General features: G+C 41.7%; 2 pseudogenes; both read right to left on the minus strand.

Annotated features, from left to right (window-relative positions):
- Nucleotides 1–4845: 4845 nt before the first annotated feature.
- Nucleotides 4846–11277, minus strand: LOC144368945 (uncharacterized protein C2orf78 pseudogene; annotated as a pseudogene).
- A 28212-nt stretch (nt 11278–39489) lies between these two features.
- On the minus strand, nt 39490–45921 carry LOC144368946 (uncharacterized protein C2orf78 pseudogene; annotated as a pseudogene).
- Nucleotides 45922–72089: the final 26168 nt, after the last annotated feature.

A 72089-nucleotide genomic window follows, 5' to 3' on the forward strand; every position in this document is an offset into this window, starting at 1 on the left:
TCTGTTAAAGGGCTCTGTTGGTCCCATGATTTAGCTATTATGAATTGAGCTGCTGTAAACATGAATGTGTCAGCATTAGTATAGTATGCTGGTTTTAAGCCCTTTGGGTGTATGCCATTCAACAAACATGTACTGATCAGCTCTTATTTTTGAGACACTGTTTAAGACATGGGACACATGGAAATGAACAACATATGAGAAAATTTTGTGCCCTCAAGGGTCTTACATTTTAGGAATTGACGGCCAAGGGATTATGGAAAGTCTAAATCATAAAGACAACATAGAATTAAATTACACAGTGTATTGAAAGGTTCCCAACACCACAGGAGATGTGGTCCCTGGTGAAGGGAATCAGATGGAAGGAAGGGAAAAACCCTGAGAGGTGATTGCAGTTTCAGACAAAGCCTCATTGAAAGGTACAATTTAGAAGAGGCTTGAAAGAGGTGAGGAGTGTTTTTTAGGCTTGGAACATCAAGTGGGCTCAGGGGGTCTGGACTGGAGGGAATGAAAGGGAGCATAGCAGTGGATCAGGCAGAGCCAGAGTCTGTGAAGCAGTACAGCCTGTTTTTGTGAATAAAGTTTTATTAAAACACAGCTAATGTCCATGTGATCTCCTATTTTGCATGGCCACGCTCATGCTACAAGTGCAGAGTGGAGCTGTGGAGACAGAGACAATCTGGCTCACAAACAGTTATGTATTTACCATCTATTGGTCTTTTTGTGGAAAATGTGCATGTCCCCTATGATGGATAGAGAAAGGCAGAAAATGGTTAGGGATTATTATGTTAGAGCAGAAATGGGGGTATGGAGTTAGAAGTGCGTAGGTTCTAGATGTGATGTGAAGAGAGGGCAGATGAAATTTACTAAAATTGCAAGTGTGTCATTGGGAGAGAGAGAAAGGAGTCAAAGAATGTCAAAGGTTTCTGGCCTGGACAACTGGAAAGATGACCCTAAGGAAGACAAGGAAACTGTGTATAGACCGGACACCCCGCCCCCACCCGCAAGGGAAGGAGAGCAAATAGGAGACTGATTCTCAAATGTGTTCAGAAAGAAGATACAAAGAAAAGAAAGACACATTTGGACTAGAGGCCATGTCCCCATTCTCCACCTGTCCTACAGACTACTCCCTCTTCCTGTGGCCAGATATCCCTCCCCCATGAACCTTGAGATTGCTTCTCACTCAAACACCAACATAGCAAGCAAAGACACCAGGTGCCATGGTCTTTACAGGGGACTCACAGTCTGCCTCAGTGTGTTACCTAGTTTGGGGGAAATGAAGCTCTGCTTCAGGGAACTGAAACCTGCAATGTTCTCAATTTAAGATAATTATGTTATCCATCAAGATTTCAGAAAGGTGCAGGCAGCAGTGCAGATTGGAGTCTCCCAAAACAAAGAGATTCTCCCAAACAAAAGATACCTTTGGCCTAGAGGCCATGGAAATAGATGAGAGAAAGCCAAACCCTGGAGTAGCATTTACCACAAAAGTAGAGAACACAGTGTTTTCTAGGGACCTCAGAACAAGAGGATAGGGCAAACCACCAGCAGGAGGCACCAGACCTGCCTGGCAGCAGCCCTTGCAGCAGAGGAAATGGGAGACAGGAGGCTTTGAAAGCTCCAGCAGGCATTCCTGCAAAGCACTGTGGGCCAGCAGGAGAAGAGCAGCTGAAACTGAGAGGGGTTCTGGCCAACCCCAAAGTGAGTGCAGTAGGTGTCCTACAATGTGTACTATACGTTTTATAATCAATATGGTACAACAGCTATTTACATAGCATTTACATTGTAGTTATGATAAGTAATTAGAGATGATTTAGATAATTTGAATGTGTGCAGTCTCTCTTCAACTCTATGGAATTTGGTGTCTTTGAGGGGTCCTGGGTGCAATTCTCTGTGGAAACTGAGGAGCAGCTGTAAGTACAAATGTTCCACATTCATATCGGAAGGGCTGATGCTGTCCAGAACCTAACGTGTCTTGAAAAATGAACATAGAACGCTCCTTTTCAGAAAAGGCCTCATCCAGAGGAGAAATCGCTGGGAGGAACAATAGACACAAAGGATAAACCTCCCTGTGGAAACAGCGAGAAAATTTTAGAAAATAAGTCGACCTGTTTTTAATACTTCAAGAAGGAAGAGGAGGAGGAGAAGGAGGAGAGCAAAGGGAGAATGGAGAAGGGACAGAACTGGAGGGAAGAAGAATACATGGACGAAGGAGAGGTGGAAGTTGCAGTTCCATCACATAAGAAACTCTATCCTCAACCATACTTTTACAAAGAAAATGAATTTTGCATCAAAGTGCATAGCAAGAAAAGAAGGAAACCAAATCCCAAATACAGGTATTCTAAGAAAAAGGAGAATAGCATCCTCTCAGAGGACGAAAACAAGTCAGAAAAGAACCCCCCAAGCACATCAGATGGTAGCCCACTCTTTCAAAACTAGCTAAAAAACAGAAGGCCACGCAATGCAAAATAGGACAGAATCTGAGAGGGGAATGGAAAATTATATCATGTATATAGCTTTCTGTTTGGGATGGTGAGAAGTTTTGGATTTGGATAGTGGATAATGCTCGAACAACATCGTGCATCTACTTAATGCTATAGAGTTATCCACATAAAAATGGTCTAAATGTTGAGTTTTATGTTTCATAATAAAAAGGAACAACATAAATGGACATTAGAGGAGATGGTAGAAATCAAAAGAAGACTAATCTAAAAGGGAAAACATGAATGAACGTAATAGATACTCTCAGAAAGAATACTGAATTAAAAAAAAATGAAACACATGATGAAAAATATTCCAGAGACCTGGTAAATAGGAAAAGCAAGAAAGCCAGGCAAATCCTACAAAGGAGAATGCAAATACACATAGGAATTTAATATGTCATAGAGGTTACATTTCAAATCTGTGGGTCAGATAATTTAACAAATTGTGATACATACATTTTGGGGTTAAATATCTCTGGAAGTTTCCAAAATGAGGGAAAAGGTGATGACTCCTGTGGGAAGAGTGGTGAAGATGGTGACTGGCAATTTTGAGGGAATGGGTGAAAGTTGTTGGGGCTGCTGGATCCTGCAGCTGTTGGCAGGTTTCTCTTTGCGCATGCGCACTGTGCTTGCATTGGGTGGAGATGGAAGCCAAGGAGTGATGTTTTTCTTGTGGGCTTCCGTTCATGGCAATGGTCGCTGAAGACAGCGCTTACCAGAATCAATGGAAGAGGACCTGACAGGCTTCTCAGTTCAGTATTTAACCCCCTTTCAAGTGTGATCTCTCTCCTTCACCCTCTACCCCAACATCTCTATGCTGTGCTCTGAAAACCAGGTTGGCTGCCTGCAGGGGGCCGTTGCCAACACTGAGGACTTGAGGACACAAGCCTCAGATTGAGGCCTTGCTTCTCAACCATTAGTAAATTGTCAGAGTGATACTGGCCTTGTGTGTGAAGGTTTATTCAAGTAGTGCCTCTCTGCTGCCCTGGTGCATGGGTGTTGAGTCAATGGTGATTTACTCCAGGCCATGTTCTGGGTGGGCCCCACGCTGCTGAGTTCACTTGGCCAAGTCCCAGGTTATGAGCTTCCCTCAGGGTAACTGTGAACCCTCTACCACCGCTGGTAGATTTCCCGTGTTTTGTATTCACCTTTCCCAGCTAGGATCTTAAGTGACCCAAACCTGGTGGAGATGTGCCCTGAATCTTCTTTTGTAAAATGCCTTTCAGGTAGACCAAAAACTAGGCCATTCTCCATGAGAGGTTTTTATTGGATTTTTGCATTTCTTCTGGTCAACCTGAACCCGTCTCCTATCATTTTCAACTTGCTTGACATTTTATCATTTTATCCCTAGTTTCAAACATTGTGTTACTGGTCAGCCATTTTGCCAATTCCTGATTCTTCCAGTAAACCCATACCAATCTCTTCTTTTTGCCTTCCTAGTGCTGGAATACATGCCTTCCTCTTTCCCCCATTCCTAGCCTTTACTTCTATTATCCTGGCCAAATTTGAGTTCCTTTCTTCTCATGCAGGCTGTGATCCCCACCACTACCAAAATAGACCACACTTAACAGCCATTCAAACTCAAAATTCCTGTTTATTATCTATTAATCAATTCCATTACATTTCTTTATTCAGTTTTATTAAGTTTGAAAAGTATATTGGAATGAGTACATATTCATATGTCTATGAGGACAAATGTTTGATAGCCAAGTGCTAACACAAGGCCTCTTTGTTATCTATTAACCAATTCTATGGAGTTTCTTTATTCAATTTGACTAAACTTTAAAAATATATTAGAATGAATTCATTTGTATCTTTGTATCTACATATTTATAAAATTTGTATCTACACATGTGGAAAACTATGTGATGCCCAAGCAGTACCAGAAAGCATCTTTATTACTTATCTCTCAAAGAATACTATTACATTTCTTTATTCAAGTATACTAAGTCTTAAACATGTATAAGTGAACACTTTTGTATCTATGTACCTCTCTGTATATATATGTGGAAAACTATTTGGTATTCAAATGGCAATATAAAGCCTCTTTATTACTTACCCTCTTATCAATACTATAGCATTTCTTTATTAAACTATATTACCTTTTCAACTCTGAAAAAATTTTCATCTATCTATCTATGTGTATATGAGAAGAGTATTTGGAACCCATGTAGGACCCAAAGGCCTCTTTATTTTCTAACAATGGTACCAGAAGGCCTCTTTATTATGTATTAGTGAATTATATTACATTTATTTGTATAAGTTTATTAAACGTTGAAAGCATCTGAGAATAAATGTGTATCACTCTATCTATATACATGTGGAAAACTATTTGGTCCCTAAGTGGCACCACTGATCTTAGCAGCTCTTACATTATGTAGCCATAGTAGCGAGAAAACTCCATCTCTCTTTCCCTCTCAAGGAAACCCTGCACTCTCCCCAAAGCAGTGTACTTGGCAGCATTCTCACGCTCTTGTTGAGCCTTCTTCTTCATGGCTTCCCGCTCTGGCCTCTGGTGTCTGGTGATGGGAGTTGATACTACTTGCCCAGGAACATTAGGTTTCCTCCATGGAATTGGTTGTAAGGCAAAGTCTTGGAGGAGATATTGGTTTTGAGGCTTGGGTGGTTGTGACTGGGGCTGGGTCCCAACCCTGGGAACGGGTTGCCAATGAAGAGAAGTACAAGATGATGTTTTGTAGGGTGCAGGCCCAGAAGCAGCAGACCGAGGGGCACTAGGCTGGGTAGAAGCACTCACACCTGACTGAATGGCATGAGTCAAAACGGGGTGAGCTGGCTTGGCAGGACGCATCCAAGATGGGTTGGCAGTAGCTGGTTGGGATGTGTTGACTGCCATGGGTTGAGCTGAGCTAGCAGGGCCAGGCTGGGCAGGGTAAGACCCAGTGGGTCTCCGTGAGGCCAGAGACTGTGGCCTCCTATTGATTGCTGGTCGAGGTGGAGGTTTCTCCTGGGTCAGAAAAGGCAAAGGTACCAATTTTACCTTCCCAGGTGGTGGAGGCTCATCAATGGATGGAGCAGGACCCTCTCCTTCAGCACCGATATCTGGATTCTGGGCTTTGACTTGTGATTTCTCAGGACCCTTAACCACCAGCCATGGTTTCATAGCTGGGCATGTACGGTTGTCTTGGGTACTGCCTGAGTTTCCCAGGGCCCGGGAGGAAGAGAGCCCAGTTTTCTTATCATTCTTCTTCCCCAGTGCGTGGAAAACCTGCACCGACTCCAACATGTGCATGCCGAGACAGCTCCGAGGCTTTTTAAAGGACTCTTGGCAAAGCTCAGGTTGGTTCCTCTTCCGCTTTAGTTTGGGCACCGTTGGCTTGTCTTCTGCCTCGACTTTGTTGCCTGGCTGCTTCCTCTCCTCGGCTTTCTTGGAGTCGTTTGCTCTGGGTCTCTTGGTCTTTTCTTGCTTATGGCCCTTAGCCTTGCTGTTCCTGCTGGATGCAGCTTTCTGAGCTTTGCTCTTACAGTGCTTGGCCGTGTGCACATTGGCCCTATTGCTGTCTGCATCCCTGTGAGCAACTTCTCCTCCTAATGCACACTCTAGGTCCCTTAGCTGCATTTTGGCCTGAGGAGTTCCATGAGGAGACTCTGAGGCTTTATGTTTTCTGTTCCTCACTGGATCACTAGGACCCATTAAGGCACTTGTGATTTCCTGCCCCTGGCTTTTTCTGTTATTGCAGATGTATGAGAATTCTGGAGGCTGTGGCAGACAAAATGTCTGACTTGGAGGTTGCAATCCCAAGGAAGCCTCCATCCCTAGGGAAGTTTCCATCCCTGCAAAGGAATCAAGGACGATGGTAAGTAGGATGCTCCCCCTTCCCAGCTCCACACCTTTCAGGGGAACCACCAACTGTGGAGAAAGCATTTCTATTAGCTCTTTTTAAGGACCACTGACAGATATCTGTTAAGAGTTGCATATTAGTTACAGGTGATCCCTTGAAGTGTTACTTTTGGGCTGGTTCATCACCATGGCAGCATGGGTTTCCGGTAGAGCACTTGTCTCCTCTGTGGGAAACCCAGAAAAACTCTTTCATGAAGTCTCTCGCTCTCATATAGGGGCCTCTCAATTCTCTCCACTCTCCCCAGAATGTAAGAACACTTAACACCATGACCTAGGAGAGGGTGGAGCTGATGCTCATGAGATCAATGTGAATGGTCGGGGGTTTTGGACTCCTGCTTTGGACAGCATCTCTACATACAGAGGTTAAATCCTGCAGTCAATTAAGGGACAATTAAACTGTCACACCCTGATATGTGTTGATGTATTTTTCTAAACCAAAGTAAAATTAGGGAAATGTATTTATAGTGTGGTTGTGTAGCTGGACTGAGTGCAAAAATAGTGAACAGCCGCTTCCTTCCGTGTGCTCCTAGAGGTCTCTTAAATGCATGGGTGGCCATTACGCTGTGCTGCATGCTTGTCTTACAGAGTCTGAAAATGGGGACTGCTGAACAAGATTGTGGTTAAAATCTCAGCACTTGAATTCTAGGGATGTGTGGACCCACAGTTACCAGCTGAAAACTGGACCCTCCTTTCGAATGGTAATCTCATTCCTTCCCCTTTTTGCTGTTTGTACTCACCTTGAAAATGTGTTTTTTCTATGCTTTGAGTGGACACAGAGTAGTAGGTCACAGGTGTAGGGACTGATGGTAGGACATTTGTGGGCTGAACTTCCTTCAGCACTGTCACCATTTCTGGTTGAGGGGCAGTGGCACTACTTCCTGCATATGGCACAGAGCCATAGGATTGCAGGCAGGGGTCATGTTCTCCAGAGAGCAGAGTCCCCAGAGAGTTTTGATCATAGTAGTAGACCTGGCTTCCTTCTTGGTGGGGTAGTGAGAGGCAATGTCCTTGATTTGGAATCTGAGGTAGTGTCACCTGGACGAGCCTACCAGATAGTAGTGGATACCCAGGGATCATGACATTGGCTTTGGAAGTTTTGTCATACTGGAATGTCATAGATAGGGAAGAATCTGCTGTATTCTGGTCAGTGACAGTCATATTAAAGTCCCTGAGTGAGGATGAGCTCTTTTCAGCACTTCCTGGGATATACCACTCAGAAATACTTGGATAGGGGGCAGGTGCCATGGGAGTCTGGTGCTGGCCAGTAACTCCAGACACCATGGCTGTGCTAGCATGTTGATAAAGGTAGGCACTGCCCATGAGTGGCTGGAAGGAGGTGCCACAGGTTGAGGGCAGTAACCATGCTGAAGTGGCAGCTGGAGCAGAGGCTCTGGAGAAGTTGCAGACACTTCCTGTCAGGGAAGCTGCATTGGTCACCACAGGAAGAGACAGCTGCAGAGAATCAGCATTTCCATGTAAAGAAGAATTTTGGAAAAGTTCTGTAGGAAGAAGAGGGTGGTGAAAATATTGATGAGACAGGCAGATTCTTACAATATTTGAGGAACAATATCATCTTAATGTTGTAGTAATCAGGAAGGCCCTCATTCCAATAATCATTGAGAGACCCCAAGTCACTCCATTTAGGATGGCTGCAAGCACTCTTCTGATTCCCTGCCTTTTCTCTCAAATTGGGCACAGAAGTCCCAAGTGGTCTGCTTCACACTTTGTTCTCTAAAAGCATCCTTCTACCTGTCCTACCTTTCCTTTGAGCCTGCCCTAGTATTGACTCATGAATTTGCCCTAGAACTGAAGCATTTTCAAACTCAGAGGAAACCCCAACCTTACCAGTTAGCAAATGAGTACACCAAGGGTCAGGGAAGTGAGATTGACTTGTTCAAAATCAGCAACAGATTATGGAAAGTTTCTCCCTGGCCAGGACTCTTGTTGCAAAGAGCAGAAATCTGGAGATTGAGAAATTTGTTTTCCCCTGTTCATAGAAAATCGTACTGCTATCACCACAGTGATCTTTAGTATCTCCTTTTGTTTTTCCAGGTCACGTGATATTTCCTAGAGTTCAGGTTTACCATCCAAATGATAATTTAAGCGTCAATCTTTGCCCTCTTTCAGCCTAACTGCTGATCCTACATGAAAATGACTACCTGAAATTCAGTTTCTCAAGGAATGCTTCTTGAAAGAAATTGAAAGTTTCTGAGCTTCAGGTTACTCATCTTTAGTGTGGTTATAACAATAACAATAGTGATAATTCATCCATAAATAAAAGCGTCATATTACATAAGATTCATGTGAGGGCTGAGGTTATGGCTCAGCGTTAGGGGGCTAACGTTAGGGTTAGCACATGTGAGGCCCTGGGTTCAATCCTCAGCACCACGTAAAAATAAATAAAATAAAAGTATTGTCTTGAACTACAACTGATAAATAGATATTACAAAAAGTTTCCTTTGGAGGGAGTTACAGTATGTTCTGGAAAGATAGAAGCAAAAGTCAAAAACAGCTCAGAACTAAAAGGAATGACTACATAATAATGAACATATCGATATGAGCAAAAGTGAATGTATATCAAATTTGCTAAGAAATGACTTCTGTTATCATGCATACAATATTATGAAAGTGAATGTTTCTCTTTGATTTTAGTGAATATTGTTAATCAAAACAAAGCTCATAATTGAAGGTGAGTTTGAATGCATTCTCAAGCAGTACATATAGACAGAGAAACTATACTAAAAATGTGTGTAATTGTAAGTAAAGTGAACACAAATTTGAAGTAAAGTGAACAGAAATTGAAGTAAAGTAAAGAACAGATGGGTAGCCACGTGGAGAAGGGAAAACTAAAGCTAAAACCCTGGATGAATCTGGGCATGCTGTGCTGGGCCTCTGGTCCCAGCACTCGGGAGCCTGAGGCAGTGGGATTGCAGGAAACCAGGAATTGATAGCCACTGTGGGCAATTCAGGAAGATCCTATCTGAGAAAACAAATAAAATATCCTGGAGATATAGCTTGTGTAGCATGCTTGCCTAGCATGCATGAGACCCTGTGTTCAATCCTCAGAACTGGAGAGAAGAGAAGAAAAGAAGAAAGAAAGAATGAATGAGAGGAAGGAAGGGAGGCATAAGGACCAAGGCAGGGAGGGAAGGAGAGAGAAATGGAGGGAGTGAGGGAAAGAAGAAGGGAATGAGGAAAAAAGGAAGGACGAAAGAAATTTTGTACATACTAGAGAAAAAAACAATAAGTGTAAAGTCATTATTGTTCTTGTTTCTCTTCCTCTAGGGATTACCAACACCAAATAAAAGGCATTAATTCCACTAGGTAGATATTTCAATTGATATAAATACATTTTCTGATAATCCTTTTGGTTATTAAAAAAACAGAAAAAATGCTTTAACAAAATCATAGAAGCCTAGTTTATTATCACATTTAGAGAAAAGTCTTGTTTCTAAAGTCTGAGAAAACCATCACAGTATAATAAAATAACAAATTTAAAACAATTTTTGTCTTTTCTTCTGACATTTTCTTCTCCCTTTTATATTAATACACCCCAGCCCCAAACAATTATTTGAAATGTAGACAAAACAAAAAGTCTTCACATAATTATTTAAATAAACTCGGAATTAGAGATGGGAGCTTGAATTTTTATTCTTATATAGTTCTTTCTTTTGGTTCTTAAATTTAGAAATCATCAATGACTATTTCTATATTGTCTTTTTAGGAAAAGAAAACGTTGTAAAGATGGAAAACAGCTTCACCTTGACAGCTTATATCACAGAAAGGAATGTGTCCTTCTGATGCAGGTTTGGACAAAACATTTTTTAGATATCCCTGTAGTTTAAAAATCAGAACAAAATAGGACATGGAAAATGCCATTTCCCCATCTCTGTCTAGAACCACTTTGCTTGGCATGTTTGGAGGAAGAATCATTTCTAAAACATACTTCTAACATGTTCATGTTCAAACTGTCAACATCATCTGTGTTGAAAGAGGTCATAGAAAAAGTGTAACAGCCAAGTGTGACTTTTCGGATAACCTGCTTACCCCAGTGATACCCTAGTTGAAGTCTTAGTTTCCTTGCTGTTCTGTTAAGCTAAACATTCTCTAAACCAGCCTCTGGGACGATTCACTCTATGCTGTCTGTTGGTTTAAATAAGATCTTTGCTTTTCTTCCACATCCATCTTAACCAACCTCTTTTTCATCGAGAACATCATTCTCTTCATCTCTATAATTCTAACATTTTCTTCTCCTTTATTTTTATATTTTCTTCCTCCACCGAGTTCCTGTTGCCGTGTGCTTAAACAGTCACAAACTTGCTTTCCCAAGAACATCTGCCTCCTTCCAGCCCTGTCCTCGTGCTCCTCTCTCCCTATTTCTTTTTTCACCTAGGTGAAACAGAAAACTCCCAAATATGTGAATGTCCCTTTTATGAACAGCACTAAATTTGAAATACTGAAGTGGAAATCTTGGTGAAGGGAAACTGTTACAGAGGAAACCTCTTGGTTTCCACCCTGCCTAGGTTTTGTCTCTTTCAGTTGAAACAATACAACCATGAAATCTGATTTCATTCTCTATAAACATGCCCCTCAAGATGCAAGAAAAGTAAGGGACCAGAACATGGGCAATCTGTTATCCTCATGTAGCAAATCAGGAAACAGATTTTGTGAGAGAGTCAGATAGTCCAGTTCTATACCTAGTACATGTCAAATTCCAAATGAAATTAGGTGTCCAGATTTCTAGTTCCATCCTTTCCCCTATTATTCTAAGCCCTTTTGACTCCATTAGTAAATTGAGGCAGGTCAAAGTCTAATGAAAAACTTTAAAAAGTTTCTTTACTCACCAGACATGGTCAGAGAAGAGGTCACATCAATTGTAGATACAAAGGATGAGGAGATCACCCCAGAGGATGTGTGGGTGGCTGAGGCTAGAGAATGCATGTTTCCCAGTATGGGGTTCACTGGTCACTGTTTACTGGCCACTCTAATGACTGGTTACTGGTCACTGGTCACTTGCGATGATTCAAATTTGTTTACAACTACATGGCAAGCCTAAGATTCTAGCAGGTGGCAGTAGGTTTGGTGGGAGAATGATGTCACAAACCTGGCCGTTTAAAGGTATGAAGTAGCCAATAGAGTGGTCAGACTCCGAAGGAGAAGGTGGGATTGGGTGGGGGAAATGACAAGAGAGTTGATTGGGTGGAGAAAGTGACAGGAAAGTTATAATAGAAACTCAATGGCTCAGTTCTGGTAGGTGAGCCCTGCAGGAGGGACATAATGGGCTGACCCCATGGCTCCCCTCCCCCAGGCTCTTGTGTTAGGGATATCATCTCTGTGTTCCTCTTAAATGTTCATTAAAATATTATGAATATGTTATAAATTATGCTTCACAGTATAAGAGGTAATAGTGATACGTTACTCTATTAACATATGCCGTTAATATCCCTGGAGATGGAAGACATCTAGTTTGAGCAAGTATAGTGGTTGTGGAACCACAGAAGTTGATTTGATTAGTGAAGTTCCTGCAGTATTCAAGGATTCAGAAAGGGGTTAAAAAGTTGTTTTTTTCCCCCCTAGTTGTAGATGGACCCAATACTTTGATTTTATTAATGGGTCAAGCCCAGTGCCTCATGCGTGCTAGGCGAACATTCTACCACTGAGCCACAATCCCAGCCCTAGGGGGAAGTTCCTTGAGTGCATTTTCTGGGGAATGATGTGGCCCAAGATTCTCTTTAGTTTCTCCTTGATTGATCCCTGCTTTCTTTGGCCTGGGCTGGGCCAGTTTAGACTGGTAACTCTCTTCTGCTCTCCTTCCCCCATCCCTCTTCATTGTAGACATTTTTTCATGGACAAGCCTTGAGTCTGCATTCTTGTACACATTGATATTACTTTATCTTAACTAGCAGAAGCAGGGGTCTTTTTTTCTGTGAGTTGATTCTTTGAAAAATGAACTCTGAGCAATAGCAGAAACTCTAGAGAGGTGGAAGACTTAGTTGACTGTAAAATTTCCCTCTCTGGATTTTTGTTGTGCTCCTTTAACTTATAATTTCTTGAGGACAGCTCCTTGGTCATGTAGACTTTCTGCCATCAGCCTCTTTCATATGTGAGAGGCACTGAGGATCCTTTCTCTCTTCTTATGTAAGAGGATCCAGTGTGGCAGTTACTGTGACTTCCTCCCCCATGCAAACAGCCACTATAGAATCTTGGGCTTCTCACATTCTTTGTCTTGCATGTTTGGGTGGAAGGCCAGGAGAAAAGTTAGAACATTAAGAGAACATAACAAAGTATGGATAACAAAGAAAAGAGAGGTTAACATGGACTTTTAAATTTTAACTTTTTGTTAGAAACAAGTTAACTCATTGAGGTCTCATTTTGTCTTAATCAAAGAGGCAATTAATTTTTTTATTTTATTATTATTATTATTATTATTATTATTATTATTATTATTATTATTTTTTGCTGGGGGGACGGGTCCTTGGAATTTAAACCAGGGACACTTTCCCATTACCTCACATCCCCAGCCCTTTTTATTTTTCTTTAGAGACAGGGTCTCACTATGTTGCTTAGGGCCTGATGGATTTGTGTAGACATTCAAAGAGAGGCTTGTGGAAAAAGCATTGTGGTTATGCTGTGCACCCAAGGAAGAGGTGTGTCTGTTCAGCCCAACTTCATCTAAATTGCTTTTGCCTTTGATCCCCTGGAGAGTGTTAGTTTCACCACTTTCTCTTGTAATGCGATAAAGTCAGTCAGGACTGAATTGGTAATAATATATATATGAGTACTGAGCTGGTTTGGGGGAGTACAACTATGGGATTTAATCATTTTCCTTGGTGGTAACCTTTTTTTGTGTGTGTGTGTGTGTGGTGGTGGGGGGGGTTTACCAGGGATTGAACTCTACCACTGAGCCACATCACCATCCCTATTTTATGTTTTATTAGAGACCTGGTCTCACTGAGTTGCTTAGCACCTTGCCATTGCTGATGTGTGCTTTGAACTTGCAATCTTCCTGCCTCAGTCTCCCAAGCTGCTGGGATTATAGGCATGTGTCACCCCACCCAGAAATGTGTTAAGTTGTTTTTTTTTAAAAAATATTCTGTTAGTTGTCAATGGACCTTTATTTAATTTTTGGACTTCCTTAGAGACAGTGAGTAGATAGTGTGATTCACAACGTCAAGAATCCACAGGAGTAGTTGTCCTCATTTCCATATCAGAGGATTTGTCGCTGATATACAGGAATGCATTTGATTTATGCGTGTTGATTTTATACCCTGACACTTTGCTGAATTCATTTATTAGCTCTAATAGTTTCTTTGTAGACTCTTTTGGGTCTGTTAGGTATATAATCATGTCATCAGCAAATAGTGATAATTTAAGTTCTTCTTTTCCTATTTTTATGCCTTTAATTTCTTTCGTCTGTCTAATTGCTCTGGCCAGTGTTTCGAGAACTATGTTGAACAGAAGTGGTGAGAGAGGGCATCCCTGTCTTGTTCCAGATCTTAGAGGGAATGCCTTCAATTCTTTGATATAAGGGGAGTAACTAAGGACAGAGTAGGGACGAAGAGCAGGAGAAGAAGATTAACATTAAATAGGGATGAGAGGGGGGAGGGAAATGGAGAGAGAAGGGAATCTGCAGGGAAAGGGAAGGTGATCCTCAGGGTTTTATAAAATTACATACAAGAGGAAGTAAGGGGTAAGGAAGAAGTACACAAGTGGAATAAATGTTTTACAGTAGAGGAGGTCGAGAGAGAAGAGGGGAGGGGAGGGGAGGGGTGGGGGGATAGTAGATGATAGATAGAGAGCAGAATTCATCAGACACTAGAATGGCAATGTGTAAATCAATGGAAATGTAACTGATGTAACCAATGTGATTCAGCAATCTGTATACGGGGTAATAATGGAAGTTCATAACCATTCTGAATCAAATTGTGAAACATGATATATTAAGAAAGATGTAATGTTTTGAAAGACCAACAATAAAAAAATTAAGAGTTAAAAAAAAAAAAGAATCCACAGGAAGTCAAGCGCATATATAGAAAAAATTGCTCATAAATAAAGGTAAATATTGCATTTACAGGCCTATTTTTCCCATCTCTTACACTGCTAATTATGGAATATAATTTTTTTTTTTTGCTGGTTGTGTGTGGGATAATTTTTAGCCAAGAGGGATTGTGAAATGTTTGGTCGTATAAAGATATGGCTCAGACAGAGTATGTCAACTTTTTCAGGGTATATATATTTTTATTTTTATCTCAGTTGCATACCTCAGATAGCTTACTTCTATAATACTGGCATGTAATGTGAGACTAAGAACATACAGTGAGTATGTGTAAGCCAGATCATTTCTTATGTTCTCTTAGAAATCAAGGGTATCCCCAGCTACTATAGGTTAAGGAGATGGAGATGATGGATGCAGACCTGATGAATTCAGCAAAGCCTTTATTCACCTATGGAGTCAGGCATCAGATGGGCAGACTTTCTGGTCAGAAATGGCTGCTGGTCTGAGTTTATATAGGTTACACACTGGGAGGTAACTTACCCATTGAAGACTTTAACGGGACGTGGGCATTCAGGAAAAAGGTTGCAAAAACTAGAAATTTGTTTTTATTGGCAGTGTTTTCATAGGGCAAAAATGGAGGGTGCATTGTCCCATCCCTGAGAATGGATATATTGGGAAAGGACCAATTCTTGCCCTTTTCCAGGGATGTCTTGTCACTGAGTGATGTTTGCTTCCTTCCCAGGGATTTTTATGTCACTGGGAAAAAAAGTATTGGGAAAGGATCAATGTTATCAATGTTCTGCTTTTCCCTCCCTCCCTCTTCCTAGGCCACACTGTTTTTGGGTTGTCATTTGCCTATCTTTTATTCCAGACTCTGAAAAGTCATAATGAATAGTGGCAATGATTTTGGATCTGGTTGCTTCTTGGGGAGAAATGGTGAAGTAGGAGGACCCCATCTCTCAGAGTTCTGGAAAAGAACATGGGTGCTCTTGAGGTTGAGGCTTTAGAAGAGTATATGTGGCAGTAGACTTGGGGCTCAGGCACAGTCCTTCTTTTGTGGTTTCAGAAATTTGGACTGTATTCTGGAGAGGGCTTGAGGCAGACAGGTCACCTCATTAAGAAAATGTTTTTTGTACACAATTAAGAATAGGGAGAAGAAAGGCTATTATATTAAAGGTGAAGATTAACAGATTTGTTAGTTGTAGGAAAACAATTTTAGCAGGTCCTATCATCGGGGAGCCTATTTCTCTTAATCAAGGCCATTGCATCCCATTCAAACTCAGGGTGCACTTTCCATGATCTGAGGAGTTCGGGTCCTTTGGAGCATTGCAAGCATGATTAATGTTGGAACCATATTTTCCTGATGGTTTAATCATTTCCAACCTGCTTGAAAGACTGTGCATAACTAGAATAGAAATGAACTGTATAGTTACAGCTAGTAGCCCAGGTATATGTGTAGAAAAGTATTTCAAAGAGTTGAGGGAAGAAATCCCCTTAGCTAAACTGGCCCAACTTTCTTATCAAAAGTGGATGTTTTTGCATTTTCTATGGCAGAACCTGAGATTGTAATTTTAATTTAAACAAGTATTGATATGAAAAAGATCAAGTCCATTAGGTGATTACATACATTTTGCCATTGTGTCTCAGTGTCATCATATGGATCTCTAGTGACACAAAATTGGGTGATATTACAATGACCCTGAAGTTTCTGAGCCCATTGTAAATGTTGTACTTATTCTCCTAGTCAAATAATAGAATCTTTTAGTTGTTGCATTTTGTTTGAATTATCTGGATCCATATGTTCTTGAGTTTGCCAGGTCTCGGTAACCTTCTTATGGAATTGTTGAAGGTAATGGACCTGCTGATGCAATGTCTCCGCTACAGTCAAACCAACAGTCCCAGCTCTCAGCCACCAGATGAGCCATTTAGCGTGGTGTTTCAGGTGCCTCAGTAGTTCCTAGGTGGATGGTACTTAAGGGGCCTCCTGCCTGGTACTTTTAATTTTACAAGGAGCCTTTTGAGAGTCATTATAGTTGGTGCTGAACTTTGCCATAGAGTTCAAATGTTGTTGTAGCACACACTTTACACATTTAGCATAATATAGATTTTTGTGAGGCATCACAAAATTTGAATGGATATTTGAATGGGTCTGGACCCTAAAACATAGGGATTTAATACACATACTGTGAAGGTACAATTTCTTATGAAAGGAAATGTTACGATAGATAACATTTTTCAATTTATTATATTGAGAATTACCCTTCCAGATCCCCAAAGTCTCCTCAGTCAGACCTATTTTCCATATTGTGTCCTGAATTAGCAGAAAATCCATTCTCATGGCAGCTGATAATTCTCCCTTAGACCAGTATCTAGTGATGTTGGAATGGAAAACAGCTCTATCAACCAGATGTTCTAAATTGTCTCTATAAGGTAATTTTCATCCCAAAGCTCTAGATTCAGCATCAGTCAGTTCCCCAGGAGAACCCCAATCTATAACTTGTTTTCCTACAACAGAAAGATTCGATGATAGGGTTATCACCTTCAGACCATTGTAAAACTTTTGGTGAATGATTTCTGTGCCAATGGTAAGAGCATATGGGTCTGCTTAATGAGAAATTAACATTAACTCCCTGGCCTGCAGGTGAGCCTCTGCCAGTGAGGAAAATCAGCCTGGCCTCTTGATCCTGTTATTTTGGGATATATGTAAGCCGAGTTTCGAGGCTCAGTGTGGTAACAATATGAGTATCTGAGAGAAACACAAAGAGGGGGTCAGGAGGACAGTCCTGAATAATTGAACAAAGATTGTTGGGAAGACCTGGTAGTCAAGAAATGACCAGGCAAGAAGGCCTTGGAATTAAGATAGATTGAAGGGGGAAGATCCAACCATGTTACTGGGTGAGCAGTGACAGGCTGTAGAATGTGGGCCCTATAAGCCTCTGTGTTTCTAGCCATGCTGGCAGTTGTGCATATTATGAAGACCAGTATGAGGAACATGCTAATAGGGATAATGGATTGACCTGTTTTTCCTCAATTGCCCCCAGTTATCTCTCTTAACCTATCCCCATGGCCTGGGGTTTGTCTTCCAGGCTCAAGACATTAACATTTTTGCCTGTAGAGAGAGGATTCTCACTGAATACATCAGGCACTTCTTGTCTCTGCTGTTTCTGGTCTGGTGTGGCAGTTTATGAAGTTAAAGATGATATGTGGAGAACACAAAGAGAGGAAATAAATTTGGGTGGGGGTCAGGACAATGAATGTTCCTTGAAGGCAGGAACATTCTCCTGTTCTAATGTTTGAAGAGTTGAAAGATGAAGGGGGAGTAAGTATGATGAATTTAATTTCCCTCTTGTGTGCTATTAAGAAAAGGAAGTAGAGGCTGGGGTTGTGGGTCCACATGTGAGGCACTAGGTTCCATCCTCAGCACCCCATATAAATAAACAAATAAAATACAGGTATTGTGCCCAGTATAACTAAAAAAAATATTTTAAAAAGGTAGAAGGCTATCTGAGACAGAAACCCTAAGAGTTCTAGGAATGAGGTTCAGCGGTTTCCTCAAGAATGGCTGGGAGGTAAGTCATGTGTAGTCCAGTGAGGCCTGTGAGAACAGAATGATTAGTGGCATTAGCAGGAACAGATTTGAAATTGCTTAAATGTATCTGGGATGGGTGGCCTTGTATTTTAGCTGTGGTGGGTGTGGTCAGAATCACCTGAAAAGGGCCTTTTTTGAGATTCTGTGAATCTGAAGAGGACAGGTTTAGTGAATTCTTCAGGCATCATTGGAGGGAGCGCATATCAGGGTAAGATAATAGGACGTTAGTTTCATCAGGGAGAAACTGGAGATTTGTGGACATAGAGGCTTGTGAAGATGAGCGTGGTGGTGAGAGAGAGCAGCCTGCTTCTCTAGCCAGTCCCCTGTATTATTTTCTAAGGAAATATATCCCTTGCCAGTCTGATGTCCTGTACAGTGCAACGCTGCCATCCTGTAGAATAAAGGAGCAGCTTCAAGCAGATGTCTTATGTAATTAGCATTAAGAATTCGTTACTTAGGAAGAAAACCTCTTTCCCTGCAGATTAGGATGGTAGAATGAATGACGTTATAAATATATTTGGAATCAGTAAAAATATTGAATGATTTTTTTTAATCAAATCTCCAGTGAGAGCAGCAAGTTCAGCCTGTTGAGATGTGGTGCCTGAGGGGTGGGGAGCAGCCTCAATTAAATGGGTGAGGACAAAAGAAGAATCTGCTGTATTCTTTCCTTGAAGTACAGCATGGCCTGCAAAGTATGGGGACTGTTAGCAGAAAAGGACCAGGCTGGGTACAAACTTCATGGATCAGCACAGTTTTTATGCAGGAACAGAGTGCTGCCTCTTGTGAACCTTCTTCTCTGGTGGAAAATGAGCCATGGGCCCAATGGGGAATCAATGCTTATATAGGTTACAGAGAGGTGACTTAATAATGAGTACTGGGGAAACAGGTTTGGGAGAATTTCAAAATTTGTTTTTACTGTACAATGTTTTTACTTGGAGAAGAATGGAGGGTCTGTGGTCAGCATTCAGTGTTTAACTCTTTCCCTGCAGAGTCCCATTGTAGTGTTCCTGGGAAAAGATTTATTTGGGAAAGGATCAATGCTCTGGCTTCCTTTCTAGGGGTTTTCCTGTCACTGGGAAAGAATGCAGTAGGAAATGATCAATGCCATCAACATGCTGCTTTCTACTTTACCCCCTCTTGCCAGGGCACATTATTTTGCAGTTTGTCCTTTTCCATATTCAACAGCGACTCTTTGTGGGAGCTTCCAATTATGAACCAGTCTGGGGAGTCAGGGAGTGGCTGATGAGTTACATGTAAAAAGGGGTTCTTTAAGAAATCAAGGGTGGGGCTGGGATTGTGGCTCAGAGGTAGAGTGCTCAGGTCACAAGGGCAGGGCCCTGGGTTGGATCCTCAGCATCAAATAAAAATAAATAAATGAAATAGAGATATTGTGTCCATCTATGAATAAGAAATAAATATTTAGAAAAATGGAGGGTTTCAGGATACGAGTGAGAAATCACATGGGCAGTTTTTTTTTTTTTTTGGAGGGGAAAAGATTGGCAGGGTTTAATGGGGAGTCTTGCTGCTAGGTAGTTAGGGGATCCAGGTGTTGTGCATGCAGTCATTGGACTCTGGTTGGGGGAAGGTTGAGGCAATGGAGAGAAATGAGCAACAACTGAGAAGTTTTGAAAGGGAGTGTGTGGTAAGAATAGTAAAAGTTTGACATAATCCAAATTTTCTGGCCTCCAGGATCAATAGTGCTGCAGTCTCTAAAACCTTGAGGCATTAGGGCCAGCCTTGATAAACCAAGTCTAATTGTTTGGATAAGAATGCAATGGGGTGGGGGATTTTTCCTGACTTGGGGTAAAGAAGTCCCAAGGACTCCTTTGTCTTCTTTGCCAGAGTGGAGTGACAGGAAGAAAGGCTTATTAGGGATAGGTCAATAAAGAGTGAAGGATGCCAGAAGAGAATTCTGGAGAGTAGAAAGGGTGGGAGAAAAGGAATGGGGAGATGGAAGAAGATCTAAAAGATTTCCTTTTGAGGCTGCACAAAAGAGTTTGGCTATTAGAGAGAATTTGGGTATCCAGATGTGAAAATACTGAAAAAGGCCTAAGAGGAAAAGCCTATCTCTTTTATTAGAAGGTAGGGGAATGTTCTTTAAGGCCTGGAGTCATTCTGAGGGTATTGTATGGGAGTTGGGGGGTCAGTAGAATACCTAACTATTGCACCTGAGGGGAGCAGAGCAGGGTCTTAGATTGAGAGACCTGGTACTCTAGGAGGCCAGGGCATTAAGTAAGGTGTTGGTGATGTTGGAGAATTTGGGGGATGGACTACCAAGCAGGAGATCGTCTACATGTTGTATGAGATGGCTGGGGGATAAATTTAAGGTGGGCATGTCTTGTTGGAGAGCCTGGCCCATTTAGTGGGGGCTATTTCGTATGCCCTGTGAGAGAACAGCCCAGGTGAACTGCTAAGACAAATTAGTGCCTGGGTCAGTCCAGGTAAAGGCATAAGTGAGCATGAGGCAGGATGGAGGGGAAGAGTGAACAAGGTAGCTTTCAGGTAGAGCACTGAGAAATGTGTGGTGGAGGCTGGGAGATTTGATAAGGGCCCAGACTGGTTACTGCAGGATACGTGGGAACACTTGCCTCATTGATTTTCCTGACCTTGTGTACTAGCCAGAATTGGTCATTGGGTTTCTTTACTCTGAGTATGGGGAAGGTGTGAGGAAAGTTGGTTGGTACGAGGAGATGGACATGTCATAAATGGGAGATGATTGATGTGCTTTAAAGCTCTGAGAGTCAGGGGGTTAATGGATATTGGGGAAGGGAACATAGTGAGTGGTATCTTTTAGTTGGATATGAACAGGGGAGTGGTGTTTAGCTATTTTAGTTGAAAAGTATTGCAGACTGTGGGGTTGATTCCAATGGGCAAAGAACAATCAGGACACTTAGGGGGCTCAGGGACTATATCTGGGCCAGAATGTGCCAAGGGCCAATGTCTAGGCTTGGCACCAGAATCACGAGGCACTCACAGCTTTGTAGGTTCAAACAGCAATTCTTTATTCCAGCTCTCACACCACCTCCACACAGGTCCAGGGGCAAACGCGTTCTTCTGTCTCCCGCACAAACCACCTACTCCACGAGGCTCTCTCCAAATCCCATTTTAATCTCACGAGAACTCAACGGGAACAAGCAGCAGGAACACCCTAATCCCAGCAATAATCTTCAACCGCCAACTTCCCTAAAACCCATTATCTTAAACTGGCAACGCCTTAAACTCAAGGAGCCGGTTACTTCCTCAAACCTGATCAGCTCTAAACCCGAATCCGCCTTGGTCCTTGAGCAAGGTCACCTTATTAAAGCATGCATGCAATGTTCCATCAAATGTCCTCTAAGCAGCATGGGGTACGCTTGGCAAGGAAATTTCGATGCGTCATTCCTACTTGGTAATGGCCCTCAGCAAGAATGTATTAAGAAGATGGTTGTAGAGTTTAAAGGGGGGATGATGATTGAGGCTTCTATTTTGTGGAGCAGATACTGTCCCAGTAGGGAACATGGCAACTAGGCATAAGTATAAAAGAATGGATGATGAGAAGGATCGAATCGTGCAAAAAATGGGAGTGTCCTTAGTGGATATGTAGGGGTTCCTGAGAGTCCCACAATGGGGGTATTTGCCTCAAAAAGTGGGCCCATGGCACTGAATCAAAAGTGAAAGTCTTGGTGAAAAGTGAAAGTCAATCAAAAAGGAAACTGCATGGCTGTTCAGCCACCTTGTAACCTGGGGCTCCTCAGATGTACAACCTGAGGTGGTAGGGGCAGTGGAGCCTGGGCCCCTTCATTCTAGAAACTGATTGAATGGGACAAGGGAAGCAGGTAGCTGCACCAAGGTGTCCTTGCCTGGGGACAATTCACCTTCCAGTGTCCCCATTGCCCACAGTTGGGACAGGGCTTCGTGGGAGGCTTTAGGTTAAGTCAAGATTTTCCCCAATGTCCGGTCCACCCACATCGGAATCAGGGATCAGGAGGTATATTATGTGGGACCACGAGTGGCAGGGATGCTTTTTTTTTTCTTTCTTTCTTTTTTATTTTTCGGTGTCGGGGATTCAACCCAGGGCTTTGTGCATGCGAGGCAGGCACTCTATCAACTTTATCCCCAGCCTGGCAGGGGCATTTTTAGGGCTCTGGATGGCTGAGGCCAGGAGTTGATATTTAGTTTAAAGACATTTATATTTATCTCTCTTGTTTCTGGCTTTGTCTTCCCTATTGTTAAAAATCCTTGAAAGTAGTCTCTAGAAGCTGCTGTAGTGGGGTCTCGGGGCCCTTTTCTGACTTTCTAAGTGTTTTATGGATATCAGGTGCAGACCCACTAATAAAGTTAAAATGGAGAAAGAGAGTGCCACCAGGAGTATCCGGGTCTAGGTTGGTATATTTGGTAACAGCCTCAGTAAGCCAGGCCAAAAAGAGGGAGGGATTTTATCAGGTCCCTGGATAATTTCCTTTACCCTTTTCCAATTAACCCAGGTATGAGAATTTTTTTTCATGCCCAAGGAGGCAAGTAATCATGTGCTGGAGTCTGATGACCCAGTGTCTTGAGGCTGATATGTCCAATCAGGTTCAGCTGTAGGGATGGTAGTAGCCCTTGCTTCAGGATGCGTAAGGGAACTTTGGGCATGGAGGAGATTGGCATGGTTTAGCCACTGTAAACTATGAGCATGTACATAAGGAGTCAGGGTGGAAGGCTGGATGTAATAAACCTCTGCCCAAGTAAGGTGGTGAGCCTGAGTCAGATGCATGAACTCCTTCCTGTATTTAGTAGGGTTTTCAGAAAATGAGCCTTATCTGGCTCTGTTTGTGACAAAGGTGTCATAGAAAACGTGACATGAACTTTGACCATCCCTTCAGCCCCTGTTACCCCTCTGAGAGGGAAAGTTGAAGGACTTTGGATCCTGTAGAGGAGGTGATGGTATTGGGAAGGTAGAGTGTGAGTGTGCGATTTGAGGGGTGCGGTTAGTTGGGGAGTAGTGGGACTTTGAGGAGAGGAGTCTGATGTGGGGCCATGAGACCCCAGAAAATCTGTAAGGCTTGCGTTCATCTGCTACTTCTTGATCAGTGAATGAGGAGGAGAGGTGTGAGTCTGTGTGGATTGATTGTGAAGCAGAGTAGGGCTGACTGAAAGAGGGGTTTGAGCTGAGGAAAAGGAAAGCTTAGAGATAAGCTATTTTAAGCCCTTTGCCATTCCTCCATTGATGGAGGTATCTTGTGAAATCCTGGAGAATTTCTTTATCAGAGGTCCTGTTACTTGGGCCATTCATGCAAATTTAAAATAATTTACATTATGGCTATATTTGAGAGCAGAGACTAAGGAGGCATTCCATATAGAGGTTTGAGAGTAAATATTCTTAAAATCACTATCCTAGTGGGGAGTCCTGGGGAATAACTGTGTAGTTCACATATTGGAGAGGTTTGGTTGAGGTGATGGTTTGAGATGAGGGAATCCCCTGAAATCTCATGTCACTGGACTGAACTGATACACTGGAGAAGCGGAGAATGTCCTCACTCCAGTCTCAGTGGTGGGGAACTCCAGGGTCCTCGCTAGTCAAAAGGTGGTGTCCCTGGGCAGGGTATCTCTCTGCTGGGGACTGGATGGGACCTTACCTCTCTGTAGTAGGAGAAAGCCAGTGTTGGCTCTGGGAGCAAAATGGCAAAGAAGTCTCTGATGTGGAGGGCTGTAGGATGTTGGGGAGTGGAGGTATTGGGAAAAGGATGACAAGGGTGAGGGGAGGGGATCAGAAAGAAGATGCCTTCAAAGCCAATAGACAATCTGATGCAGATGCTTGCCCTGTTGACATAACATAAGGCCACAAGAACCCAGCCCAGGTTCACGTTATTTTGGGGTCACATGCTGTCATTGAGAGTCAAAATGGAGTTAGAGGGCCTGAAGGGTCTTTTTCTATATGGTGGGGAGGGAGGTAGAGGCACAGTCAGTTTTAAGATTCAGCCGTAACTACATGAGCTATAGCTTGGGGGATTCCCTGACCTCAAAGGGCCAAAGGAGTGACAGGTGTTCAAGGGTCACTTCCTAGGTCTCATGGGTCATTTCATGTGACTGAGAAAAGGAAAAGATTGTGGGCGGGGTTGGAGGGATGGGGACACCTGCAGACCTCATGAATTCAGCAAAGCCTTTATTCAGCTGTGGAGTCGGGCATTACTTAGAAAATGGCCACCCATTACAGGAGCAGTCTTGATTGATGTAGGTTACACTCTGGGAGGTGACTTGCCTTTGAAGACTTTAATAGGAAATGGACATTCAGGAAAATGTTTGCAAAAATTACAATTTTTTTAATAAGCAATGTTTTTACAGGGCAATAACGGAGCATCTATTGCACTGCCACTGAGAAAGGATATATTGGGAAAGGATCAATGCTTGCCCTTTCCAGGGATTGTCCTATCACTGGGTAATTTTCGCTTCCTGCCTAGAGATTGTCTTGTCACTAGTAAAGGATGTATTGGGAAAGATCAATGTTCTTAATGTTCTTCCTTCTTCCCCCCATCTTCTTCAAAGGCCACACTGTTTTGGAATTTTGTCATTTCCATATCATTCAAAAGCAATAGGCTTAAAACCAGGAGGAATGTGGTGTATTGTTAGCTTTCTCTTACTGTAACAAACACCTGAGATAATCACCCTATAAAAGAGCAAAGATTTCTTTGTTTCAAAGCTTTGGATGTTTCAGTCCATAGTCAGTTGGCAAGGCAGCACTTAATGAATGGGAGTTCATGAACAAGCTGCTTACCTTAGGACCTGGATGAAGAGAAAGAGAAGCATGGGGAAGAGAAGGTATTGGGCCTAGTGTCCCCTTCAATGCTGGAAACCCTCAAACCTCAATGACCAGAAGATATCCTACTAGGCACCCCGCCCTTTTTTCCAGTACTGGCGATTATGAGTTATCACCAGTTTCTCTTTTAAAATCTTATTTTTGAGATATTGTTTTTCTCAGGTGCTCAGGCCAGTCTGGATCCTGAGATCATTCTGCTCCGCCTCCCAGGTAGCTGGGATTTTAGACATACAACATTGTGCCTGGTTAAGGCCCCATCTCTTAAAGGTTCCACCATTTCCCAGTAGTGCCAAGCTGGAGAATAAACCTCTATTGGACATTCCAGATCCAACGTTATAGCATGTGGTAAGATCATTATTGAGAGCAATATAATTTATACATACTGAAATATGCAGGTTCAACTGCTGTTTGCCTCTCCTGTTTCCAAGCTTCATAAAAATTTGTTTTCATCATTCCATCTCGCTTGCAGTCTCAGCATCATCATACCCTCTAAAACTAGTCTGAAGTGTGGTCGGAAGAATTTAAGGAGTCTAGGTCCAACACTCTGGACCTTAGCATTAAGTCCTCCCCTGACCTAAACCCTCACTTTTTATACTGAGGTTATTGTCCCAAGGGCAACCCCATCCCTACATTTGTACTGATCAGAAAGACTGGGACTCATATTGGTTCACCCTACAATACTATCTGTCATTGAGGTCCTTCCACATTCTCTTCTCAGTTTTATTAAAGATTGGAAACCCTCACGCATCCATATGGTACATAGGTCTTGTCCAGAACTGTCACATTTTATTAGTGTCTACTACTTCATACTTGCTTTAAATATTCCTTACTCCTATCTCTATTTTCCTCTCCATGTATTAGGTATCTGGTAAAAATACCCCAAATCCTCCAGTGACCTCCCATGAGGCTTGGAATTAGAATTCATACTCTTTTTTGCAGTACTGGGGATTATGAGTTATCCTAGTTTGCAGAGTGATTCAGCCACTGTGGCCCCTCTGACCTCATCTCCCATTTTCTTTCTTCCTTGCTACTCTCCAGCCACACCATCAGAACATCTGCAGTTCCACTCCAGACCTTTGCCCAGCTGATTACTCTCATGAGGTGCTTTAGTAGTGCTCTTCACTTGGCTGGTTCCATCTTATCATTCATGTCACCTCCTCACAGAGAACTTCTCTGTCTATCCATTCTAAGGAGGTACCCAGTTACCCTGTATCAGTTGGTCTTGTTTCAGTTTTCTTGATAGTCCTTATCTCTCTCTCTGATATGCTTTGGGTTTATTGTCTTTCATTTCATAATAGAATATGATGTCCAGAAAGACAGGAGATTTTCTGACTTGCTTACAGCTCCCTTCTCAGCACCTATGTTCTTTTGTGACCCCAGTGGATATTCAATACATATTCCTGGTCGTTCACATATATATATGATATAAATGTTGTCTCACTGTGCCTAAAATCAATTTTATGGAAGGCCTAGCTAAGTTTGGTGATAATCAAGATACACAATGAGAAACCAACTGGTAGGTTCTTGAGTCCAAGTCTTCTGCACAAGGCAGTCAGAGGCAGAAGCATAATGCCTCAAGGCTAGATGCCTTCATTAGCTATCATGGTCATGAGTCCATGTTAGCCAATGGATCTACAATGAAAAATACAGTTCCTGTTGTTTTGTGGCTTCCATCAATGAGGGTTCAGAGCTCTCATAAGGACAAATAACTTTAAAGTTGAGGAAATTCCTCCGGAGATTGCTAGGTGAGTTGCATGTATTGCAATCCTACAGCAGCCTTGTGGAACAATGCTAGGGAATGGGGATTCTCTGAAAGCAGAAATGGAATGAAATTGTTGAAGAATTGTTCATCCTGGTAATATGTTTGCTGTGAATCCATTGGGAATATAAAATGATAGAAGTTGAAAAGTAAATACTTGGGAAGAGAAAGATGGGACGATGTGGTTCAAATATAAGAAAGTGTCTCAAATGCATTGGAATTTTTAAGCTGTACATTATTGTAGCATGCAAATTATGTCTTTTTACTTGGAGTTGGAATTACTTGATGAAGTTGTCCCTTAAGAAGATAACGGCATGTGACTTCATGACCAGTATGATTTTATAACATGTCCTCTCAGAAAAATGAGAAATGATATCTCTTCTCTGTGTGATATGTCAAAGTGCAAAAATGCATTCTACTGTCATGAATAACTAAAAAATTAAAAAAAAAAGAAAGCTCCTTAAAAACCATAACATGGAGATTAATCTGTGCTTTGGAGCGCCACCTATAGTTTCTTTAAAGACTGTATCTCCTGTCATCAAGAAAAATGACAGGTTTGGAAAACATATTCTTATGCATGCCTGGAAAGATCTCTAATATGTGTGTCTGTTAGAATTAATAATTAAATGTGTACATAAGGAATCAGTTGTATTTTAGACATATTTTGTTCCTTTGTTTCTGGCTAGTTAGCAATGAATTATACAATTTAGTTTCAAAAAATTCAAAATCTTTATTTTATGTAACAGTTCCCATCTCAAGGTTGAGAATGTCAAAAGGAGTGAAATGACATAAGAAACTTTAGGTCCTTTGGTGCACTTCAGGTTAAGGATTTATGATTTTATATTTAGTTTACACAATTATTTTACAAAGTGGCTTATAAGCAGACTATATAGCTTTTTTGTATTTCTAATTATTAACTTTTTAAAAAAATTATTTCTTCTTTTTAGTTATATGTGATAGCAGAATGTAATTTTGGGGCTGGGTAGAAGAAACTGAACTTAGTGTCACTTGACCACTTAGCCACATCCCCATCCCATTGTTGTACTTTATTTAGAGACAGAGTCTCACTGAGTTGCTTAGCATCTCTCCATTGCTGAGTCTATCTTTGAATCGTGATCCTCTTGTCTCAGCCTCTTGAGTCACTGGGATTACATGCGTGTGCTAGTGACATATATACATGGATCATAACTTCCCATTCTTGTGGTTGTATGTGAAGTGGAGTTACACTGGTTTTGTATTCACATATGAAAATAGAAAATTTCTGTCTGATTCATTCTACTGTCTGCTATTCCTACCTTCTTCCATCCCTTCATTCCTCTTTATCTAATCCAATGAACTTGTATTCTTCCCTCTCCCAACGGGCATTGTGTTTGGGGATCTGCATATCAGAGAGAACATTTGGCCTTTGGTTTGGGGAGATTGGCTTACTTCACTTAGCATGATAGTCTCCAGTTCCATCCATTTACTGGCCTATGCCATAATTTCATTCTTTTTCATGGCTGAGTTATATGCCATTGTGAGTTATATGGCCCTATATACAACACTTTCTTTACCCCTTCATTTTTTAAAGGGCACCTAGGTTGGTTGCATAACTTAGTTATTGTGAATTGAACTTCTATAAACATTGATGTAGCCATGACACTATAGTGTGCTGATATTAGATCCTTTGGATATATGCCAAGGACTGAGATAACACTATAACTTTCTTTGAGGCAGAAAGAATTGCATGCCACTCTACTTATACTCCTTCAAAAAGTTCTTTTATTCAGGCATTCAACAAACATGTCTTGATTACCTCTATGTTCTAGACACTGTTTAAGAAATGGGGTGCATGGAAGTGAATTGGAGTTGGAATTACTTGATGAAGTTGTCCCTTAAGAAGAAGGCATGTGACTGCATGACCAATATGATTTTATAACATGTACACTCAGAAAGTTGAGAAATTATGTCTCATCTATGTATGATATATCAAAATTTTCTTACCTTCGAGTATGTTACATTTTAATGATGGCAAGGGAGTGATGGAGAGTATAAGCCATTAAGATAACAAAGAAGTAAATTACATAATGTACTTGAAGTTCAGAGCACTACAGGAGAAGTGGGCTGTAGTGAAGGGAATCAGACACAAGTAATGGAGAAAAAATATGAGGTGATGGCAGTTTCAAATAGAATAGTCAGAGAAATCTTCATTGAAAAGATTCCATTTGACAGAAGTCTTAAAGGATAAGAGCAATCCAGCCATGAAACAGCAAGTGGGCTGAGTAGGTCTAGAGTGCAGTGAGTGAAGGGATCATAGCAGTAGATCAGGCAGAGCCAGAGTCAGTGAAGCAGTGCAACCTGTTTTTGTGAATAAAGTTTTATTAGAACACAACTAATGTCCATGTGATTACCTATTTTGCATGGCCACATTCTTTCTACAAGTGCAGAGTGGAGTTGTAGAGACAGAGAAAATCTGGCTCATAAACACTGACATCTACCCAGCATTTTATACACAAAGTGGTTGTGACCCCTAACATGGATAGAGACAGGCAGGAAATTGTTAGGGGTTATGTGAGAGCAGAAATGAAGGGATGTACTCAGAAATAGATAGGTTCTAGATGCAATTTGAAGAGAGCGCAAATGGTATTTGGAATTTGCTAATATTCTGAGTGTGCAGTTGGGAGAGAAAGATAGGAGCCAAATGATGTCAAAGGATTCTGGATGGGACTGTTACACCGGAGAAGAGGAGAATGTCCTCACTCCAGTCTCAATGATGGGGAACTGCAGGGTCCTGGCTAGTCAAAAGGTGGAGTCTCTAGGCAGGGTGTCTATCTGGTGGGTACCTGACACGGGGTTACCTCTCTAGAATGTGAAAGCCAGTGTTGGCTCTGGGAACAAAATGGCAAAGAGGTCTCCTATCCAGAGGGCTGTAGGGTGTTGGGGAGGGGAGGGATTGGGAAGAGGATGGCAAGGGTGAGGGGAGGAGTTCAGAAAGAAGATGCCTTGAAAGCCAATAGACAATCTGATGCAGATCCTTGCACTGGTGACATAAGGCCACAAGAACCTAGCCCAGGGCTGGGGTTGTTTTGGGGTCACATGCTGTCATTGAGAGTCAAAGTGGAGTTAGGGGGCCTCAAGGGTCTCTTTTTGTAGGGTGTGGAGGGAGGTAGGGTTGCAGTCATTTTAAAGGTTTAGCAGTAGCTGTGTGAGTTGTGGCTGGGGGTTCCCCTGTCCTCAAAGGGCCAAAGGAGTGACAGATGTTTAATGATCACTTCCCAACTTGTATGGTTCATTTCATGTGACTGAGAAAAGGAGCAAGTTGGGCGGGGATGGGGAGAAGTGCAGATCTCATGAATTCAGCAGCTTTCATTCAGCTGAGGAGTCAGGCATCAGGTGGACACACTTTCTGGTTAGAAAATGGCCACCCATAACAGGAGCAGTCAGGATGTATGTAGGTTACACCCTGGGAGGTGACTTGAGTTTGAAGACTGTAATAGGACATGGACATTCAGGGAAAAGTTTGGAAAATTAGAATTTTTTTTTTAACTAAGCAGTGTTTTTACAGGGCAATAGTGGAGGGTCTATTGCACTGCCACAGAGAAGGATATATTGGGAAAGGATCAATGCTTGCCCTTTCCAGGGATTGTCCTATCATTGTTTGATGTTTGCTTTCTTCCCAGGGATTGTCTTGTCACTAGTAAAGGATGTATTGGGACAGATCAATGTTATTAGTATTCTTCCTTCTTCCCCCTGATCTTCTTCAAAGGCCACACTGTTTTGGAGGTTTGTCATATCGACATCATTCAAAAGCAGTAAGTGTAAAACCAGGAGGAATGTGGTGTATTGTTAGCTTCCCGTTACTGTAACAAACACCTTAGATAATCACCCTATAAAAGAGAAAGGATTTCTTTTGTTTCACCGCTTTGGATGATTCAGTCCATAGTGAGTTGGCAAGGCAGCAGCACATGATGAAAGGGATTTCATGGTGGAACAAGTTCCTTACCTCACGACCTGGATGGAAAAGAGAGAGAAGGGTGGTGAAGAGGAGGTATTGGGCCCTATTGTCCCCTTCAATACTGGAAACTCTCAAACTTCAATGACCAGAAGATATCCTACTAGGCACCCCCCACCCTTTTTTCCAGTACTAGGGATTATGAGCCCTCACCAGCTCCTGTTTTAAAATCTTATTATGAGACAGGGTCTTGCTCAGGTGCTCAGACCAGCCTGGAACCTGAGATCATTGTGCTCAGCCTCTCAGAAAGCTGGGATTATAGACATACAACATTGTGCTTGGTTTAAGCCCCACCTCTTAAAGGTTCCACCTTTCCCACTAGTGCCAAGCTGGAGGCTAAATGTTTATGGGACATTCCAGAGCCAACTTTATAGCATGTGGTAAGATCATCTATTGAGAGCAATATAATTTGTACATACTGAAATATACAGGTTCAACTGCTGTTTGCCTCTCGTGTTCCCAGACTTCATAACAATTTGTTTTCATAATTCCTTCCACTTAATTCTATCTTGCAGTCTCAGCATCATCATACACTCTAAAACTAGTCTAAAATGTCGTCTGAAGAACCAAAAGAGCCTTGGTATAACATAGCATCAGGTCATCCCCGACCTAAATCATCTGTTTTAATACTGAGATTATTGTCCTAGGGGACAACCCCATGGCTACATTTTGTAATGATCAGGATGACTGAGACTCATCTTGGTTCACCATACCATACTATCTATCACTCAGGTCCTTCCATATTCTCTTCTCAGTTTGATTAAAGATTGTAAACCCTCAAGCATCCATATGGTACATAGGTCCTACGAAAAACTGTCACATTTTATTAGTGTCAACTACTTCTTAGTTGCTCCAAATAGCTTTTACTCCTGTTTCTATTTTCCTCTCCATGTATTAGGTATCTGGAGAAAATACTAAAATCCTCCAATGACCTCCCATGAGGCTTGGGATTAGGATTCATACTCTTTACCTAGATTGCAGAGTGATTCATCCACTGTCGCCTCTCTGTCCTCATCTCCCACTTTCCTTCTTCCTTGCTACTCTCCAGCCACACCCTCAGAACTTCTGCAGTTCCACTCCAGACCTTTGCCCAGCTGATTACTCTCATGAGGTGCTTTTGTAGTGCTCTTCACCATCTTATCATTCATGTCACCTCCTCAGAGAGAACTTCCCTGTCCATCCATTCTAAGGAGCTACCCAGTTACCCTGTATCAGTTGGTCTTGTTTCAGTTTTCTTGATAGTCCTTACCTCTCTCTGATATGGTTTGGTTGGTGTATTGTCTTTCAGTGCCCACTAGAATATGATGTCCAGAAAGACAGGAGATTTTCTGACTTGCTTACAGCTCCCTTTTCAATGCCGAGATTGTTTTGGGACCCCAGTAATATTCAACATATATTCCCGGTTGCTCACATATTACTGAGGTCAATGTTGTCTCCTTGTGCCCCAAATCAGTTCCATGGATGGTCTAGCCAATTATGGTGATAACCACGATGTGCAAAGCTAAACCAACCATTATGTACCTGGGACCAAGCATTCGTCAAAAGGCAGTCCTTGGTAGAAGCATAAAGCCTCAAGGTTAGATGCCTTCATTAGCTATCATGTTTGGGAATCTATACCTGTCAGTGGATCTACAATGAAAACGAACACATCCTGTTTTGATAGATTTCATAGATGTTGGCTTAGAGCCATCAGAAGGACAAATAATTTTAAAAGCTGAGCATGGGGGCTGAGGTTGTGGCTCAGTGGTAGAGTGCTCACTAGCATGCATGAGACACTGGGTTTGAGCCTCAGAACCACACAAAAATAAAATAAAGATACTGTGTCCACTTAGGCTCAAATATAAATATGTTTAAAAAATTCAGCGAGATCTTTTGGAGGATTTAGGTGGGTTGCATGCATTGAAACACTCCAGCAGCCTATGTGGAACATTGCTAGGGAACGGAGGTTATCAGAAAGGAGAAATGGAATGTGTATTAAAGAAAATTGTTCACACTGGTAAGATGTTTGCTGTGAACCCATTGGGAATATAAAAAGACAGAATTTGAAAAGTAGATACTTGGGAAGACAAAGATGGGATGAACTGGTTCAGATATAGGTAAATACACAAATGCATTGCAATTTTTAAACTGTACATTATTATTGTAGGTAAATTATCTTCTTTTTCACATGGAATTGGGATTACCTGATGATGTTGTCCCTTCAGAAGGGAGGTGATTTATCCTTTGAAGAGGTGGGCATTAAGCCCACAAAATGTGGGCATTCAAGAAAAAGGTGGCAGTAAAACCATACATGTAAAACCATAAGATGAAGAGTAATCTGTGGTTTGGAGCACGACCTATAGTTTCTTTAAAGACTGGTATCTCCTGTCAGCAAGGAAATGACAGATTGGGAAAACATGTTTTTCCTCATGCGTGGAAAGATCTTTAATATGTGTGTCTGTTAAAATTAATGATTAAATGTGTACTTGATGGATTGGTCTTATTTTATGAATACTGTGTTCCTTTTTTATGTCTAGTTAGCTATGCGCTATATAATTTATATTAAGTAATTCAAAATCTTTGTTTCAGTTAAAAGTTTCATCTCAAGGTTGAGAATTTCTAAAAGAGTTAAATGCCATAAGAAATCTTAGGGTTCTTTGGTGTACTTCAGGTCAGTGATTTTATCATTTTCTACTTGGTTTACGCATTTACTATATAAAATGGGTAGTAAGCAGAAAAGTGTAACTTTTTTGTATGTATAATTTTTAAAAGTTTTTAAAATTTATTTGTTCTTTTTGTTTATGCATGATATTAGAGTGCATTTTGACATATTAGGCTTACATGGACTACGACTTTCTATTCTTTTGTGTTTTTTTGGTTTTGGGGGAGGAGTTTAGAGGAACATCCTTTAATGGTGTATACCTCAGCATACTCCCACACTCAGATTGGAGTGGAGTCAAAGAAGCAGGAATGAGTGGGTGACCCCTCAGAGCCTCACAAGACAAAGAGGAAGAGGGAAGGTGACCATGAAACAGAAGAGCCGATGGCCTTAAAAGGCATAGGGGAAGAGCTGTTGCTTGAGAGATGGGTTCCTACCAGGGACAGAGATCAATGCCAACCCAGGGAGAGGAGAAAATGAGAGTGGGGGAGGGTGGAGGCCACAGGAAGGTGAGGGGAAGGTGACTGTGAGGGTCTAACCTCCACATACCATGCAGATCCCATAGATAACAATTTGGCAAGGTGAAGTGAACCTGGCCAGACACATATTTAGATTCTGATTTAGATGTCACTGTCATACCAGTGGTCAAGCTGGCTTTATAAAGTGGCTAATAAGCAACCACTGTAACATTTTTGTATATTTAATTTTAAAAGTTTTTTTTTTAAAAAATTATTGATCATTTTGTTTATACATGATAGTAGACTGTATTTTGACATATTAGGCATACATGGAGTATAACTTTCCATTCTTTTGTGTTTGTTTGGATATGGGGGAGGAGTTTAGAGAAACATCATTTCTCTAAACACAATTTTAAACCAGTCTCTGATCTCATGACACCAACAGTGGCAGCCCTGCCACCAATGAACTTGTCTGCTGAGTCAATGTCCCAGGAGACAGTCCTGTTCTGAAACTTCTGTCTGGCTACCTGGAGAGGAGCTGGTGTAGAAAGGCTGTTTAGATGAGTCCTGTGTTCTACTCAGGAGGGAGACAGACAGAGGTCTGATTAGACCCCTGGTACAACAGCAGGTCAGAGCTGGAGAAATAAGCAGTGCCTGGGTGGTCTGCATGTTTTCAGTCTCTCACCTTTAGCCCTTGGTCCCAATGTTCAGCTGTCCAACCCAGGTATCCCTAACTTCCCATTCTTGTGGTTGTTTGTGTGGTGCAGTTAACTGGTCATGTATTCACACATGAACACAGAAAACCTACGTCCAATTCATTCTAGTGCCTTTCCTATTCCCACCTTCTTCCATCCCTACATTCCTCTTTCTCTAATCCAATGAACTTCTTCTCTTCACCCCCCCATCCCCCAACATTCTGTGTTAGTATCTATGCGTATCACAGAAAATTCAGCCTTTGGCTTTTGGGAGATTGGCTTATTTCTCTTAGCATGACAGTCTCCAGTTCCATCCATCGACTGGCAAATGCCATGATTTCATTCTTCTTTATCACTGAGTAATATTCCATTGTATATAGATACCCCATTTTCTTTATCCATTCATCTGTTAAAGGGCTCTGTTGGTCCCATGATTTAGCTATTATGAATTGAGCTGCTGTAAACATGAATGTGTCAGCATTAGTATAGTATGCTGGTTTTAAGCCCTTTGGGTGTATGCCATTCAACAAACATGTACTGATCAGCTCTTATTTTTGAGACACTGTTTAAGACATGGGACACATGGAAATGAACAACATATGAGAAAATTTTGTGCCCTCAAGGGTCTTACATTTTAGGAATTGACGGCCAAGGGATTATGGAAAGTCTAAATCATAAAGACAACATAGAATTAAATTACACAGTGTATTGAAAGGTTCCCAACACCACAGGAGATGTGGTCCCTGGTGAAGGGAATCAGATGGAAGGAAGGGAAAAACCCTGAGAGGTGATTGCAGTTTCAGACAAAGCCTCATTGAAAGGTACAATTTAGAAGAGGCTTGAAAGAGGTGAGGAGTGTTTTTTAGGCTTGGAACATCAAGTGGGCTCAGGGGGTCTGGACTGGAGGGAATGAAAGGGAGCATAGCAGTGGATCAGGCAGAGCCAGAGTCTGTGAAGCAGTACAGCCTGTTTTTGTGAATAAAGTTTTATTAAAACACAGCTAATGTCTATGTGATCTCCTATTTTGCATGGCCACGCTCATGCTACAAGTGCAGAGTGGAGCTGTGGAGACAGAGACAATCTGGCTCACAAACAGTTATGTATTTACCATCTATTGGTCTTTTTATGGAAAATGTGAATGTCCCCTATGATGGATAGAGAAAGGCAGAAAATGGTTAGGGATTATTATGTTAGAGCAGAAATGGGGGTATGGAGTTAGAAGTGCGTAGGTTCTAGATGTGATGTGAAGAGAGGGCAGATGAAATTTACTAAAATTGCAAGTGTGTCATTGGGAGAGAGAGAAAGGAGTCAAAGAATGTCAAAGGTTTCTGGCCTGGACAACTGGAAAGATGACCCTAAGGAAGACAAGGAAACTGTGTATAGACCGGACACCCCGCCCCCACCCGCAAGGGAAGGAGAGCAAATAGGAGACTCATTCTCAAATGTGTTCAGAAAGAAGATACAAAGAAAAGAAAGACACATTTGGACTAGAGGCCATGTCCCCATTCTCCACCTGTCCTACAGACTACTCCCTCTTCCTGTGGCCAGATATCCCTCCCCCATGAACCTTGAGATTGCTTCTCACTCAAACACCAACATAGCAAGCAAAGACACCAGGTGCCATGGTCTTTACAGGGGACTCACAGTCTGCCTCAGTGTGTTACCTAGTTTGGGGGAAATGAAGCTCTGCTTCAGGGAACTGAAACCTGCAATGTTCTCAATTTAAAATAATTATGTTATCCATCAAGATTTCAGAAAGGTGCAGGCAGCAGTGCAGATTGGAGTCTCCCAAAACAAAGAGATTCTCCCAAACAAAAGATACCTTTGGCCTAGAGGCCATGGAAATAGATGAGAGAAAGCCAAACCCTGGAGTAGCATTTACCACAAAAGTAGAGAACACAGTGTTTTCTAGGGACCTCAGAACAAGAGGATAGGGCAAACCACCAGCAGGAGGCACCAGACCTGCCTGGCAGCAGCCCTTGCAGCAGAGGAAATGGGAGACAGGAGGCTTTGAAAGCTCCAGCAGGCATTCCTGCAAAGCACTGTGGGCCAGCAGGAGAAGAGCAGCTGAAACTGAGAGGGGTTCTGGCCAACCCCAAAGTGAGTGCAGTAGGTGTCCTACAATGTGTACTATACGTTTTATAATCAATATGGTACAACAGCTATTTACATAGCATTTACATTGTAGTTATGATAAGTAATTAGAGATGATTTAGATAATTTGAATGTGTGCAGTCTCTCTTCAACTCTATGGAATTTGGTGTCTTTGAGGGGTCCTGGGTGCAATTCTCTGTGGAAACTGAGGAGCAGCTGTAAGTACAAATGTTCCACATTCATATCGGAAGGGGGCTGATGCTGTCCAGAACCTAACGTGTCTTGAAAAATGAACATAGAACGCTCCTTTTCAGAAAAGGCCTCATCCAGAGGAGAAATCGCTGGGAGGAACAATAGACACAAAGGATAAACCTCCCTGTGGAAACAGCCAGAAAATTTTAGAAAATAAGTCGACCTGTTTTTAATACTTCAAGAAGGAAGAGGAGGAGGAGAAGGAGGAGAGCAAAGGGAGAATGGAGAAGGGACAGAACTGGAGGGAAGAAGAATACATGGATGAAGGAGAGGTGGAAGTTGCAGTTCCATCACATAAGAAACTCTATCCTCAACCATACTTTTACAAAGAAAATGAATTTTGCATCAAAGTGCATAGCAAGAAAAGAAGGAAACCAAATCCCAAATACAGGTATTCTAAGAAAAAGGAGAATAGCATCCTCTCAGAGGACGAAAACAAGTCAGAAAAGAACCCCCCAAGCACATCAGATGGTAGCCCACTCTTTCAAAACTAGCTAAAAAACAGAAGGCCACGCAATGCAAAATAGGACAGAATCTGAGAGGGGAATGGAAAATTATATCATGTATATAGCTTTCTGTTTGGGATGGTGAGAAGTTTTGGATTTGGATAGTGGATAATGCTCGAACAACATCGTGCATCTACTTAATGCTATAGAGTTATCCACATAAAAATGGTCTAAATGTTGAGTTTTATGTTTCATAATAAAAAGGAACAACATAAATGGACATTAGAGGAGATGGTAGAAATCAAAAGAAGACTAATCTAAAAGGGAAAACATGAATGAACGTAATAGATACTCTCAGAAAGAATACTGAATTAAAAAAAAATGAAACACATGATGAAAAATATTCCAGAGACCTGGTAAATAGGAAAAGCAAGAAAGCCAGGCAAATCCTACAAAGGAGAATGCAAATACACATAGGAATTTAATATGTCATAGAGGTTACATTTCAAATCTGTGGGTCAGATAATTTAACAAATTGTGATACATACATTTTGGGGTTAAATATCTCTGGAAGTTTCCAAAATGAGGGAAAAGGTGATGACTCCTGTGGGAAGAGTGGTGAAGATGGTGACTGGCAATTTTGAGGGAATGGGTGAAAGTTGTTGGGGCTGCTGGATCCTGCAGCTGTTGGCAGGTTTCTCTTTGCGCATGCGCACTGTGCTTGCATTGGGTGGAGATGGAAGCCAAGGAGTGATGTTTTTCTTGTGGGCTTCCGTTCATGGCAATGGTCGCTGAAGACAGCGCTTACCAGAATCAATGGAAGAGGACCTGACAGGCTTCTCAGTTCAGTATTTAACCCCCTTTCAAGTGTGATCTCTCTCCTTCACCCTCTACCCCAACATCTCTATGCTGTGCTCTGAAAACCAGGTTGGCTGCCTGCTGGGGGCCGTTGCCAACACTGAGGACTTGAGGACACAAGCCTCAGATTGAGGCCTTGCTTCTCAACCATTAGTAAATTGTCAGAGTGATACTGGCCTTGTGTGTGAAGGTTTATTCAAGTAGTGCCTCTCTGCTGCCCTGGTGCATGGGTGTTGAGTCAATGGTGATTTATTCCAGGCCATGTTCTGGGTGGGCCCCACGCTGCTGAGTTCACTTGGCCAAGTCCCAGGTTATGAGCTTCCCTCAGGGTAACTGTGAACCCTCTACCACCCCTGGTAGATTTCCCGTGTTTTGTATTCACCTTTCCCAGCTAGGATCTTAAGTGACCCAAACCTGGTGGAGATGTGCCCTGAATCTTCTTTTGTAAAATGCCTTTCAGGTAGACCAAAAACTAGGCCATTCTCCATGAGAGGTTTTTATTGGATTTTTGCATTTCTTCTGGTCAACCTGAACCCATCTCCTATCATTTTCAACTTGCTTGACATTTTATCATTTTATCCCTAGTTTCAAACATTGTGTTACTGGTCAGCCATTTTGCCAATTCCTGATTCTTCCAGTAAACCCATACCAATCTCTTCTTTTTGCCTTCCTAGTGCTGGAATACATGCCTTCCTCTTTCCCCCATTCCTAGCCTTTACTTCTATTATCCTGGCCAAATTTGAGTTCCTTTCTTCTCATGCAGGCTGTGATCCCCACCACTACCAAAATAGACCACACTTAACAGCCATTCAAACTCAAAATTCCTGTTTATTATCTATTAATCAATTCCATTACATTTCTTTATTCAGTTTTATTAAGTTTGAAAAGTATATTGGAATGAGTACATATTCATATGTCTATGAGGACAAATGTTTGATAGCCAAGTGCTAACACAAGGCCTCTTTGTTATCTATTAACCAATTCTATGGAGTTTCTTTATTCAATTTGACTAAACTTTAAAAATATATTAGAATGAATTCATTTGTATCTTTGTATCTACATATTTATAAAATTTGTATCTACACATGTGGAAAACTATGTGATGCCCAAGCAGTACCAGAAAGCATCTTTATTACTTATCTCTCAAAGAATACTATTACATTTCTTTATTCAAGTATACTAAGTCTTAAACATGTATAAGTGAACACTTTTGTATCTATGTACCTCTCTGTATATATATGTGGAAAACTATTTGGTATTCAAATGGCAATATAAAGCCTCTTTATTACTTACCCTCTTATCAATACTATAGCATTTCTTTATTAAACTATATTACCTTTTCAACTCTGAAAAAATTTTCATCTATCTATCTATGTGTATATGAGAAGAGTATTTGGAACCCATGTAGGACCCAAAGGCCTCTTTATTTTCTAACAATGGTACCAGAAGGCCTCTTTATTATGTATTAGTGAATTATATTACATTTATTTGTATAAGTTTATTAAACGTTGAAAGCATCTGAGAATAAATGTGTATCACTCTATCTATATACATGTGGAAAACTATTTGGTCCCTAAGTGGCACCACTGATCTTAGCAGCTCTTACATTATGTAGCCATAGTAGCGAGAAAACTCCATCTCTCTTTCCCTCTCAAGGAAACCCTGCACTCTCCCCAAAGCAGTGTACTTGGCAGCATTCTCACGCTCTTGTTGAGCCTTCTTCTTCATGGCTTCCCGCTCTGGCCTCTGGTGTCTGGTGATGGGAGTTGATACTACTTGCCCAGGAACATTAGGTTTCCTCCATGGAATTGGTTGTAAGGCAAAGTCTTGGAGGAGATATTGGTTTTGAGGCTTGGGTGGTTGTGACTGGGGCTGGGTCCCAACCCTGGGAACGGGTTGCCAATGAAGAGAAGTACAAGATGATGTTTTGTAGGGTGCAGGCCCAGAAGCAGCAGACCGAGGGGCACTAGGCTGGGTAGAAGCACTCACACCTGACTGAATGGCATGAGTCAAAACGGGGTGAGCTGGCTTGGCAGGACGCATCCAAGATGGGTTGGCAGTAGCTGGTTGGGATGTGTTGACTGCCATGGGTTGAGCTGAGCTAGCAGGGCCAGGCTGGGCAGGGTAAGACCCAGTGGGTCTCCGTGAGGCCAGAGACTGTGGCCTCCTATTGATTGCTGGTCGAGGTGGAGGTTTCTCCTGGGTCAGAAAAGGCAAAGGTACCAATTTTACCTTCCCAGGTGGTGGAGGCTCATCAATGGATGGAGCAGGACCCTCTCCTTCAGCACCGATATCTGGATTCTGGGCTTTGACTTGTGATTTCTCAGGACCCTTAACCACCAGCCATGGTTTCATAGCTGGGCATGTACGGTTGTCTTGGGTACTGCCTGAGTTTCCCAGGGCCCGGGAGGAAGAGAGCCCAGTTTTCTTATCATTCTTCTTCCCCAGTGCGTGGAAAACCTGCACCGACTCCAACATGTGCATGCCGAGACAGCTCCGAGGCTTTTTAAAGGACTCTTGGCAAAGCTCAGGTTGGTTCCTCTTCCGCTTTAGTTTGGGCACCGTTGGCTTGTCTTCTGCCTCGACTTTGTTGCCTGGCTGCTTCCTCTCCTCGGCTTTCTTGGAGTCGTTTGCTCTGGGTCTCTTGGTCTTTTCTTGCTTATGGCCCTTAGCCTTGCTGTTCCTGCTGGATGCAGCTTTCTGAGCTTTGCTCTTACAGTGCTTGGCCGTGTGCACATTGGCCCTATTGCTGTCTGCATCCCTGTGAGCAACTTCTCCTCCTAATGCACACTCTAGGTCCCTTAGCTGCATTTTGGCCTGAGGAGTTCCATGAGGAGACTCTGAGGCTTTATGTTTTCTGTTCCTCACTGGATCACTAGGACCCATTAAGGCACTTGTGATTTCCTGCCCCTGGCTTTTTCTGTTATTGCAGATGTATGAGAATTCTGGAGGCTGTGGCAGACAAAATGTCTGACTTGGAGGTTGCAATCCCAAGGAAGCCTCCATCCCTAGGGAAGTTTCCATCCCTGCAAAGGAATCAAGGACGATGGTAAGTAGGATGCTCCCCCTTCCCAGCTCCACACCTTTCAGGGGAACCACCAACTGTGGAGAAAGCATTTCTATTAGCTCTTTTTAAGGACCACTGACAGATATCTGTTAAGAGTTGCATATTAGTTACAGGTGATCCCTTGAAGTGTTACTTTTGGGCTGGTTCATCACCATGGCAGCATGGGTTTCCGGTAGAGCACTTGTCTCCTCTGTGGGAAACCCAGAAAAACTCTTTCATGAAGTCTCTCGCTCTCATATAGGGGCCTCTCAATTCTCTCCACTCTCCCCAGAATGTAAGAACACTTAACACCATGACCTAGGAGAGGGTGGAGCTGATGCTCATGAGATCAATGTGAATGGTCGGGGGTTTTGGACTCCTGCTTTGGACAGCATCTCTACATACAGAGGTTAAATCCTGCAGTCAATTAAGGGACAATTAAACTGTCACACCCTGATATGTGTTGATGTATTTTTCTAAACCAAAGTAAAATTAGGGAAATGTATTTATAGTGTGGTTGTGTAGCTGGACTGAGTGCAAAAATAGTGAACAGCCGCTTCCTTCCGTGTGCTCCTAGAGGTCTCTTAAATGCATGGGTGGCCATTACGCTGTGCTGCATGCTTGTCTTACAGAGTCTGAAAATGGGGACTGCTGAACAAGATTGTGGTTAAAATCTCAGCACTTGAATTCTAGGGATGTGTGGACCCACAGTTACCAGCTGAAAACTGGACCCTCCTTTCGAATGGTAATCTCATTCCTTCCCCTTTTTGCTGTTTGTACTCACCTTGAAAATGTGTTTTTTCTATGCTTTGAGTGGACACAGAGTAGTAGGTCACAGGTGTAGGGACTGATGGTAGGACATTTGTGGGCTGAACTTCCTTCAGCACTGTCACCATTTCTGGTTGAGGGGCAGTGGCACTACTTCCTGCATATGGCACAGAGCCATAGGATTGCAGGCAGGGGTCATGTTCTCCAGAGAGCAGAGTCCCCAGAGAGTTTTGATCATAGTAGTAGACCTGGCTTCCTTCTTGGTGGGGTAGTGAGAGGCAATGTCCTTGATTTGGAATCTGAGGTAGTGTCACCTGGACGAGCCTACCAGATAGTAGTGGATACCCAGGGATCATGACATTGGCTTTGGAAGTTTTGTCATACTGGAATGTCATAGATAGGGAAGAATCTGCTGTATTCTGGTCAGTGACAGTCATATTAAAGTCCCTGAGTGAGGATGAGCTCTTTTCAGCACTTCCTGGGATATACCACTCAGAAATACTTGGATAGGGGGCAGGTGCCATGGGAGTCTGGTGCTGGCCAGTAACTCCAGACACCATGGCTGTGCTAGCATGTTGATAAAGGTAGGCACTGCCCATGAGTGGCTGGAAGGAGGTGCCACAGGTTGAGGGCAGTAACCATGCTGAAGTGGCAGCTGGAGCAGAGGCTCTGGAGAAGTTGCAGACACTTCCTGTCAGGGAAGCTGCATTGGTCACCACAGGAAGAGACAGCTGCAGAGAATCAGCATTTCCATGTAAAGAAGAATTTTGGAAAAGTTCTGTAGGAAGAAGAGGGTGGTGAAAATATTGATGAGACAGGCAGATTCTTACAATATTTGAGGAACAATATCATCTTAATGTTGTAGTAATCAGGAAGGCCCTCATTCCAATAATCATTGAGAGACCCCAAGTCACTCCATTTAGGATGGCTGCAAGCACTCTTCTGATTCCCTGCCTTTTCTCTCAAATTGGGCACAGAAGTCCCAAGTGGTCTGCTTCACACTTTGTTCTCTAAAAGCATCCTTCTACCTGTCCTACCTTTCCTTTGAGCCTGCCCTAGTATTGACTCATGAATTTGCCCTAGAACTGAAGCATTTTCAAACTCAGAGGAAACCCCAACCTTACCAGTTAGCAAATGAGTACACCAAGGGTCAGGGAAGTGAGATTGACTTGTTCAAAATCAGCAACAGATTATGGAAAGTTTCTCCCTGGCCAGGACTCTTGTTGCAAAGAGCAGAAATCTGGAGATTGAGAAATTTGTTTCCCCCTGTTCATAGAAAATCGTACTGATATCACCACAGTGATCTTTAGTATCTCCTTTTGTTTTTCCAGGTCACGTGATATTTCCTAGAGTTCAGGTTTACCATCCAAATGATAATTTAAGCGTCAATCTTTGCCCTCTTTCAGCCTAACTGCTGATCCTACATGAAAATGACTACCTGAAATTCAGTTTCTCAAGGAATGCTTCTTGAAAGAAATTGATAGTTTCTGAGCTTCAGGTTACTCATCTTTAGTGTGGTTATAACAATAACAATAGTGATAATTCATCCATAAATAAAAGCGTCATATTACATAAGATTCATGTGAGGGCTGAGGTTATGGCTCAGCATTAGGGGGCTAACGTTAGGGTTAGCACATGTGAGGCCCTGGGTTCAATCCTCAGCACCACGTAAAAATAAATAAAATAAAAGTATTGTCTTGAACTACAACTGATAAATAGATATTACAAAAAGTTTCCTTTGGAGGGAGTTACAGTATGTTCTGGAAAGATAGAAGCAAAAGTCAAAAACAGCTCAGAACTAAAAGGAATGACTACATAATAATGAACATATCGATATGAGCAAAAGTGAATGTATATCAAATTTGCTAAGAAATGACTTCTGTTATCATGCATACAATATTATGAAAGTGAATGTTTCTCTTTGATTTTAGTGAATATTGTTAATCAAAACAAAGCTCATAATTGAAGGTGAGTTTGAATGCATTCTCAAGCAGTACATATAGACAGAGAAACTATACTAAAAATGTGTGTAATTGTAAGTAAAGTGAACACAAATTTGAAGTAAAGTGAACAGAAATTGAAGTAAAGTAAAGAACAGATGGGTAGCCACGTGGAGAAGGGAAAACTAAAGCTAAAACCCTGGATGAATCTGGGCATGCTGTGCTGGGCCTCTGGTCCCAGCACTCGGGAGCCTGAGGCAGTGGGATTGCAGGAAACCAGGAATTGATAGCCACTGTGGGCAATTCAGGAAGATCCTATCTGAGAAAACAAATAAAATATCCTGGAGATATAGCTTGTGTAGCATGCTTGCCTAGCATGCATGAGACCCTGTGTTCAATCCTCAGAACTGGAGAGAAGAGAAGAAAAGAAGAAAGAAAGAATGAATGAGAGGAAGGAAGGGAGGCATAAGGACCAAGGCAGGGAGGGAAGGAGAGAGAAATGGAGGGAGTGAGGGAAAGAAGAAGGGAATGAGGAAAAAAGGAAGGACGAAAGAAATTTTGTACATACTAGAGAAAAAAACAATAAGTGTAAAGTCATTATTGTTCTTGTTTCTCTTCCTCTAGGGATTACCAACACCAAATAAAAGGCATTAATTCCACTAGGTAGATATTTCAATTGATATAAATACATTTTCTGATAATCCTTTTGGTTATTAAAAAAACAGAAAAAATGCTTTAACAAAATCATAGAAGCCTAGTTTATTATCACATTTAGAGAAAAGTCTTGTTTCTAAAGTCTGAGAAAACCATCACAGTATAATAAAATAACAAATTTAAAACAATTTTTGTCTTTTCTTCTGACATTTTCTTCTCCCTTTTATATTAATACACCCCAGCCCCAAACAATTATTTGAAATGTAGACAAAACAAAAAGTCTTCACATAATTATTTAAATAAACTCGGAATTAGAGATGGGAGCTTGAATTTTTATTCTTATATAGTTCTTTCTTTTGGTTCTTAAATTTAGAAATCATCAATGACTATTTCTATATTGTCTTTTTAGGAAAAGAAAACGTTGTAAAGATGGAAAACAGCTTCACCTTGACAGCTTATATCACAGAAAGGAATGTGTCCTTCTGATGCAGGTTTGGACAAAACATTTTTTAGATATCCCTGTAGTTTAAAAATCAGAACAAAATAGGACATGGAAAATGCCATTTCCCCATCTCTGTCTAGAACCACTTTGCTTGGCATGTTTGGAGGAAGAATCATTTCTAAAACATACTTCTAACATGTTCATGTTCAAACTGTCAACATCATCTGTGTTGAAAGAGGTCATAGAAAAAGTGTAACAGCCAAGTGTGACTTTTCGGATAACCTGCTTACCCCAGTGATACCCTAGTTGAAGTCTTAGTTTCCTTGCTGTTCTGTTAAGCTAAACATTCTCTAAACCAGCCTCTGGGACGATTCACTCTATGCTGTCTGTTGGTTTAAATAAGATCTTTGCTTTTCTTCCACATCCATCTTAACCAACCTCTTTTTCATCGAGAACATCATTCTCTTCATCTCTATAATTCTAACATTTTCTTCTCCTTTATTTTTATATTTTCTTCCTCCACCGAGTTCCTGTTGCCGTGTGCTTAAACAGTCACAAACTTGCTTTCCCAAGAACATCTGCCTCCTTCCAGCCCTGTCCTCGTGCTCCTCTCTCCCTATTTCTTTTTTCACCTAGGTGAAACAGAAAACTCCCAAATATGTGAATGTCCCTTTTATGAACAGCACTAAATTTGAAATACTGAAGTGGAAATCTTGGTGAAGGGAAACTGTTACAGAGGAAACCTCTTGGTTTCCACCCTGCCTAGTTTTTGTCTCTTTCAGTTGAAACAATACAACCATGAAATCTGATTTCATTCTCTATAAACATGCCCCTCAAGATGCAAGAAAAGTAAGGGACCAGAACATGGGCAATCTGTTATCCTCATGTAGCAAATCAGGAAACAGATTTTGTGAGAGAGTCAGATAGTCCAGTTCTATACCTAGTACATGTCAAATTCCAAATGAAATTAGGTGTCCAGATTTCTAGTTCCATCCTTTCCCCTATTATTCTAAGCCCTTTTGACTCCATTAGTAAATTGAGGCAGGTCAAAGTCTAATGAAAAACTTTAAAAAGTTTCTTTACTCACCTGACATGGTCAGAGAAGAGGTCACATCAATTGTAGATACAAAGGATGAGGAGATCACCCCAGAGGATGTGTGGGTGGCTGAGGCTAGAGAATGCATGTTTCCCAGTATGGGGTTCACTGGTCACTGTTTACTGGCCACTCTAATGACTGGTTACTGGTCACTGGTCACTTGCGATGATTCAAATTTGTTTACAACTACATGGCAAGCCTAAGATTCTAGCAGGTGGCAGTAGGTTTGGTGGGAGAATGATGTCACAAACCTGGCCGTTTAAAGGTATGAAGTAGCCAATAGAGTGGTCAGACTCCGAAGGAGAAGGTGGGATTGGGTGGGGGAAATGACAAGAGAGTTGATTGGGTGGAGAAAGTGACAGGAAAGTTATAATAGAAAGTAAATGGCTCAGTTCTGGTAGGTGAGCCCTGCAGGAGGGACATAATGGGCTGACCCCATGGCTCCCCTCCCCCAGGCTCTTGTGTTAGGGATATCATCTCTGTGTTCCTCTTAAATGTTCATTAAAATATTATGAATATGTTATAAATTATGCTTCACAGTATAAGAGGTAATAGTGATACGTTACTCTATTAACATATGCCGTTAATATCCCTGGAGATGGAAGACATCTAGTTTGAGCAAGTATAGTGGTTGTGGAACCACAGAAGTTGATTTGATTAGTGAAGTTCCTGCAGTATTCAAGGATTCAGAAAGGGGTTAAAAAGTTGTTTTTTTCCCCCCTAGTTGTAGATGGACCCAATACTTTGATTTTATTAATGGGTCAAGCCCAGTGCCTCATGCGTGCTAGGCGAACATTCTACCACTGAGCCACAATCCCAGCCCTAGGGGGAAGTTCCTTGAGTGCATTTTCTGGGGAATGATGTGGCCCAAGATTCTCTTTAGTTTCTCCTTGATTGATCCCTGCTTTCTTTGGCCTGGGCTGGGCCAGTTTAGACTGGTAACTCTCTTCTGCTCTCCTTCCCCCATCCCTCTTCATTGTAGACATTTTTTCATGGACAAGCCTTGAGTCTGCATTCTTGTACACATTGATATTACTTTATCTTAACTAGCAGAAGCAGGGGTCTTTTTTTCTGTGAGTTGATTCTTTGAAAAATGAACTCTGAGCAATAGCAGAAACTCTAGAGAGGTGGAAGACTTAGTTGACTGTAAAATTTCCCTCTCTGGATTTTTGTTGTGCTCCTTTAACTTATAATTTCTTGAGGACAGCTCCTTGGTCATGTAGACTTTCTGCCATCAGCCTCTTTCATATGTGAGAGGCACTGAGGATCCTTTCTCTCTTCTTATGTAAGAGGATCCAGTGTGGCAGTTACTGTGACTTCCTCCCCCATGCAAACAGCCACTATAGAATCTTGGGCTTCTCACATTCTTTGTCTTGCATGTTTGGGTGGAAGGCCAGGAGAAAAGTTAGAACATTAAGAGAACATAACAAAGTATGGATAACAAAGAAAAGAGAGGTTAACATGGACTTTTAAATTTTAACTTTTTGTTAGAAACAAGTTAACTCATTGAGGTCTCATTTTGTCTTAATCAAAGAGGCAATTAATTTTTTTATTTTATTATTATTATTATTATTATTATTATTATTATTATTTTTTGCTGGGGGGACGGGTCCTTGGAATTTAAACCAGGGACACTTTCCCATTACCTCACATCCCCAGCCCTTTTTATTTTTCTTTAGAGACAGGGTCTCACTATGTTGCTTAGGGCCTGATGGATTTGTGTAGACATTCAAAGAGAGGCTTGTGGAAAAAGCATTGTGGTTATGCTGTGCACCCAAGGAAGAGGTGTGTCTGTTCAGCCCAACTTCATCTAAATTGCTTTTGCCTTTGATCCCCTGGAGAGTGTTAGTTTCACCACTTTCTCTTGTAATGCGATAAAGTCAGTCAGGACTGAATTGGTAATAATATATATATGAGTACTGAGCTGGTTTGGGGGAGTACAACTATGGGATTTAATCATTTTCCTTGGTGGTAACCTTTTTTTTTGTGTGTGTGTGTGTGGTGGTGGTGGGGGTTTACCAGGGATTGAAGTCTACCATTGAGCCACATCACCATCCCTATTTTATGTTTTATTAGAGACCTGGTCTCACTGAGTTGCTTAGCACCTTGCCATTGCTGATGTGTGCTTTGAACTTGCAATCTTCCTGCCTCAGTCTCCCAAGCTGCTGGGATTATAGGCATGTGTCACCCCACCCAGAAATGTGTTAAGTTGTTTTTTTTTTAAATATTCTGTTAGTTGTCAATGGACCTTTATTTAATTTTTGGACTTCCTTAGAGACAGTGAGTAGATAGTGTGATTCACAACGTCAAGAATCCACAGGAGTAGTTGTCCTCATTTCCATATCAGAGGATTTGTCGCTGATATACAGGAATGCATTTGATTTATGCGTGTTGATTTTATACCCTGACACTTTGCTGAATTCATTTATTAGCTCTAATAGTTTCTTTGTAGACTCTTTTGGGTCTGTTAGGTATATAATCATGTCATCAGCAAATAGTGATAATTTAAGTTCTTCTTTTCCTATTTTTATGCCTTTAATTTCTTTCGTCTGTCTAATTGCTCTGGCCAGTGTTTCGAGAACTATGTTGAACAGAAGTGGTGAGAGAGGGCATCCCTGTCTTGTTCCAGATCTTAGAGGGAATGCCTTCAATTCTTTGATATAAGGGGAGTAACTAAGGACAGAGTAGGGACGAAGAGCAGGAGAAGAAGATTAACATTAAATAGGGATGAGAGGGGGGAGGGAAATGGAGAGAGAAGGGAATCTGCAGGGAAAGGGAAGGTGATCCTCAGGGTTTTATAAAATTACATACAAGAGGAAGTAAGGGGTAAGGAAGAAGTACACAAGTGGAATAAATGTTTTACAGTAGAGGAGGTCGAGAGAGAAGAGGGGAGGGGAGGGGAGGGGTGGGGGGATAGTAGATGATAGATAGAGAGCAGAATTCATCAGACACTAGAATGGCAATGTGTAAATCAATGGAAATGTAACTGATGTAACCAATGTGATTCAGCAATCTGTATACGGGGTAATAATGGAAGTTCATAACCATTCTGAATCAAATTGTGAAACATGATATATTAAGAAAGCTGTAATGTTTTGAAAGACCAACAATAAAAAAATTAAGAGTTAAAAAAAAAAAAAGAATCCACAGGAAGTCAAGCGCATATATAGAAAAAATTGCTCATAAATAAAGGTAAATATTGCATTTACAGGCCTATTTTTCCCATCTCTTACACTGCTAATTATGGAATATAATTTTATTTTTTTGCTGGTTGTGTGTGGGATAATTTTTAGCCAAGAGGGATTGTGAAATGTTTGGTCGTATAAAGATATGGCTCAGAGTATGTCAACTTTTTCAGGGTATATATATTTTTATTTTTATCTCAGTTGCATACCTCAGATAGCTTACTTCTATAATACTGGCATGTAATGTGAGACTAAGAACATACAGTGAGTATGTGTAAGCCAGATCATTTCTTATGTTCTCTTAGAAATCAAGGGTATTTCCAGCTACTATAGGTTAAGGAGATGGAGATGATGGATGCAGACCTGATGAATTCAGCAAAGCCTTTATTCACCTATGGAGTCAGGCATCAGATGGGCAGACTTTCTGGACAGAAATGGCTGCTGGTCTGAGTTTATATAGGTTACACACTGGGAGGTAACTTACCCATTGAAGACTTTAACGGGACGTGGGCATTCAGGAAAAAGGTTGCAAAAACTAGAAATTTGTTTTTATTGGCAGTGTTTTCATAGGGCAAAAATGGAGGGTGCATTGTCCTATCCCTGAGAATGGATATATTGGGAAAGGACCAATTCTTGCCCTTTTCCAGGGATGTCTTGTCACTGAGTGATGTTTGCTTCCTTCCCAGGGATTTTTATGTCACTGGGAAAAAAAGTATTGGGAAAGGATCAATGTTATCAATGTTCTGCTTTTCCCTCCCTCCCTCTTCCTAGGCCACACTGTTTTTGGGTTGTCATTCGCCTATCTTTTATTCCAGACTCTGAAAAGTCATAATGAATAGTGGCAATGATTTTGGATCTGGTTGCTTCTTGGGGAGAAATGGTGAAGTAGGAGGACCCCATCTCTCAGAGTTCTGGAAAAGAACATGGGTTCTCTTGAGGTTGAGGCTTTAGAAGAGTATATGTGGCAGTAGACTTGGGGCTCAGCCACAGTCCTCCTTTTGTGGTTTCAGAAATTTGGACTGTATTCTGGAGAGGGCTTGAGGCAGACAGGTCACCTCATTAAGAAAATGTTTTTTGTACACAATTAAGAATAGGGAGAAGAAAGGCTATTATATTAAAGGTGAAGATTAACAGATTTGTTAGTTGTAGGAAAACAATTTTAGCAGGTCCTATCATCGGGGAGCCTATTTCTCTTAATCAAGGCCATTGCATCCCATTCAAACTCAGGGTGCACTTTCCATGATCTGAGGAGTTCGGGTCCTTTGGAGCATTGCAAGCATGATTAATGTTGGAACCATATTTTCCTGATGGTTTAATCATTTCCAACCTGCTTGAAAGACTGTGCATAACTAGAATAGAAGTGAACTGTATAGTTACAGCTAGTAGCCCAGGTATATGTGTAGAAAAGTATTTCAAAGAGTTGAGGGAAGAAATCCCCTTAGCTAAACTGGCCCAACTTTCTTATCAAAAGTGGATGTTTTTGCATTTTCTATGGCAGAACCTGAGATTGTAATTTTAATTTAAACAAGTATTGATATGAAAAAGATCAAGTCCATTAGGTGATTACATACATTTTGCCATTGTGTCTCAGTGTCATCATATGGATCTCTAGTGACACAAAATTGGGTGATATTACAATGACCCTGAAGTTTCTGAGCCCATTGTAAATGTTGTACTTATTCTCCTAGTCAAATAATAGAATCTTTTAGTTGTTGCATTTTGTTTGAATTATCTGGATCCATATGTTCTTGAGTTTGCCAGGTCTCGGTAACCTTCTTATGGAATTGTTGAAGGTAATGGACCTGCTGATGCAATGTCTCCGCTACAGTCAAACCAACAGTCCCAGCTCTCAGCCACCAGATGAGCCATTTAGCGTGGTGTTTCAGGTGCCTCAGTAGTTCCTAGGTGGATGGTACTTAAGGGGCCTCCTGCCTGGTACTTTTAATTTTACAAGGAGCCTTTTGAGAGTCATTATAGTTGGTGCTGAACTTTGCCATAGAGTTCAAATGTTGTTGTAGCACACACTTTACACATTTAGCATAATATAGATTTTTGTGAGGCATCACAAAATTTGAATGGATATTTGAATGGGTCTGGACCCTAAAACATAGGGATTTAATACACATACTGTGAAGGTACAATTTCTTATGAAAGGAAATGTTACGATAGATAACATTTTTCAATTTATTATATTGAGAATTACCCTTCCAGATCCCCAAAGTCTCCTCAGTCAGACCTATTTTCCATATTGTGTCCTGAATTAGCAGAAAATCCATTCTCATGGCAGCTGATAATTCTCCCTTAGACCAGTATCTAGTGATGTTGGAATGGAAAACAGCTCTATCAACCAGATGTTCTAAATTGTCTCTATAAGGTAATTTTCATCCCAAAGCTCTAGATTCAGCATCAGTCAGTTCCCCAGGAGAACCCCAATCTATAACTTGTTTTCCTACAACAGAAAGATTCGATGATAGGGTTATCACCTTCAGACCATTGTAAAACTTTTGGTGAATGATTTCTGTGCCAATGGTAAGAGCATATGGGTCTGCTTAATGAGAAATTAACATTAACTCCCTGGCCTGCAGGTGAGCCTCTGCCAGTGAGGAAAATCAGCCTGGCCTCTTGATCCTGTTATTTTGGGATATATGTAAGCCGAGTTTCGAGGCTCAGTGTGGTAACAATATGAGTATCTGAGAGAAACACAAAGAGGGGGTCAGGAGGACAGTCCTGAATAATTGAACAAAGATTGTTGGGAAGACCTGGTAGTCAAGAAATGACCAGGCAAGAAGGCCTTGGAATTAAGATAGATTGAAGGGGGAAGATCCAACCATGTTACTGGGTGAGCAGTGACAGGCTGTAGAATGTGGGCCCTATAAGCCTCTGTGTTTCTAGCCATGCTGGCAGTTGTGCATATTATGAAGACCAGTATGAGGAACATGCTAATAGGGATAATGGATTGACCTGTTTTTCCTCAATTGCCCCCAGTTATCTCTCTTAACCTATCCCCATGGCCTGGGGTTTGTCTTCCAGGCTCAAGACATTAACATTTTTGCCTGTAGAGAGAGGATTCTCACTGAATACATCAGGCACTTCTTGTCTCTGCTGTTTCTGGTCTGGTGTGGCAGTTTATGAAGTTAAAGATGATATGTGGAGAACACAAAGAGAGGAAATAAATTTGGGTGGGGGTCAGGACAATGAATGTTCCTTGAAGGCAGGAACATTCTCCTGTTCTAATGTTTGAAGAGTTGAAAGATGAAGGGGGAGTAAGTATGATGAATTTAATTTCCCTCTTGTGTGCTATTAAGAAAAGGAAGTAGAGGCTGGGGTTGTGGGTCCACATGTGAGGCACTAGGTTCCATCCTCAGCACCCCATATAAATAAACAAATAAAATACAGGTATTGTGCCCAGTATAACTAAAAAAAAATATTTTAAAAAGGTAGAAGGCTATCTGAGACAGAAACCCTAAGAGTTCTAGGAATGAGGTTCAGCGGTTTCCTCAAGAATGGCTGGGAGGTAAGTCATGTGTAGTCCAGTGAGGCCTGTGAGAACAGAATGATTAGTGGCATTAGCAGGAACAGATTTGAAATTGCTTAAATGTATCTGGGATGGGTGGCCTTGTATTTTAGCTGTGGTGGGTGTGGTCAGAATCACCTGAAAAGGGCCTTTTTTGAGATTCTGTGAATCTGAAGAGGACAGGTTTAGTGAATTCTTCAGGCATCATTGGAGGGAGCGCATATCAGGGTAAGATAATAGGACGTTAGTTTCATCAGGGAGAAACTGGAGATTTGTGGACATAGAGGCTTGTGAAGATGAGCGTGGTGGTGAGAGAGAGCAGCCTGCTTCTCTAGCCAGTCCCCTGTATTATTTTCTAAGGAAATATATCCCTTGCCAGTCTGATGTCCTGTACAGTGCAACGCTGCCATCCTGTAGAATAAAGGAGCAGCTTCAAGCAGATGTCTTATGTAATTAGCATTAAGAATTCGTTACTTAGGAAGAAAACCTCTTTCCCTGCAGATTAGGATGGTAGAATGAATGACGTTATAAATATATTTGGAATCAGTAAAAATATTGAATGATTTTTTTTAATCAAATCTCCAGTGAGAGCAGCAAGTTCAGCCTGTTGAGATGTGGTGCCTGAGGGGTGGGGAGCAGCCTCAATTAAATGGGTGAGGACAAAAGAAGAATCTGCTGTATTCTTTCCTTGAAGTACAGCATGGCCTGCAAAGTATGGGGACTGTTAGCAGAAAAGGACCAGGCTGGGTACAAACTTCATGGATCAGCACAGTTTTTATGCAGGAACAGAGTGCTGCCTCTTGTGAACCTTCTTCTCTGGTGGAAAATGAGCCATGGGCCCAATGGGGAATCAATGCTTATATAGGTTACAGAGAGGTGACTTAATAATGAGTACTGGGGAAACAGGTTTGGGAGAATTTCAAAATTTGTTTTTACTGTACAATGTTTTTACTTGGAGAAGAATGGAGGGTCTGTGGTCAGCATTCAGTGTTTAACTCTTTCCCTGCAGAGTCCCATTGTAGTGTTCCTGGGAAAAGATTTATTTGGGAAAGGATCAATGCTCTGGCTTCCTTTCTAGGGGTTTTCCTGTCACTGGGAAAGAATGCAGTAGGAAATGATCAATGCCATCAACATGCTGCTTTCTACTTTACCCCCTCTTGCCAGGGCACATTATTTTGCAGTTTGTCCTTTTCCATATTCAACAGCGACTCTTTGTGGGAGCTTCCAATTATGAACCAGTCTGGGGAGTCAGGGAGTGGCTGATGAGTTACATGTAAAAAGGGGTTCTTTAAGAAATCAAGGATGGGGCTGGGATTGTGGCTCAGAGGTAGAGTGCTCAGGTCACAAGGGCAGGGCCCTGGGTTGGATCCTCAGCATCAAATAAAAATAAATAAATGAAATAGAGATATTGTGTCCATCTATGAATAAGAAATAAATATTTAGAAAAATGGAGGGTTTCAGGATACGAGTGAGAAATCACATGGGCAGTTTTTTTTTTTTTTTGGAGGGGGAAAGATTGGCAGGGTTTAATGGTGAGTCTTGCTGCTAGGTAATTAGGGGATCCAGGTGTTGTGCATGCAGTCATTGGACTCTGGTTGGGGGAAGGTTGAGGCAATGGAGAGAAATGAGCAACAACTGAGAAGTTTTTAAAGGGAGTGTGTGGTAAGAATAGTAAAAGTTTGACATAATCCAAATTTTCTGGCCTCCAGAATCAATAGTGCTGCAGTCTCTAAAACCTTGAGGCATTAGGGCCAGCCTTGATAAACCAAGTCTAATTGTTTGGATAAGAATGCAATGGGGTGGGGGATTTTCCCTGACTTGGGGTAAAGAAGACCCAAGGACTCCTTTGTCTTCTTTGCCAGAGTGGAGTGACAGGAAGAAAGGCTTATTAGGGATAGGTCAACAAAGAGTGAAGGATGCCAGAAGAGAATTCTGGGGAGTAGAAAGGGTGGGAGAAAAGGAATGGGGAGATGGAAGAAGGTCTAAAAGATTCCCTTTTGAGGCTGCACAAAAGAGTTTGGCTATTAGAGAGAATTTGGGTATCCAGATGTGAAAATACTGAAAAAGGCCTAAGAGGAAAAGCCTATCTCTTTTATTAGAAGGTAGGGGAATGTTCTTTAAGGCCTGGAGTCATTCTGAGGGTATTGTATGGGAGTTGGGGGGTCAGTAGAATACCTAACTATTGCACCTGAGGGGAGCAGAGCAGGGTCTTAGATTGAGAGACCTGGTACTCTAGGAGGCCAGGGCATTAAGTAAGGTGTTGGTGATGTTTGGAGAATTTGGGGGATGGGCTACCAAGCAGGAGATCGTCTACATGTTGTATGAGATGGCTGGGGGATAAATTTAAGGTGGGCATGTCTTGTTGGAGAGCCTGGCCCATTTAGTGGGGGCTATTTCGTATGCCCTGTGAGAGAACAGCCCAGGTGAGCTGCTAAGACAAATTAGTGCCTGGGTCAGTCCAGGTAAAGGCATAAGTGAGCATGAGGCAGGATGGAGGGGAAGAGTGAACAAGGTAGCTTTCAGGTGGAGCACTGAGAAATGTGTGGTGGAGGCTGGGAGATGAGATAAGGGCCCAGACTGGTTACTGCAGGATACGTGGGAACACTTGCCTCATTGATTTTCCTGACCTTGTGTACTAGCCAGAATTGGTCATTGGGTTTCTTTACTCTGAGTATGGGGAAGGTGTGAGGAAAGTTGGTTGGTATGAGGAGATGGACATGTCATAAATGGGAGATGATTGATGTGCTTTAAAGCTCTGAGAGTCAGGGGGTTAATGGATATTGGGGAAGGGAACATAGTGAGTGGTATCTTTTAGTTGGATATGAACAGGGGAGTGGTGTTTAGCTATTTTAGTTGAAAAGTATTGCAGACTGTGGGGTTGATTCCAATGGGCAAAGAACAATCAGGACACTTAGGGGGCTCAGGGACTAGATCTGGGCCAGAATGTATTAAGAAGATGGTTGTAGAGTTTAAAGGGGGGATGATGATTGAGGCTTCTATTTTGTGGAGCAGATACTGTCCCAGTAGGGAACATGGCAACTAGGCATAAGTATAAAAGAATGGATGATGAGAAGGATCGAATCGTGCAAAAAATGGGAGTGTCCTTAGTGGATATGTAGGGGTTCCTGAGAGTCCCACAATGGGGGTATTTGCCTCAAAAAGTGGGCCCATGGCACTGAATCAAAAGTGAAAGTCTTGGTGAAAAGTGAAAGTCAATCAAAAAGGAAACTGCATGGCTGTTCAGCCACCTTGTAACCTGGGGCTCCTCAGATGTACAACCTGAGGTGGTAGGGGCAGTGGAGCCTGGGCCCCTTCATTCTAGAAACTGATTGAATGGGACAAGGGAAGCAGGTAGCTGCACCAAGGTGTCCTTGCCTGGGGACAATTCACCTTCCAGTGTCCCCATTGCCCACAGTTGGGACAGGGCTTCGTGGGAGGCTTTAGGTTAAGTCAAGATTTTCCCCAATGTCCGGTCCACCCACATCGGAATCAGGGATCAGGAGGTATATTATGTGGGACCACGAGTGGCAGGGATGCTTTTTTTTTTTCTTTCTTTCTTTTTTATTTTTCGGTGTCGGGGATTCAACCCAGGGCTTTGTGCATGCGAGGCAGGCACTCTATCAACTTTATCCCCAGCCTGGCAGGGGCATTTTTAGGGCTCTGGATGGCTGAGGCCAGGAGTTGATATTTAGTTTAAAGACATTTATATTTATCTCTCTTGTTTCTGGCTTTGTCTTCCCTATTGTTAAAAATCCTTGAAAGTAGTCTCTAGAAGCTGCTGTAGTGGGGTCTCGGGGCCCTTTTCTGACTTTCTAAGTGTTTTATGGATATCAGGTGCAGACCCACTAATAAAGTTAAAATGGAGAAAGAGAGTGCCACCAGGAGTATCCGGGTCTAGGTTGGTATATTTGGTAACAGCCTCAGTAAGCCAGGCCAAAAAGAGGGAGGGATTTTATCAGGTCCCTGGATAATTTCCTTTACCCTTTTCCAATTAACCCAGGTATGAGAATTTTTTTTCATGCCCAAGGAGGCAAGTAATCATGTGCTGGAGTCTGATGACCCAGTGTCTTGAGGCTGATATGTCCAATCAGGTTCAGCTGTAGGGATGGTAGTAGCCCTTGCTTCAGGATGCGTAAGGGAACTTTGGGCATGGAGGAGATTGGCATGGTTTAGCCACTGTAAACTATGAGCATGTACATAAGGAGTCAGGGTGGAAGGCTGGATGTAATAAACCTCTGCCCAAGTAAGGTGGTGAGCCTGAGTCAGATGCATGAACTCCTTCCTGTATTTAGTAGGGTTTTCATAAAATGAGCCTTATCTGGCTCTGTTTGTGACAAAGGTGTCATAGAAAACGTGACATGAACTTTGACCATCCCTTCAGCCCCTGTTACCCCTCTGAGAGGGAAACTCGAAGGACTTTGGATCCTGTAGAGGAGGTGATGGTATTGGGAAGGTAGAGTGTGAGTGTGCGATTTGAGGGGTGCGGTTAGTTGGGGAGTAGTGGGACTTTGAGGAGAGGAGTCTGATGTGGGGCCATGAGACCCCAGAAAATCTGTAAGGCTTGCGTTCATCTGCTACTTCTTGATCAGTGAATGAGGAGGAGAGGTGTGAGTCTGTGTGGATTGATTGTGAAGCAGAGTAGGGCTGACTGAAAGAGGGATTTGAGCTGAGGAAAAGGAAAGCTTAGAGATAAGCTATTTTAAGCCCTTTGCCATTCCTCCATTGATGGAGGTATCTTGTGAAATCCTGGAGAATTTCTTTATCAGAGGTCCTGTTACTTGGGCCATTCATGCAAATTTAAAATAATTTACATTATGGCTATACTTGAGAGCAGAGACTAATGAGGCATTCCATATAGAGGTTTGAGAGTAAATATTCTTAAAATCACTATCCTAGTGGGGAGTCCTGGGGAATAACTGTGTAGTTCACATATTGGAGAGGTTTGGTTGAGGTGATGGTTTGAGATGAGGGAATCCCCTGAAATCTCATGTCACTGGACTGGACTGATACACTGGAAAAGAGGAGAATGTCCTCACTCCAGTCTCAGTGGTGCGGAACACCAGGGTCCTGGCTAGTCAAAAGGTGGTGTCCCTGGGCAGGGTATCTCTCTGCTGGGGACTGGATGGGACCTTACCTCTCTGTAGTAGGAGAAAGCCAGTGTTGGCTCTGGGAGCAAAATGGCAAAGAAGTCTCTGATGTGGAGGGCTGTAGGGTGTTGGGGAGTGGAGGGATTGGGAAAAGGATGACAAGGGTGAGGGGAGGGGATCAGAAAGAAGATGCCTTCAAAGCCAATAGACAATCTGATGCAGATCCTTGCCCTGTTGACATAACATAAGGCCACAAGAACCTAGCCCAGGTTCACGTTATTTTGGGGTCACATGCTGTCATTGAGAGTCAAAATGGAGTTAGAGGGCCTGAAGGGTCTCTTTCTATACGGTGGGGAGGGAGGTAGAGGTACAGTCAGTTTAAAGATTCAGCCATAACTACATGAGCTGTAGCTTGGGGATTCCCTGACCTCAAAGGGCCAAAGGAGTGACAGGTGTTCAAGGGTCACTTCCTAGGTCTCATGGGTCATTTCATGTGACTGAGAAAAGGAAAAGATTGTGGGCGGGGTGGGAGGGATGGGGACACCTGCAGACCTCATGAATTCAGCAAAGCCTTTATTCAGCTGTGGAGTCGGGCATTACTTAGAAAATGGCCACCCATTACAGGAGCAGTCTTGATTGATGTAGGTTACACTCTGGGAGGTGACTTGCCTTTGAAGACTTTAATAGGAAATGGACATTCAGGAAAATGTTTGCAAAAATTACAATTTTTTTTAATAAGCAATGTTTTTACAGGGCAATAACGGAGCGTCTATTGCACTGCCACTGAGAAAGGATATATTGGGAAAGGATCAATGCTTGCCCTTTCCAGGGATTGTCCTATCACTGGGTAATTTTCGCTTCCTGCCTAGAGATTGTCTTGTCACTAGTAAAGGATGTATTGGGAAAGATCAATGTTCTTAATGTTCTTCCTTCTTCCCCCCATCTTCTTCAAAGGCCACACTGTTTTGGAATTTTGTCATTTCCATATCATTCAGAAGCAATAGGCTTAAAACCAGGAGGAATGTGGTGTATTGTTAGCTTTCTCTTACTGTAACAAACACCTGAGATAATCACCCTATAAAAGAGCAAAGATTTCTTTGTTTCAAAGCTTTGGATGTTTCAGTCCATAGTCAGTTGGCAAGGCAGCACTTAATGAATGGGAGTTCATGAACAAGCTGCTTACCTTAGGACCTGGATGAAGAGAAAGAGAAGCATGGGGAAGAGAAGGTATTGGGCCTAGTGTCCCCTTCAATACTGGAAACCCTCAAACCTCAATGACCAGAAGATATCCTACTAGGCACCCCGCCCTTTTTTCCGGTACTGGCGATTATGAGTTATCACCAGTTTCTCTTTTAAAATCTTATTTTTGAGATATTGTTTTTCTCAGGTGCTCAGGCCAGTCTGGATCCTGAGATCATTATGCTCAGCCTCCCAGGTAGCTGGGATTTTAGACATACAACATTGTGCCTGGTTAAGGCCCCATCTCTTAAAGGTTCCACCATTTCCCAGTAGTGCCAAGCTGGAGACTAAACCTCTATGGGACATTCTAGATCCAACGTTATAGCATGTGGTAAGATCATTATTGAGAGCAATATAATTTATACATACTGAAATATGCAGGTTCAACTGCTGTTTGCCTCTCCTGTTTCCAAGCTTCATAAAAATTTGTTTTCATCATTCCATCTCGCTTGCAGTCTCAGCATCATCATACCCTCTAAAACTAGTCTGAAGTGTGGTCGGAAGAATTTAAGGAGTCTAGGTCCAACACTCTGGACCTTAGCATTAAGTCCTCCCCTGACCTAAACCCTCACTTTTTATACTGAGGTTATTGTCCCAAGGGCAACCCCATCCCTACATTTGTACTGATCAGAAAGACTGGGACTCATATTGGTTCACCTTACAATACTATCTGTCATTGAGGTCCTTCCACATTCTCCTCTCAGTTTTATTAAAGATTGGAAACCCTCACGCATCCATATGGTACATAGGTCTTATCCAGAACTGTCACATTTTATTAGTGTCTACTACTTCATAGTTGCTTTAAATATTCCTTACTCCTATCTCTATTTTCCTCTCCATGTATTAGGTATCTGGTAAAAATACCCCAAATCCTCCAGTGACCTCCCATGAGGCTTGGAATTAGAATTCATACTCTTTTTTGCAGTACTGGGGATTATGAGTTATCCTAGTTTGCAGAGTGATTCAGCCACTGTGGCCCCTCTGACCTCATCTCCCATTTTCTTTCTTCCTTGCTACTCTCCAGCCACACCATCAGAACATCTGCAGTTCCACTCCAGACCTTTGCCCAGCTGATTACTCTCATGAGGTGCTTTAGTAGTGCTCTTCACTTGGCTGGTTCCATCTTATCATTCATGTCACCTCCTCACAGAGAACTTCTCTGTCTATCCATTCTAAGGAGGTACCCAGTTACCCTGTATCAGTTGGTCTTGTTTCAGTTTTCTTGATAGTCCTTATCTCTCTCTCTGATATGCTTTGGGTTTATTGTCTTTCATTTCATAATAGAATATGATGTCCAGAAAGACAGGAGATTTTCTGACTTGCTTACAGCTCCCTTCTCAGCACCTATGTTCTTTTGTGACCCCAGTGGATATTCAATGCATATTCCTGGTCGTTCACATATATATATGATATAAATGTTGTCTCACTGTGCCTAAAATCAATTTTATGGAAGGCCTAGCTAAGTTTGGTGATAATCAAGATACACAATGAGAAACCAACTGGTAGGTTCTTGAGTCCAAGTCTTCTGCACAAGGCAGTCAGAGGCAGAAGCATAATGCCTCAAGGCTAGATGCCTTCATTAGCTATCATGGTCATGAGTCCATGTTAGCCAATGGATCTACAATGAAAAATACAGTTCCTGTTGTTTTGTGGCTTCCATCAATGAGGGTTCAGAGCTCTCATAAGGACAAATAACTTTAAAGTTGAGGAAATTCCTCCGGAGATTGCTAGGTGAGTTGCATGTATTGCAATCCTACAGCAGCCTTGTGGAACAATGCTAGGGAATGGGGATTCTCTGAAAGCAGAAATGGAATGAAATTGTTGAAGAATTGTTCATCCTGGTAATATGTTTGCTGTGAATCCATTGGGAATATAAAATGATAGAAGTTGAAAAGTAAATACTTGGGAAGAGAAAGATGGGACGATGTGGTTCAAATATAAGAAAGTGTCTCAAATGCATTGGAATTTTTAAGCTGTACATTATTGTAGCATGCAAATTATGTCTTTTTACTTGGAGTTGGAATTACTTGATGAAGTTGTCCCTTAAGAAGATAACGGCATGTGACTTCATGACCAGTATGATTTTATAACATGTCCTCTCAGAAAAATGAGAAATGATATCTCTTCTCTGTGTGATATGTCAAAGTGCAAAAATGCATTCTACTGTCATGAATAACTAAAAAATTAAAAAAAAAAAGAAAGCTCCTTAAAAACCATAACATGGAGATTAATCTGTGCTTTGGAGCGCCACCTATAGTTTCTTTAAAGACTGTATCTCCTGTCATCAAGAAAAATGACAGGTTTGGAAAACATATTCTTATGCATGCCTGGAAAGATCTCTAATATGTGTGTCTGTTAGAATTAATAATTAAATGTGTACATAAGGAATCAGTTGTATTTTAGACATATTTTGTTCCTTTGTTTCTGGCTAGTTAGCAATGAATTATACAATTTAGTTTCAAAAAATTCAAAATCTTTATTTTATGTAACAGTTCCCATCTCAAGGTTGAGAATGTCAAAAGGAGTGAAATGACATAAGAAACTTTAGGTCCTTTGGTGCACTTCAGGTTAAGGATTTATGATTTTATATTTAGTTTACACAATTATTTTACAAAGTGGCTTATAAGCAGACTATATAGCTTTTTTGTATTTCTAATTATTAACTTTTTAAAAAAATTATTTCTTCTTTTTAGTTATATGTGATAGCAGAATGTAATTTTGGGGCTGGGTAGAAGAAACTGAACTTAGTGTCACTTGACCACTTAGCCACATCCCCATCCCATTGTTGTACTTTATTTAGAGACAGAGTCTCACTGAGTTGCTTAGCATCTCTCCATTGCTGAGTCTATCTTTGAATCGTGATCCTCTTGTCTCAGCCTCTTGAGTCACTGGGATTACATGCGTGTGCTAGTGACATATATACATGGATCATAACTTCCCATTCTTGTGGTTGTATGTGAAGTGGAGTTACACTGGTTTTGTATTCACATATGAAAATAGAAAATTTCTGTCTGATTCATTCTACTGTCTGCTATTCCTACCTTCTTCCATCCCTTCATTCCTCTTTATCTAATCCAATGAACTTGTATTCTTCCCTCTCCCAACGGGCATTGTGTTTGGGGATCTGCATATCAGAGAGAACATTTGGCCTTTGGTTTGGGGAGATTGGCTTACTTCACTTAGCATGATAGTCTCCAGTTCCATCCATTTACTGGCCTATGCCATAATTTCATTCTTTTTCATGGCTGAGTTATATGCCATTGTGAGTTATATGGCCCTATATACAACACTTTCTTTACCCCTTCATTTTTTAAAGGGCACCTAGGTTGGTTGCATAACTTAGTTATTGTGAATTGAACTTCTATAAACATTGATGTAGCCATGACACTATAGTGTGCTGATATTAGATCCTTTGGATATATGCCAAGGACTGAGATAACACTATAACTTTCTTTGAGGCAGAAAGAATTGCATGCCACTCTACTTATACTCCTTCAAAAAGTTCTTTTATTCAGGCATTCAACAAACATGTCTTGATTACCTCTATGTTCTAGACACTGTTTAAGAAATGGGGTGCATGGAAGTGAATTGGAGTTGGAATTACTTGATGAAGTTGTCCCTTAAGAAGAAGGCATGTGACTGCATGACCAATATGATTTTATAACATGTACACTCAGAAAGTTGAGAAATTATGTCTCATCTATGTATGATATATCAAAATTTTCTTACCTTCGAGTATGTTACATTTTAATGATGGCAAGGGAGTGATGGAGAGTATAAGCCATTAAGATAACAAAGAAGTAAATTACATAATGTACTTGAAGTTCAGAGCACTACAGGAGAAGTGGGCTGTAGTGAAGGGAATCAGACACAAGTAATGGAGAAAAAATATGAGGTGATGGCAGTTTCAAATAGAATAGTCAGAGAAATCTTCATTGAAAAGATTCCATTTGACAGAAGTCTTAAAGGATAAGAGCAATCCAGCCATGAAACAGCAAGTGGGCTGAGTAGGTCTAGAGTGCAGTGAGTGAAGGGATCATAGCAGTAGATCAGGCAGAGCCAGAGTCAGTGAAGCAGTGCAACCTGTTTTTGTGAATAAAGTTTTATTAGAACACAACTAATGTCCATGTGATTACCTATTTTGCATGGCCACATTCTTTCTACAAGTGCAGAGTGGAGTTGTAGAGACAGAGAAAATCTGGCTCATAAACACTGACATCTACCCAGCATTTTATACACAAAGTGGTTGTGACCCCTAACATGGATAGAGACAGGCAGGAAATTGTTAGGGGTTATGTGAGAGCAGAAATGAAGGGATGTACTCAGAAATAGATAGGTTCTAGATGCAATTTGAAGAGAGCGCAAATGGTATTTGGAATTTGCTAATATTCTGAGTGTGCAGTTGGGAGAGAAAGATAGGAGCCAAATGATGTCAAAGGATTCTGGATGGGACTGTTACACCGGAGAAGAGGAGAATGTCCTCACTCCAGTCTCAATGATGGGGTACTGCAGGGTCCTGGCTAGTCAAAAGGTGGAGTCTCTAGGCAGGGTGTCTATCTGGTGGGTACCTGACACGGGGTTACCTCTCTAGAATGTGAAAGCCAGTGTTGGCTCTGGGAACAAAATGGCAAAGAGGTCTCCTATCCAGAGGGCTGTAGGGTGTTGGGGAGGGGAGGGATTGGGAAGAGGATGGCAAGGGTGAGGGGAGGAGTTCAGAAAGAAGATGCCTTGAAAGCCAATAGACAATCTGATGCAGATCCTTGCACTGGTGACATAAGGCCACAAGAACCTAGCCCAGGGCTGGGGTTGTTTTGGGGTCACATGCTGTCATTGAGAGTCAAAGTGGAGTTAGGGGGCCTCAAGGGTCTCTTTTTGTAGGGTGTGGAGGGAGGTAGGGTTGCAGTCATTTTAAAGGTTTAGCAGTAGCTGTGTGAGTTGTGGCTGGGGGTTCCCCTGTCCTCAAAGGGCCAAAGGAGTGACAGATGTTTAATGATCACTTCCCAACTTGTATGGTTCATTTCATGTGACTGAGAAAAGGAGCAAGTTGGGCGGGGATGGGGAGAAGTGCAGATCTCATGAATTCAGCAGCTTTCATTCAGCTGAGGAGTCAGGCATCAGGTGGACACACTTTCTGGTTAGAAAATGGCCACCCATAACAGGAGCAGTCAGGATGTATGTAGGTTACACCCTGGGAGGTGACTTGAGTTTGAAGACTGTAATAGGACATGGACATTCAGGGAAAAGTTTGGAAAATTAGAATTTTTTTTTTTTAACTAAGCAGTGTTTTTACAGGGCAATAGTGGAGGGTCTATTGCACTGCCACAGAGAAGGATATATTGGGAAAGGATCAATGCTTGCCCTTTCCAGGGATTGTCCTATCATTGTTTGATGTTTGCTTTCTTCCCAGGGATTGTCTTGTCACTAGTAAAGGATGTATTGGGACAGATCAATGTTATTAGTATTCTTCCTTCTTCCCCCTGATCTTCTTCAAAGGCCACACTGTTTTGGAGGTTTGTCATATCGACATCATTCAAAAGCAGTAAGTGTAAAACCAGGAGGAATGTGGTGTATTGTTAGCTTCCCGTTACTGTAACAAACACCTTAGATAATCACCCTATAAAAGAGAAAGGATTTCTTTTGTTTCACCGCTTTGGATGATTCAGTCCATAGTGAGTTGGCAAGGCAGCAGCACATGATGAAAGGGATTTCATGGTGGAACAAGTTCCTTACCTCACGACCTGGATGGAAAAGAGAGAGAAGGGTGGTGAAGAGGAGGTATTGGGCCCTATTGTCCCCTTCAATACTGGAAACTCTCAAACTTCAATGACCAGAAGATATCCTACTAGGCACCCCCCACCCTTTTTTCCAGTACTAGGGATTATGAGCCCTCACCAGCTCCTGTTTTAAAATCTTATTATGAGACAGGGTCTTGCTCAGGTGCTCAGACCAGCCTGGAACCTGAGATCATTGTGCTCAGCCTCTCAGAAAGCTGGGATTATAGACATACAACATTGTGCTTGGTTTAAGCCCCACCTGTTAAAGGTTCCACCTTTCCCACTAGTGCCAAGCTGGAGGCTAAATGTTTATGGGACATTCCAGAGCCAACTTTATAGCATGTGGTAAGATCATCTATTGAGAGCAATATAATTTGTACATACTGAAATATACAGGTTCAACTGCTGTTTGCCTCTCGTGTTCCCAGACTTCATAACAATTTGTTTTCATAATTCCTTCCACTTAATTCTATCTTGCAGTCTCAGCATCATCATACACTCTAAAACTAGTCTAAAATGTCGTCTGAAGAACCAAAAGAGCCTTGGTATAACATAGCATCAGGTCATCCCCGACCTAAATCATCTGTTTTAATACTGAGATTATTGTCCTAGGGGACAACCCCATGGCTACATTTTGTAATGATCAGGATGACTGAGACTCATCTTGGTTCACCATACCATACTATCTATCACTCAGGTCCTTCCATATTCTCTTCTCAGTTTGATTAAAGATTGTAAACCCTCAAGCATCCATATGGTACATAGGTCCTACGAAAAACTGTCACATTTTATTAGTGTCAACTACTTCTTAGTTGCTCCAAATAGCTTTTACTCCTGTTTCTATTTTCCTCTCCATGTATTAGGTATCTGGAGAAAATACTAAAATCCTCCAATGACCTCCCATGAGGCTTGGGATTAGGATTCATACTCTTTACCTAGATTGCAGAGTGATTCATCCACTGTCGCCTCTCTGTCCTCATCTCCCACTTTCCTTCTTCCTTGCTACTCTCCAGCCACACCCTCAGAACTTCTGCAGTTCCACTCCAGACCTTTGCCCAGCTGATTACTCTCATGAGGTGCTTTTGTAGTGCTCTTCACCATCTTATCATTCATGTCACCTCCTCAGAGAGAACTTCCCTGTCCATCCATTCTAAGGAGCTACCCAGTTACCCTGTATCAGTTGGTCTTGTTTCAGTTTTCTTGATAGTCCTTACCTCTCTCTGATATGGTTTGGTTGGTGTATTGTCTTTCATTGCCCACTAGAATATGATGTCCAGAAAGACAGGAGATTTTCTGACTTGCTTACAGCTCCCTTTTCAATGCCGAGATTGTTTTGGGACCCCAGTAATATTCAACATATATTCCCGGTTGCTCACATATTACTGAGGTCAATGTTGTCTCCTTGTGCCCCAAATCAGTTCCATGGATGGTCTAGCCAATTATGGTGATAACCACGATGTGCAAAGCTAAACCAACCATTATGTACCTGGGACCAAGCATTCGTCAAAAGGCAGTCCTTGGTAGAAGCATAAAGCCTCAAGGTTAGATGCCTTCATTAGCTATCATGTTTGGGAATCTATACCTGTCAGTGGATCTACAATGAAAACGAACACATCCTGTTTTGATAGATTTCATAGATGTTGGCTTAGAGCCATCAGAAGGACAAATAATTTTAAAAGCTGAGCATGGGGGCTGAGGTTGTGGCTCAGTGGTAGAGTGCTCACTAGCATGCATGAGACACTGGGTTTGAGCCTCAGAACCACACAAAAATAAAATAAAGATACTGTGTCCACTTAGGCTCAAATATAAATATGTTTAAAAAATTCAGCGAGATCTTTTGGAGGATTTAGGTGGGTTGCATGCATTGAAACACTCCAGCAGCCTATGTGGAACATTGCTAGGGAATGGAGGTTATCAGAAAGGAGAAATGGAATGTGTATTAAAGAAAATTGTTCACACTGGTAAGATGTTTGCTGTGAACCCATTGGGAATATAAAAAGACAGAATTTGAAAAGTAGATACTTGGGAAGACAAAGATGGGATGAACTGGTTCAGATATAGGTAAATACACAAATGCATTGCAATTTTTAAACTGTACATTATTATTGTAGGTAAATTATCTTCTTTTTCACATGGAATTGGGATTACCTGATGATGTTGTCCCTTCAGAAGGGAGGTGATTTATCCTTTGAAGAGGTGGGCATTAAGCCCACAAAATGTGGGCATTCAAGAAAAAGGTGGCAGTAAAACCATACATGTAAAACCATAAGATGAAGAGTAATCTGTGGTTTGGAGCACGACCTATAGTTTCTTTAAAGACTGGTATCTCCTGTCAGCAAGGAAATGACAGATTGGGAAAACATGTTTTTCCTCATGCGTGGAAAGATCTTTAATATGTGTGTCTGTTAAAATTAATGATTAAATGTGTACTTGATGGATTGGTCTTATTTTATGAATACTGTGTTCCTTTTTTATGTCTAGTTAGCTATGCGCTATATAATTTATATTAAGTAATTCAAAATCTTTGTTTCAGTTAAAAGTTTCATCTCAAGGTTGAGAATTTCTAAAAGAGTTAAATGCCATAAGAAATCTTAGGGTTCTTTGGTGTACTTCAGGTCAGTGATTTTATCATTTTCTACTTGGTTTACGCATTTACTATATAAAATGGGTAGTAAGCAGAAAAGTGTAACTTTTTTGTATGTATAATTTTTAAAAGTTTTTAAAATTTATTTGTTCTTTTTGTTTATGCATGATATTAGAGTGCATTTTGACATATTAGGCTTACATGGACTACGACTTTCTATTCTTTTGTGTTTTTTTGGTTTTGGGGGAGGAGTTTAGAGGAACATCCTTTAATGGTGTATAGCTCAGCATACTCCCACACTCAGATTGGAGTGGAGTCAAAGAAGCAGGAATGAGTGGGTGACCCCTCAGAGCCTCACAAGACAAAGAGGAAGAGGGAAGGTGACCATGAAACAGAAGAGCCGATGGCCTTAAAAGGCATAGGGGAAGAGCTGTTGCTTGAGAGATGGGTTCCTACCAGGGACAGAGATCAATGCCAACCCAGGGAGAGGAGAAAATGAGAGTGGGGGAGGGTGGAGGCCACAGGAAGGTGAGGGGAAGGTGACTGTGAGGGTCTAACCTCCACATACCATGCAGATCCCATAGATAACAATTTGGCAAGGTGAAGTGAACCTGGCCAGACACATATTTAGATTCTGATTTAGATGTCACTGTCATACCAGTGGTCAAGCTGGCTTTATAAAGTGGCTAATAAGCAACCACTGTAACATTTTTGTATTTTTAATTTTAAAAGTTTTTTTTTAAAAAAATTATTGATCATTTTGTTTATACATGATAGTAGAGTGTATTTTGACATATTAGGCATACATGGAGTATAACTTTCCATTCTTTTGTGTTTGTTTGGATATGGGGGAGGAGTTTAGAGAAACATCATTTCTCTAAACACAATTTTAAACCAGTCTCTGATCTCATGACACCAACAGTGGCAGCCCTGCCACCAATGAACTTGTCTGCTGAGTCAATGTCCCAGGAGACAGTCCTGTTCTGGAACTTCTGTCTGGCTACCTGGAGAGGAGCTGGTGTAGAAAGGCTGTTTAGATGAGTCCTGTGTTCTACTCAGGAGGGAGACAGACAGAGGTCTGATTAGACCCCTGGTACAACAGCAGGTCAGAGCTGGAGAAATAAGCAGTGCCTGGGTGGTCTGCATGTTTTCAGTCTCTCACCTTTAGCCCTTGGTCCCAATGTTCAGCTGTCCAACCCAGGTATCCCTAACTTCCCATTCTTGTGGTTGTTTGTGTGGTGCAGTTAACTGGTCATGTATTCACACATGAACACAGAAAACCTACGTCCAATTCATTCTAGTGCCTTTCCTATTCCCACCTTCTTCCATCCCTTCATTCCTCTTTCTCTAATCCAATGAACTTCTTCTCTTCACCCCCCCATCCCCCAACATTCTGTGTTAGTATCTATGCGTATCACAGAAAATTCAGCCTTTGGCTTTTGGGAGATTGGCTTATTTCTCTTAGCATGACAGTCTCCAGTTCCATCCATCGACTGGCAAATGCCATGATTTCATTCTTCTTTATCACTGAGTAATATTCCATTGTATATAGATACCCCATTTTCTTTATCCATTCATCTGTTAAAGGGCTCTGTTGGTCCCATGATTTAGCTATTATGAATTGAGCTGCTGTAAACATGAATGTGTCAGCATTAGTATAGTATGCTGGTTTTAAGCCCTTTGGGTGTATGCCATTCAACAAACATGTACTGATCAGCTCTTATTTTTGAGACACTGTTTAAGACATGGGACACATGGAAATGAACAACATATGAGAAAATTTTGTGCCCTCAAGGGTCTTACATTTTAGGAATTGACGGCCAAGGGATTATGGAAAGTCTAAATCATAAAGACAACATAGAATTAAATTACACAGTGTATTGAAAGGTTCCCAACACCACAGGAGATGTGGTCCCTGGTGAAGGGAATCAGATGGAAGGAAGGGAAAAACCCTGAGAGGTGATTGCAGTTTCAGACAAAGCCTCATTGAAAGGTACAATTTAGAAGAGGCTTGAAAGAGGTGAGGAGTGTTTTTTAGGCTTGGAACATCAAGTGGGCTCAGGGGGTCTGGACTGGAGGGAATGAAAGGGAGCATAGCAGTGGATCAGGCAGAGCCAGAGTCTGTGAAGCAGTACAGCCTGTTTTTGTGAATAAAGTTTTATTAAAACACAGCTAATGTCCATGTGATCTCCTATTTTGCATGGCCACGCTCATGCTACAAGTGCAGAGTGGAGCTGTGGAGACAGAGACAATCTGGCTCACAAACAGTTATGTATTTACCATCTATTGGTCTTTTTGTGGAAAATGTGCATGTCCCCTATGATGGATAGAGAAAGGCAGAAAATGGTTAGGGATTATTATGTTAGAGCAGAAATGGGGGTATGGAGTTAGAAGTGCGTAGGTTCTAGATGTGATGTGAAGAGAGGGCAGATGAAATTTACTAAAATTGCAAGTGTGTCATTGGGAGAGAGAGAAAGGAGTCAAAGAATGTCAAAGGTTTCTGGCCTGGACAACTGGAAAGATGACCCTAAGGAAGACAAGGAAACTGTGTATAGACCGGACACCCCGCCCCCACCCGCAAGGGAAGGAGAGCAAATAGGAGACTGATTCTCAAATGTGTTCAGAAAGAAGATACAAAGAAAAGAAAGACACATTTGAACTAGAGGCCATGTCCCCATTCTCCACCTGTCCTACAGACTACTCCCTCTTCCTGTGGCCAGATATCCCTCCCCCATGAACCTTGAGATTGCTTCTCACTCAAACACCAACATAGCAAGCAAAGACACCAGGTGCCATGGTCTTTACAGGGGACTCACAGTCTGCCTCAGTGTGTTACCTAGTTTGGGGGAAATGAAGCTCTGCTTCAGGGAACTGAAACCTGCAATGTTCTCAATTTAAGATAATTATGTTATCCATCAAGATTTCAGAAAGGTGCAGGCAGCAGTGCAGATTGGAGTCTCCCAAAACAAAGAGATTCTCCCAAACAAAAGATACCTTTGGCCTAGAGGCCATGGAAATAGATGAGAGAAAGCCAAACCCTGGAGTAGCATTTACCACAAAAGTAGAGAACACAGTGTTTTCTAGGGACCTCAGAACAAGAGGATAGGGCAAACCACCAGCAGGAGGCACCAGACCTGCCTGGCAGCAGCCCTTGCAGCAGAGGAAATGGGAGACAGGAGGCTTTGAAAGCTCCAGCAGGCATTCCTGCAAAGCACTGTGGGCCAGCAGGAGAAGAGCAGCTGAAACTGAGAGGGGTTCTGGCCAACCCCAAAGTGAGTGCAGTAGGTGTCCTACAATGTGTACTATACGTTTTATAATCAATATGGTACAACAGCTATTTACATAGCATTTACATTGTAGTTATGATAAGTAATTAGAGATGATTTAGATAATTTGAATGTGTGCAGTCTCTCTTCAACTCTATGGAATTTGGTGTCTTTGAGGGGTCCTGGGTGCAATTCTCTGTGGAAACTGAGGAGCAGCTGTAAGTACAAATGTTCCACATTCATATCGGAAGGGGGCTGATGCTGTCCAGAACCTAACGTGTCTTGAAAAATGAACATAGAACGCTCCTTTTCAGAAAAGGCCTCATCCAGAGGAGAAATCGCTGGGAGGAACAATAGACACAAAGGATAAACCTCCCTGTGGAAACAGCCAGAAAATTTTAGAAAATAAGTCGACCTGTTTTTAATACTTCAAGAAGGAAGAGGAGGAGGAGAAGGAGGAGAGCAAAGGGAGAATGGAGAAGGGACAGAACTGGAGGGAAGAAGAATACATGGACGAAGGAGAGGTGGAAGTTGCAGTTCCATCACATAAGAAACTCTATCCTCAACCATACTTTTACAAAGAAAATGAATTTTGCATCAAAGTGCATAGCAAGAAAAGAAGGAAACCAAATCCCAAATACAGGTATTCTAAGAAAAAGGAGAATAGCATCCTCTCAGAGGACGAAAACAAGTCAGAAAAGAACCCCCCAAGCACATCAGATGGTAGCCCACTCTTTCAAAACTAGCTAAAAGACAGAAGGCCACGCAATGCAAAATAGGACAGAATCTGAGAGGGGAATGGAAAATTATATCATGTATATAGCTTTCTGTTTGGGATGGTGAGAAGTTTTGGATTTGGATAGTGGATAATGCTCGAACAACATCGTGCATCTACTTAATGCTATAGAGTTATCCACATAAAAATGGTCTAAATGTTGAGTTTTATGTTTCATAATAAAAAGGAACAACATAAATGGACATTAGAGGAGATGGTAGAAATCAAAAGAAGACTAATCTAAAAGGGAAAACATGAATGAACGTAATAGATACTCTCAGAAAGAATACTGAATTAAAAATAAAATGAAACACATGATGAAAAATATTCCAGAGACCTGGTAAATAGGAAAAGCAAGAAAGCCAGGCAAATCCTACAAAGGAGAATGCAAATACACATAGGAATTTAATATGTCATAGAGGTTACATTTCAAATCTGTGGGTCAGATAATTTAACAAATTGTGATACATACATTTTGGGGTTAAATATCTCTGGAAGTTTCCAAAATGAGGGAAAAGGTGATGACTCCTGTGGGAAGAGTGGTGAAGATGGTGACTGGCAATTTTGAGGGAATGGGTGAAAGTTGTTGGGGCTGCTGGATCCTGCAGCTGTTGGCAGGTTTCTCTTTGCGCATGCGCACTGTGCTTGCATTGGGTGGAGATGGAAGCCAAGGAGTGATGTTTTTCTTGTGGGCTTCCGTTCATGGCAATGGTCGCTGAAGACAGCGCTTACCAGAATCAATGGAAGAGGACCTGACAGGCTTCTCAGTTCAGTATTTAACCCCCTTTCAAGTGTGATCTCTCTCCTTCACCCTCTACCCCAACATCTCTAT

The sequence above is a fragment of the Ictidomys tridecemlineatus genome, chromosome 12 (genome assembly GCF_052094955.1).
Source record: "Ictidomys tridecemlineatus isolate mIctTri1 chromosome 12, mIctTri1.hap1, whole genome shotgun sequence".
Classification (NCBI taxonomy): domain Eukaryota; kingdom Metazoa; phylum Chordata; class Mammalia; order Rodentia; family Sciuridae; genus Ictidomys; species Ictidomys tridecemlineatus.